The sequence below is a fragment of the Oncorhynchus clarkii genome, chromosome 4 (genome assembly GCF_045791955.1).
Source record: "Oncorhynchus clarkii lewisi isolate Uvic-CL-2024 chromosome 4, UVic_Ocla_1.0, whole genome shotgun sequence".
Taxonomy (NCBI): domain Eukaryota; kingdom Metazoa; phylum Chordata; class Actinopteri; order Salmoniformes; family Salmonidae; genus Oncorhynchus; species Oncorhynchus clarkii.
In genome coordinates, this window is record NC_092150.1 from 38,286,829 (window position 1) to 38,347,776 (window position 60,948).

General features: G+C 42.1%; 1 protein-coding gene across 1 annotated transcript; it reads left to right on the forward strand.

Moving 5' to 3' along the window:
* The first annotated feature begins 30,003 nt into the window (after positions 1 to 30,003).
* Positions 30,004 to 60,388, forward strand: LOC139407687 (uncharacterized). Its single transcript, XM_071151536.1, has 2 exons — positions 30,004 to 30,076; positions 59,679 to 60,388. The coding sequence occupies exon 2, from the start codon at positions 59,760 to 59,762 to the stop codon at positions 60,144 to 60,146; it is 387 nt and encodes a 128-aa protein (XP_071007637.1). The 5' UTR covers positions 30,004 to 30,076; positions 59,679 to 59,759; the 3' UTR covers positions 60,147 to 60,388.
* Positions 60,389 to 60,948: the final 560 nt, after the last annotated feature.

Here is a 60,948-nt window from a genome sequence, read left to right on the forward strand (position 1 = left end):
TTAAGAGCCATCATGGGAACCAATTTGGAGGAATGCACCTAAAAGAAACATGGTTATTTACTGAGCTGATGCAAATTGTATGGCTTGTCAGGACGTCCATGCAATGAATCACTGGAAAACATGTCACAGAGTCTCTTTTGGATGGAAACTTCCCAGTGTGTAGTTAGTGCTTACTGTAGAGGAGTTTCAGCTGTAAATAACCATGCCGTCATGCCAGAGAGAGGTGGTCTGTTGTCGCTCTGGTCCCCTCTAATTCTGCTCCAGATATTTACAGCATAGCGACAGCTAGCAACTTTATCCCTCCTCTTTCGCAATGCTATATCCGTCTGTCTGTGCTGCACTCTTGTCCCCTTGTTCCAAGAAACATAGAACCAAAATAATGGATGACAGAGAGACAAAGGAAAACAAAGTGTCAGGGTGAATTCTACTGAAACATTACTTCCCATACACTCTTAAAAGTTAACGAGCCTCGAAGAACCGTATGGTGTTCAGAAGATTACCACCATCTCCCGAGTGGCACAGTGGTCTAAGGCACTGCATCACAGTGTTAGCTGTGCCACTAGAGATCCTGGTTTGAGTCCAGGCTCTGTTGCAGCCGGTCGAGACCGGGAGAGCCATGGGCAGTACACAATTGGCTCAGGGTCATCCGGGTTAGGGGAGGATTTGGCCGGCGGGGATGTTCCTGTCCCATCGTGCACTAGCGACTCCTGTGGCGTGCCGGGCGCAATGCACGCTGACACGGTCGCCAGGTGTACGGTGTTTCCTCTAACACATTGGTGCGGCTGGCTTCTGGGTTAAGCGGGCATTGTGTTAAGAAGCAGTGTGGCATGGCTGGGTTGTGTTTCGGGGGACGCACGCCTCTCGACCGTCGCCTCTCCAGAGTCCGTACGGGAGTTGCAGCGATAGGACAAGACTAACTATCAATTGGAAACCACTAAATTGGGGAGAAAAAGGGATACAAAGATTGCCACTGTGTGGAAACCTTTTTAGGTCAAAAAGGTTCCTTGAGGAACCACTCTGAAACAGTTATTAGTGGAACCCTTGTTAAGGTTCAAACAGGAATCTTTTCGTGATGGGAGGGGTTCAATTTTGAACCTTTTTTAAATGTGTTGTAGCGGCGGAAGCCGAGCAAAAGATTGGAGACGTGGCTTATTGGCTTTCAGATAGTTATATTTGGTCACCTGAAAAACATGTATATATATTGAGAGTTGCCACAATGGAGGGTCTGTAAAAACATGAGGGTATAGCCTTTTGACCTTTTATTGAATAGATTTTCTCTTTGGTCTTTGTAGGCTTCAGACAGTGTAATAGATAACAGATAATGGTTGAATAAAGGTACAAACAGAAACAAGACAATGATAGCTGCATATGCACATTAAAGGTACATGTATATACAGTGCATTCGAAAAGTATTCAGACCCCTACCCTATTTTGTTACGTTACAGCCTTATCCTAAAATAAAAAGAATGTTTGCTATGAGACTCGAAATTTAGCTCAGGTGCATCCTCTTTCCATTGATCATCCTTGAGATGTTTCTACAACTTGATTAGAGTCCACCTATTGTAAATTCTTTGTATTGGACATGATTTGGAAAGGCACACATCTGTCTATATAAGGTCCCACAGTTGACAGTGTGTGTCAGAGCAAAAACCGAGCCATGAGGTCGAAGGAATTGTCTGTAGAGCTCCGAGACAGGATTGTGTCGAGGCACAGATCTGAGGAAGGGTACCAAAAAATATCTGCAGCATTGAAGGTAGATTGATTAGGGGAAAAAAAACAATTGAATACATTTTAGAATAAGGCTGTAACGTAACAAAATGTGGAAAAAGTCAAGGGGTCTGAATATTTTCCAAATGCACTGTATAGCATTTTGTAATTAAACTCTTCAGATGATATAGCTAACTAGCAACCTAAGCCAACAACTAATAATTATCATCATGAACAAATGTAATTATCACCCAAATGAATTAAAACAGGAGGCTACAGTCATAATTTAATTGTCTTGACAGCAAATGTTGTATTATTCAACATTGCTTTGAAAATAGTACTCATATAGGAATTGGTAATTGTTTGCAAGTTGCTAGCTATCCCATTAAGCCATTGCTGAAAACCACACATTTTCCTCTTCTTCTGAGTCTGTCAGCGCAACAAATCCAACATCGGAATGAATACAAAGTGCCCCACAGACACATATAAAAGGTTTCTCCAGGAACCCTGTGCTACATCGAAACATTAAACGTTCCTCCAATAATTCTCAACTAACCAAAGATGCAAATATGAATTCATTGACTTGTAAATCCCTAGTTATTTTGTTGCTTTGACAAAGTAATTTCTGAAGATGATTATTTATTTCATGTGATTAACTATTTATTTTAAGTTAAATAAAACCCTGTCACTCATTTTAAGGTCAACCATGTTACGTAAACTGAGCTCTCGTTTTAATGTGATGAAACTAGTCCTTCTCAAATATATTTTTCAGAATAAATATTGAACATCTAATAGTCAAATCATAGTGTGGTGGAAAACTGAGCTGATCGAGCATAACACGTCAACCCTGTTACCCATATATAGACAGGCTAGAAATGTTTTAGCAATAAAAAAAAATTGTGAAGCTTGCATTCATTTGCCCCTCCCTGTTGCACACAACAAGCTTCCATTCCCCCTGTCACATGACTGATTTAAGACTAATTTGTCAACCTTCTTACTTTATTTGACACTTATTGGGCACTTACTACAGTATTTTTTTTAGATGGGAAAATATGTTTTTTATTAAGTTGAATGTGCTCATTATGACAGAATGTTAAATTTATGTGAAATCAAATGTTTTACAATAGTCAAAAGGCACCTAATTGGTGGAACTACCCAGCTGACACAGATTTTTTTATCATGGGTTTTGTCACCCAAGTCTTCCGTCTCCTCTTCATTTAATGAGGGCTTCGGTGACAAACCCATGTTGTTGAATCATGGAATGTAGGTGGAATCTAATACACCAGCTCCAACCCCTGCCCACGCCTCCACCGACCCTGTCGACCGTGTTCCATGGCTGGTGAGAGATGTCTGTAGGTCTGCATGGGCGGATCCAGCTCTCATTCTTCCCGTAACACAGGCATTTCAAAATGGCTTCCTGTAACCAAAGGCCAGAGGGTCATCCAGCAAGACGCTTCACTGCACTGTAACACTGTGAATACTGTGACCAGACATAAAGTGATGACCTGGTTTACATCATTTTTTCTTGCATGTTTGTAACAAATTGACATACACTGAAAAAAAGTATAAACTCAACATGTAAAGTGTTGGTCCCATGTTTCATGAGCTGAAATAGTACTCCAGAAATGTTCCATATGCACAAAACAGTGTATTTCTCTCAAATTGTGTGCACAAATGTGTTTACATCCCCGTTAGTGAGCATTTCTCCTTTGCCAAGACAATCAATCCACATGACAGGTGTGGCATATCAAGAAGCTGATTAAATGGCATGATCATTACACAGGTGCACCTTGTGCTGGGGACAATAAAAGGCCACTCTGTTGTTTTGTTGCACAACACAATGCCACCGGTGTCTCAAGTTTTGAGGGAGTATGCAATTGGCATGCTGACTGCAGGAATGTGCACCAGAGCTGTTGCCAGAGAATTGAATGTTAATTTATCTTCCATAAGGCGCCTCCAACATTGTTTTAGAGAATTTGGCAGTAAGTCCAACTGGCCTCACAACCGTAGACGTTGTGTAGGTGAGCGGTTTGCTTATGTCAACATTGTGAACAGAGTTTCCAATTTAGGTGGTGGGGTTATGGTATGGGCAGGCATAAGCTACGGACAATGAACACAATTGCATTTTGTCAATGCCAATTTGAATGGACGGAGATACAGTGACGAGATCCTGAGGCCCATTGTTGTGCCATTCATCCGCCGCCATCACTTTATGTTTCAGCATGTCGCAAAGATCTGTACAAAATTCTTGGAAGCTGAAAATGTCCCAGTTCTTCCATGGCCTGCATACTCACCAGACATGTCACTCATTAAGCATGTTTGGGATGCTCTGGATCAATGTGTACAACAGTGTTCCAGTTCCCGCCAATATCCAGGAACTCCGCACAGCCATTGAAGAGGAGTGTTACAACATTCCACAGGCCACAATCAACAGCCTGATCAACTCTATGCGAAGGAGATGTGTCACTCTGCATGAGGCAAATGGCGGACACACCAGATACTGATTGGTTTTCTGTTCCTCGCCCCTACTTTTTTTTAAAGGTATCTGTTACCAACAGATGCATATGTGTATTCTCAGTCTTGTGAAATCCATAGATTAAGGCCCAATGAATTTATTTAAATTGAATGATTTCCTTATTTGAACTGTAGCTGAGTAAAATTGTTGCATGTGCATTTATATTTTTGTTCAGTATAGATAGACATTTTCATTTGTGAGAAAAGCATGACCCCTAACCCCTACAGCAGTGGTAGGCAACCCTGTTCCTGGAGTGCCGCAGGTACTGCAGGATTTTGTTCAAACTAGGCACCACACCTGACCAACTGAGCTAATTGATCAGTTCAGTGATTGCCTAAATTCAACACACCTGGTCTTCCAGCTCGGTTAAATCAAAAACATGAAGTGTCTGCGTCACCTACCTCATGCCATACACCAAACTCCCCAGTATCTCCCAGCAACTCCGCAGTATCTTTCATCTGTCAGTATAAGGGTTTACAGTGTGTCAGTAAGGGCAGTACACTGTCCAGTGACAGACAGGGTCATCAGGAAGACATTTTCCCATTAGACAAAGGACAGACCACATGATGTTGCCAACAACAATGCCCGTGTAACTGGCCATCGTTAACACTCCTATAAGTACATGCAATGATGTGTTACATAGGCTAAGTTGCATTAGGAAACAGTGTACACAGTCTCACTGTGCTGCCATTTGTCCATATCCATACGCTCTGCGATTAGCTGCACTCTTGTAGTAACAACCTTCTACACTCTTAGAAAAAAGGGTTCCAAAAGGGTTCTTTGCAGAGGGATAGGGTACTACAAATAACCGTTTTGATCAGAAGAACCCTTTTTGGAAGACAAGGGTTTTACCTACAACCTTTAACATTCTAAGAACTTTTTTTGGAAGAAGGGTTCTTGATGATTCTATGGAAGGCAAGAAGGGTTCTACATAGAACCATACATAATATGTCCTAGTGTAACGGATGTGAAATGGCTAGCTAGTTAGCGGTGTTCGCGCTAAATAGCGTTTCAATCGGTGACGTCACTTGCTCTGAGACCTTGAATTGGTAGTTCCCCTTGCTCTGCAAGGGCCACAGCTTTTGTGGAGCGATGGGTAACGATGCTTCTAGGGTGACTGTTGTTGATGTGTGCAGAGGGTCCCTGGTTCGCGCCCGGGTATGGGCGAGGGGACGGTCTAAAGTTGTACTGTTACACTAGCATGCTCTATTGCAAGGAGATTTTTAGGATTGTCTGTTTTTTTTTTCTCTCTCTCACTCACACACTCACTCACTCTCACTCCCTCCCTCCCTCCCTCCCTCCCTCCCTCCCTCCCTCCCTCCCTCCCTCCCTCCCTCACTCACTCACTCACTCCCTCCCTCCCTCCCTCCCTCCCTCCCTCACTCACTCACTCACTCACTCACTCACTCACTCACTCACTCAGGGGTTAGGAGCAGTGGGTGGTGCCCTTGACCAAGGCAGTTAACCCCCAAGAACTGCTCCCTGGGCACTGATGATTTCGATTAAGGTAGCCCACAGCAACGTCAGGGGTTGGGTTAAATGTGGAAGACACATTTTGGCTGAATGCATTCAGCTGTGCAACTGACTAAGTATCCCTTTTCTTTTCTCTGTTTCTTTCTCTCTCCCTTCCTCCAACTCGATCATTTCACTGTAAATAATGTTACCACCTGGTCCGGTGGCTGACCCCTGCTCAGAGATTGCCTCACTGTTGAAACCTACTGGTTTGATTCATGAATTTAGCTGGAAAGAATCTATAGGCTGGTTCACTGAGCACAACTAATGAGTCAGAAAATCCGATTTTCCAAAGTTATTTCAGTGTTGGCGTAGAGTCCAGGCGATCATTAGCGGTTGTCAGGGAGAGGAGTGAAGAAAGAGGGAGCTAGAGAGGGAGGGGGAAGCAGGGATCACCAACAGACCGTGTCCTCTCCTGAGACTGTGTTTGCCCTTGCCTCTCACACAGGTGCACTGTACATCAGCCCCTGACCTCCACCTCCATCCACACCTGAGGTGTGAAATGACCCCCCCCCCCCCACACCTAGTCACTTTGGTGAACAATACTCCTGTGAGGAGTAACCTTGACCGAGACCTGAAGACTTGCTCTAGCTCCACAAGTTAATATCCACTGCAACAGAGTGTTATTTTAACACCATTACAGTAGGACTACAAATAGTGTACATTTTGTACTTTCAGAGTTAAATATTTAACACTTTCAAAAGTGTTATTTTAACACCAGTACAGTGGGAGACATATGTTCACTGACAATGTTCTACATTTTACACTTTCAGAGTTAAATGTACACTCTTGATCTTGCTGTACACAGACACACCATGGGACATATGGAAGGGAGAAGCAGGCTGGCAGTCCTTGGGGTTGGAAAGGATCTATTATTGGAACACTAAGGTCAAAACTTACAATCACTCGCAGTAATTCAAGTATCAGAATAAGATATCTATCTTATTCTGCCTCCCCATCTCTCCCCCACTCATCTTTTCCCATTAAATGCACCGTATTGATATAAGCATTAATTGGTTGATGCTCATCTTTTCCCATTAAATGCAGTATATTGACATAAGCATCAATCAGTTGACACTCTTTTTTTCCCATTGAATTCAATGTATTGACATAAGCGTCAACCCTGCACTCTTAGAATTAGCAGTGACTCGAAGGACCACTGGAGATCTTCAAGGAACCATTGTTAGTCAATGGTTCATATTTGCACCTATGGTTAGTTGAGGTGTTCTTGGAGGAACCTTTAACCTTTTACTGCAGTGTCTAAATCTGCGTCACACAGTGTGTTTCTTGGTAGTCTTAAACCAATCTACTTTGAAACAAAAGTATACACCTCACACACATTGTTATGGGCTTAAAAAGAAGAAGACACCTGTCCTATGTAAGATATATAATTGAAATGTATTCTATTTTGAGTTTCTATCCTAATATTATACTTGATATACATCACAGAAGACTGAAATATAACAAATCCTTTTGACATAGAAACACCAGATTTTCAGCTTGTTTTTTGAAATAATGTTTAATAATTATGAAGTTATGAAAAATATTAATAACATTCCACCCATGAGGCCACTAGGTCATTTGACAGCAGGAAAGGGCTACTGGTTCAATGTAGCAACGGGTTCCTCTGAAGTGGAGGTGTGGCTTAGTAGGGGCGTGGCTTTAAGATATATATTTGGGGGAAGCTGTTAAAGTAAATGTCATTCCTGCTCATTGTATTGTCATCATCTGTTCTGTTGTATTGTCATCACATGTTAAGGTTGATCACTGACAGTTTTGCAGCTTCAATGAGGCTAACAGGCGTTTGAGTTCTTAAAGAGCCTATGCAAATCCAACATTTATAAAAGTTACCACTTTATTACCATGTGATCAGCAATGTTAATATTATTACTATTACATTAGAATATGTAATATCCATAAATATTCAAGGAATTTGCTGTGTACAAACTTAACATGATGAACAAGAAGGACATTTATGGTAACGCATGACCAAAAATTACTTGTGGCTTAGCCACGCCTCCAATCTGATTGGCTGCCACCTCTACAATATGTTATTAAATGTCCCGAACAGTCATTCAGATTCCCATGTAAAATTCCCTTTTGAGGCCTAAAGTCTTACGGGGCATGGCCCTACCTAATTTCCACTTCTACTTTTGGGATGCCAACTTCCGTGTAATTCTGTACTGGATCTGTGCAGATATCCCAGATGTCATTCCAGCATGGTTGAAGATAGAGTATTCCTCATGTTTACCATCCTCACTGGCTGCTTTGGCACATTCCCCAATTCACTCTGCTACTTAAGGTTATACCAAAAACATTTTAGTAAAAACCGCTCTCAAGATCTGGAATCAGTTTAGACGTCGCTTTGGTTTGCAAACTTATTCATTAAGGGCCCCTCTACTTGGAAATCACGTTTTCCATCCATCCCTAGTAGATGGAGCCTTCTCCATTTGGTTCAACCTTGGCATCAAATCATTCACTGATTTGCATCGTTCAATAGTCATTTCTTTAGATATTTACAAGTGCGCAAGCTTTGTCCGTGACATGACATCTCAATTCCCCACTCTTCCTGTGGGCCCTCCCACTGACACATTTTGTTACACAATCCCCAACTGTAAAAGGTTTCTTATATTTCTTATAGCTATGATAAAATGTACTATTTTCACAATTCTTCATTCACAGCTATTAACACTTTATGGGACAGAATCTAGGTGATGAGTTTACTGATTTGAAAATAAAACTTGAAAATAAAAGAGAGCCGCACACTCTTGTAATTACTAACGTTTCGACAGCCAAGTTGTCTTCATCATTGTATAATCACAAACACTGCGGGATGACTCGTTTATATAGTGTCAAAAGACACAGGTGTCTGTAATCATGGGCAAGAGTGGCCTAATATCATTGGTTAATTATCAAATATTAAAATGGCATACAAAGAACAGCATACAAAACAACAAATGGATAGCATACAATCATAAATTCATTTTCGACTACACAAGCTTACAAACAATTACAATGGCAAAGTCACAATAAAACGAGAGGCTGCCTGGATTTTTAACGACCCTTGCTCCCTTCTAGTTCCATATTTTCCATGTATCTTTAACTTCTGTTGAAATGGCCCTCTCCTCCTCATTTTGTGTGGATTAATGATGTCTTAAACTTTAGTAAATTTGAGAAGATAAAATATACGCTATGGGGTTCTTCTGACAAATTCTACACTGCAATTTCCCTCTGCTGTACAGTAAACTGCCCACCTAAGATTTGTATTTAATTTATCTACCTTTGTGAGTGTTTAATATTACCCTGACTTCTAATTTTCTATTTATTTTGATTCCTAGCCATGTTTGTTTGTGCACTTTGTTGTTTCTAATGTACAGTATGTTCTGTTATGAAAGTAATACTTAAGTATTTTATATTTTTGTGTGGGCATTCAGTTGAAGTCGGAAGTTTACATACACCTTAGCCAAATACATTTAAACTCAGTTTTTCACAATTCTGGACATTTAATCCAAGTAAAACTTCCCTGTCTTAGGTCAGTTAGGATCACTACTTTATTTTAAGAATGTGAAATGTCAGAATAATAGTAGAGAGAATGATTTATTTCATATTTTATTTATTTCATCACATTCCCAGTCGGTCAGAAGTTGACATACTTTCAATTAGTATGTGGTAGCATTACCTTTAAATTGTTTAACTTGGGTCAAACGTTTTGGGTAGCATTCCACAAGTTGGGTGAATTTTGGCCCATTCCTCCTGACAGAGCTGGTGTAACTGAGTCAGGTTTGTAGGCCTCTTTGCTCGCACACGCTTTTTCAGTTCTGCCCACAAATCTTCTACTGGATTGAGGTTAGGGCTTTGTGATGGCCACTCCAATACCTTGACTTTGTTGTCCTTAAGCCATTTTGCCACGACTTTGGAAGTATGCTTGGGGTCATTGTCCATTTGGAAGACCCATTTGCGACTAAGCTTTGACCTCCTGACTGATGTCTGAGATGTTGCTTCAATATATCCACATAATTTTGCATCCTCATGATGCCATCTATTTTGTGAAGTGTACCAGTCCCTCATGCAGCAAAGCACCCCCACAACATGATGCTGCCACCCCCGTGTTTCACGGTTTGGATGGTGTTCTTCGGCTTGCAAGCCTCCCCATTTTCCCTCCAAACATAATGATGGTCATTATGGCCAAACAGTTTTATTTTTGTTTCATCAGACCAGAAGACAATTCTCAACAAAAATATATTTGTCCCCATGTGCAGTTGCAAACCATAGCCTGGCTTTTTTATGGCGGCTTTGGAGCAGTGGCTTCTTCCTTGCTGAGCGGCCTTTCAAGTTATGTCGATATAGGACTTTACTGAGGATGTAGATACCTTTGTACCTGTTTCCTCCAGCATCTTCACAAGGTCCTTTGCTGTTGTTCTGGGATTGATTTGCACTTTTCGCACCAAAGTATGTTCATCTCTAGGAGACAGAACGTGTCTCCTTCCTGAGCGGTATGACTGCTGCTTGGTCCCATGGTGTTTATACTTGTGTACTATTGTTTGTACAGATGAACGTAGTACCTTCAGGCATTTGGAAATTGCTCCCAAGAATGAATCAGACTTGTGGAGGTCTACAATTCTTTTCCTGAGGTCTCAGCTGATTTCTTTTGATTTTCCCATGATGTCAAGCAAAGAGGCACTGAGTTGGAAGGTAGGCCTTGAAATACATCCACAGGTACACCTCCAATTGACTCAGATTGTTATTTTTTTTGCTGAGTTTAGTACCCGTAAAACACCAGTCTCAACGTCAACATTGAAGAGGCAACTCTGGGATGCTGGCCTTCTAGGCAGAGTTCCTCTTTCCAGTGTCTGTGTTCTTTTCCCCCATCTTAATCTTTTATTGGTCAGTCTGAGATATGGCTTTTTCTTTGCAACTCTGACCTAGAAGGCCAGCATCCCGGAGTCGCCTCTTCACTCGAGACTGGTGTTTTGCGGGTACTAGTTAATGAAACTGCTAGTTGGGGAATTGTGAGGCATCTGTTTCTCAAACTAGACACACTAACGTACCTTGCTCAGTTGTGCACCGGGGATGTGACAAATGTAGAACACAACTATCTTGTGCCTTTTGCATGTTCAGTGTGCAGTGGAGACCATGGCAGTTTGTCATAACACCCATGTACGTGCACAAATATATACAGTATATATTTACACTATAAACAGAAATGCAAGGGGGGGGAAATAAAATGTATTTGTGTTTTCATCCATATTTCAGGATGAACAGTAACAGACAAAACAAATATAGTAGAAGATAATCAAATAGGCTTGTTACTATTAAGAAAAAAAACAATTAGGGTGCATCCTGTCTCCTATTTGTGTCTGGCCACAGCACCGCATCAACATCACAAGCAATGTTCTCTCTGGCTAAACAGCGGGGGAAGTAGCGTCTGGAGTGGCTTATCCAACCCTGGCATGACCCCTCGTCTATGTCACCACAGGCCTCCTCCATCGCCTGGGATAGTGGTATGCATTGGTGGGGTTGGCAATCATATACTTTTTAATGCCACGCCAAAAATAACTATCCTACTGGGTTTAGAAATGGAGAATATAGTAGCAGGTTGAGCATCAAAACTTGCAGATGGCCAATGAACCATTTTCAGACCAGAGCAGCCCGGTGGAAACTTACGTTGTCCCAGATGACAACAAACCTGGACTGCTCTGGTCCATTCCGCTGGTCATTGGGAATGAGGATATTATGCAGGGTGTCAAGGAAGGTGATAATGTGGGCAGTTTGTAAGGACCAAGAGTGACATGATTATGAAGGACACCATTCTGACTAATGGCTGCACACATTGTGATGTTGCCACCACGCTGTCCAGGGACATTGACAATGGCACGTTGACTATGAGGTTTCTTCCCCTGCGTCTTGTTTTGGCTAGGTTAAAGCCGACATCAACGTAGACAAAATCATGATGCTCTGCAGCAACATCTAGTTCCATAACTCTCTGAAACAGACAAGACTATTACTGTATGACAGTATGAATAGACAGAGCAGTCAATATGTAGCACAATAAACTGGAATAGAATACCAAAGACAGGATAGTATATCTTAATTGTACGTATTCATAGCGCAGTTGTTTCACTCTGTCAGAATGTCGCTCAAATTGTACTCTGTAGAGCGGCTTCTTATGAATCGGATGGTGTTTCAGGAGACGGCCAAGTGAGGATAAACTCACCCTATTTATGTTGCTGAATGTTGTGTTGTCAGAAATGATGTGGTGTTGCAGTTGTCGTAAACGTATGCTGTTGTTTGAAGTGAACATATTCACTATGTGTTGTTCCAGCTCTGCTGTGAACAGCCGGTTTCTTCCTCCATTGAAGGGTCGTCTAACAATTCTGCTAAAACATGATGTGAATGGTTAGGGTGCAAGATTTTTCAATATGAAATGTTACTGTAGTGCTGCAAGTACAGTACATTGGTATAGAGGGTAGGTTTACTTGCCTGTCCTCATTTCGAAATGTCAGGATGACACTTGCTGCAGTGTAGCGACTCAAGTTAGGCTGGACCCTCTGCCCAGCCTCCCTAAAACTCAAACCATGGTTGACCTCCACAGCTCCTGGTTGGTCCTATCCACCTGTCCGTTAGACTGAGGCCGGTACCCCGATGTGAGGTTGACCGTGGCCCCCAGCTTTTCCATAAAGGTTTTCCAGAACTGCGAGGTGAAGGCCATAGTGCTGGAATAGTGCCTCAGCAACCTGGAGAGCGGAAGGTAGACCAGAGATGGGTATAAAACTGCAGGATTTAGAAAAAACAACCAGAATAGTGGTAAAACCATCAGTAAGGGGGAGATTTCCATTACAAAGTCTATGGACAGATGGATTGAGTACATGCTGAACAAGAGTTGACAGTGGGGGACGTCCTGCGCCAAGGTGGGCCACCAGTATTTATTGGAGAGGGATTGGATGGTGTGGTGATTCCTGGGTGTCCAGCAGCGAGTGATGTGTGTGCCTAGGTCAACAGCCAATCTCTCACCCCCGTGGGGACGTAGATGCTCTCCAGAGGGCAGGTGGCAGGAGCTGGTTCCCTCCAGAGCCTGGGGGATGTCCACATCTACATCCCAAAACATGGGGCCAATGATATGGGAGGACCAATTGATGGGCAGGAGGACACTCACAGGACCTCCACTGATGTGGAACCACAGGGTGCAGGAAATAAGGTCCTCCGGCATCCTGGTCCCCAGGCGGTGATTCTCATCTTTGACCGGGAGATGGTGGGGTTACAAAGTTGGAGCCACGGAAGGCCGAGGATGAGTTTGTGTACGGGAGTGGTGATGAGAAAGGAAAGTCTTTCCTGGTGCTTGGGTCCCACGGTGAGGGTGAGTGGTGCTGTGACGTTCATAATTGTGCCGGATCCCAACGGTCGAATATCCAGGGCTTGGACAGGAAAAGGAGAGAGGGTATGAGGTTTAGTTCAGGGAGGAGGCGAGGGCCAGACTGATAAAGTTCCCCGCGACTTCGGAGTCCACTAGAGCTGAAGAGACAACATTTGAGGGATAGTCATCCAGTGAAATGGGAACCAGAAAGGGTTTGGTGGATAACGATGACAATGGAATATTCACGCCAACCCTGGGAGACCGAAGGTCACAGGGCCGCCCCTCTGCTCTAGTGGACCCCTGAATCTGGTGCCTCTTCTGGCCGCAATAGGAACAGAGCCCTAGCTATCTCCGGCAACATCACGGAGAAGTCTGTGGCCCCTACCGCCATGGGTTCAGACTCTGCCTCAGGAGAGCCAAATGAGTGAGGTAAGTGGCGAGGTGGACACCGGCGCTCCCGAAGAAGGTTATCCAGATGGATGGCCATCGCGATGAGAGCGTCCAAGGATATGTTGTCATCCCGACATGCGAATTCCGTCTGGACCTCTTCGCGCAGTCGAGTGCGAAACGCAAGCTCATTCCATCCACTGGAAGCTGCTACAGTCCGAAAGGTGACGGCGTACTCCACAGTGGTCTGGGCACCCTGCTGGAGTTGGAAAAGTCGCTCGCCTCCCTTTCAGCCCTCTCGAGGATGGGCAAAGACCACCCTGAACAGAGCCATGAACCTTTCATAGGAACCCAGCTCCTCCTCTCTTCCAGATGGCCGTAGCCCACACCAATACCCATCCGGTCAGCAGAGAAATGACCGTGGCAACCTTGGACCTCTCAGTGGTGAGGGCTCCCTCCTGATAGGCAAAATAGAGGGAGCACTGGAGTAGGAAGCCACAGTATTTAAATGGAGTGCTGTCATACTTCTCTGGAAGGGACAGTTGGGCATCTTTGACCTGGGTGGATGACTGGGTAGGCTGGGGGACTGGCTCACTGTGACAACCCATGGTAGGAGGCCCTCCGTCAGAGGTATGGAGAACCTCGCTGGTGGTGTCGAGGCGGTGAAGAACACGCAGGACTTCCTTCATGGTCATAACCAGTAGAGCCAGCTGGTCGTGGTGTTGGTGGAGTAGATTACCCTGTTCCTTGACCGTCTGGAAGATGGCGTAATCTTCTGAGGCAGTATTCTGTAACATATACACAGCGAGACAGGAGCAGAAGGTGAGTTTAATCATTTAAAAAAACATGAAGAAAATGCAAAACAGGAGATTTGTACCTAACGCAACCAAAACCAATATTGCCTGATGACTGAGGCTACAGAGGGCTATATGAAGTGAGAGTAATCAGGGTGGTGATGAAGTCCAGGTGTGCTTAACGATGGCGAGCAGGTGTGCGCAATATGGGTTACCAGGACCGGTGGTTAGGAGACTGCCGATGTCGAGCAGGGAGCAGGAGTAGGCATGACATCTGCCTCCCTGAAAAGTAGGTTTCAGTCAAGTGTAAACTTGAAACAAGCATTATAAAGTCATAACTACAAAACCACAGGCTTTTATATGTGGATGTCTAAAGTCAATAAAAAGGAGCAGGCTTGTTTTGTGTTAAGTCGGTACACCAGATTCTTAGATCATACAGCAAATACACTGAGAATACAAAACATGCTGCTCTTTCCATGATATAGACTGACCAGGTGAAAGCTATGATCCCTTATTGATGTCACCTGTTAAATCCACTTCAATCAGTGTAGATGAAGGGGAGGAGACAGATTAAGGAAGGATTTTTAAGCCTTGAGACAATTGAGACATGGATTGTGTATGTGCCATTCAGGGGGTGAATGGGCAAGACAAAATATTTATGTGCCTTTGAACAGGGTACGATAGTAGGTGCCAGGCGCAGCAGTTTGAGTGCGTCAAGAACTGCAATGGTGGTGGGTTTTTCCACACTTAACTGTTTCCCGTGTGTATCAATAATTGCCCACCACCCAAAGGCTGTCCAGACAGTTTGACAAGATGTTGGAAACTTGAGGTTTTGTTTGAAACTGCTAGTGAGTCGGGTGCAGATAATAGTACAGAAATTGAGATTGGGTTGGTTACAGTGGAAAAGAAAATAGGAAATGAGAAGTAAAGCTATGTTGAAAAATAGGAAACCACTAGACTCATTTTTAGTTGGAGTCAGGGTTTTGGATCAATGCTACTTGGGAAATAATTTGAACGTCCACAGGAAAATCTGGAATGTGTTGGAGGAAAGTGAGAGTCACGCAAAGTGGTCTTATTTAGATTTTTTGTGTGTCTGTGGAGCAGAAGAATCGTGTTTTAAGGCTCAAAAAGATATCGGAGTGGAATGTTTCCTGCATGGATTTTCATAGCAGGGCGCCTATCAAGGGTGTTATTTATGGGGTGGCAGAAGAAATAAAGGCAGAGGATATAACTGAAAACATTGATGGAGTGGTTGGTGTACGTCGACTGACCTGTATGGTGGACAGAGAAAATAAATTCACTTCATCCATGCTACTGTTCTCTTATGAAGAGTCCCTCCCTTCTCATATGAAGTCAGGATTCATGAAAGTGCGTTTGTGTACAAGCTCCTTCAGTGTCATAAATGTAAAAGATTTGGTCATGTGTCAAGTGTGTGCAGAAGGGAAGGATATCGCATGCCAGATGAAGTGAAATGCTGCAACTGTGGAGGTGAACATGCGCCTGAATTCTTAGAGTGCCATGTGAGGGAGAATGAGGTGGCAAGGGTAACGAGTGTCCAACTTGTCTCCTATCTGGAGGCAGTGAGACGATTGGAAGGAACGAGTGGCGGGGAAGAAGCAATGGTTGTAGAACCACCACGACCAGTGAAGGTTTCTTCTCAACCGAGTGCTAGTGATATGTTGCATGTCAAAAAGTTGGACATTGTATTATTTATTCCAATGGTCATAAACTTCTCCGCTTGTGCTGTACAGTTTAAGAAAATTGGAATCTTTGTGAATGCCGCTGAACGCTTTTTAGGGGTATTCGTAATTTCACAGCCGAGGCCGTGCAAGAAATCCTGTCGGGCCCCTGAGCCCGTGTAGAGATGCATTTTGGAGTGAACTGTGATTGAAGAAGTGTGATGGGTTTTCTTAATTGACATGTTTTATTTTGTATGAAGACATTTCCCCCCTTTCCCGAAATGTTTATATATTTTTTATTTTTTAAATTTTACCCCTTTTTCTCCCCAATTTCGTGGTATCCAATTGTTGTAGTAGCTACTATCTTGTCTCATCGTACGGGCTCGGGAGAGACGAAGGTTGAAAGTCATGCGTCCTCCGATACACAACCCAACCAAGCCGCACTGCTTCTTAACACAGCACACATCCAACCCGGAAGCCAGCTGCACCAATGCGCCGGAGGAAACACCGTGCACCTGGCCACCTTGGTTAGCGTACACTGCGCCCAGCCCAGAGTCGCTGGTGCGCGATGAGACAAGGACACACCTACCGACCAAGCCCTCCCTAACCCGGGTGACGCTAGGCCAATTGTGCGTCGCCCCACGGACCGGTCGCGGTCGGTTACGACAGAGCCTGGGCGCAAACTCAGGGACTCTGATGGCACAGCTGGCGCTGCAGTACAGCGCCCTTAACCACTGCGCCACCCTGGAGGCCCCCCTGTTTATATTTTTTGATCCAATACCCTGTCCATCTGGAGACGGTAATGCACCATTAACATTGGATGCCAACCGCCGTTAAACCCCATCGAAGAAGAAGTCAACGTGGACCATCATCCCTGTGGAACACTTGACAGCTTGTTGAGTCCATGCCCCAAAGAATTGAGGCTGTTCTGAGCGCAAAGGGGGGTGCAACTCAATATTAGGAAGGTGGTCCTATTTTTTGTACTCTCAGTGTATATTTACAAGACAAAATTATCAATAAATTGACAGAAAACCCACACAGGGTTGTCTTTTTAGTCGGTGATGTCACGTTCTGACCTTAGTTCCTTTGTTTTTGTCTTTGTTTTAGTATGGTCAGGGCGTGAGTTGGGGTGGGCAGTCTGTGTTTGTTTTTCTATGTTGGTTTTTGAGTTCGGCCTAGTATGGTTCTCAATCAGAGGCAGCTGTCAATTGTTGTCCCTGATTGAGAATCATACTTAGGTAGCCTGGGTTTCACTTTTGGTTTGTGGGTGTTTGTCTTCCGTGTCAGTGTTTGTCACCACACGGGACTGTTTCGTTCATTTTCACGTTTATTGTTTTGTATTTCGTAGTGTTCAGTTTATGTTTTAAATAAACATTATGGACACTTACCACGCTGCAAATTGGTCCTCTGATCCTTCTCGCTTCTCCTCCTCAGAAGAGGATGACGAGATCCCTTACAGGTGATTGGTCATTTGACTTGAGAACCTGTCTGGAAAGTGAGTTTGGGGAAGGCAAAGCGTATTAAGAAAGGATAGGGTGTGGGGAAAAGTGTATTTGAACCTCAACCCTCCGCTCTGCTGGATACCAGAGAGCGTGTGATAGGGATGACCCGCTCTGCCTCTCCCAAAAAGGTGTATTTATCCCCAATGACATACTGGACACCCCCACAGAGTGGAGGGGCCCATGAGCTTGGGGGGCCCATGTGTATTTTTTTTCAGAAATTGTTTTGATAGTAACCCTCCAAGTCATTCATTAACCTTTTTAAATTCCATATGTACTAGGAAGCTAAGTGTTAATTTCTTTGGCTTCAGAAATGTGACCTTAAAAGTGCCTCAGGCCTTGAAAAATAACACCTTTAACTGATTGAAAGTATCATGGGATATCGGTGAACAAATACCATGGTCAAGGCCATGATGGTACCAGTGCAATGAGTGGAGCTTACTCAGGTGTTCAAAAGTGCACATCAGACAGAGCCTAATTCTTCTCAGCTGTAGTACTGTAGAGTTTCAGTTAAGAAAATGGGTTGACAATACCAGGTATAGAAAACCGTCACCGGAACATGGACCTACAGGCCGTGGTGAAAACATTTGCATATACAAAAAAAGGAGGACTTCAGCAGACCAGGGGAGTCTCTCAAATTGGATTTAATTTGATTTAATGTCATTTACCCAGAATATTGCAGCCCATTTGTGTAGGCTATTAGCCAGACTATTAGTCTGCTGAGTTCAACAATAAATAGTGGCTAAAGTTATCCTCAAACGGACTTATTTTTTCCTCATTGTTAGGCCTTTTCATGTTATTTTTATAAAACGTTTATAAATAGCAGCTGAATACTGTATATAGCTGTAGATAGTACACTGCATAATGAAACAATCCCTTGTAAGCTAGTGTTTTGAGAGTGGACTGACTATTATTTGGCATTAATAGACTGGTTTTACGCACAACACTTTCTATCCAAGCTGCTACAGCTCAAGTCATGCAGGTTCAGGTAGCCTATACAGGACAGTTGTCAAAAATGATGCATCAAAAATATAATTTATAAACTGCAATGTTTGAATTTCCAACTTTAATTACTGAATAAGTAGTTACATTATTGCCACCAGCCAGCAGTCTAAAAATGGCAGCATTGCAACACCATATATAGCTTCATGAAATGTTAGGATTAACAAGAGAGGGTCCAGAGATACTGCTGACACCAGAGTTAAGCTCCCTCAACCCAGCTTCCACACACTCTCTAATACTGTCACGTCCTGACCTTAGTTCTTTTTTTATGTCTCTATTTTAGTTTGGTCAGGGCGTGAGTTGGGGTGGGCATTCTACGTTTGTTCTGTGTGTTATAGTTCTATGTGTTTGGCCTGGTATGGTTCCCAATCAGAGGCAGCTGTCAATCGTTGTCTCTGATTGACAACCATACTTAGGTAGCCTGTTCCCACCTGGTGTTTGTGGGTAGTTGTTTTCTGTGTCTGTGTTTTCACCATACAGAACTGTTTCGATTTTAATTTCGCTCCTGCACTTTGTTATTTTGTATTTTCTCGTGACCTGATTTAATAAAGTTAACATGGACACGTACCACGCTGCATTTTGGTCCGATCCTTCCTACTCATCATCAGACGAAGAAGAAGTTCGTTACAACTACGGCTGATGAGGTGCTACAGCCAACTCACTGCCCACCCAGTCAGCATCTCAGAACAGGAGTGCTGATTTAGGATCAGGTCCCACCTCTTATTTATTATGATTTTAAAAGTAAAACTGGAACTGAATCTGGAGTGGCACTGGAATGTATAGCATGTGTTTTACGGGCTCCTGACCAATTCTGTTAATTTGTGTGGTTGTTTTTTTTCGCTAATCTTAACTTTTTTTGTACATAATGTTTCTGCCATCTTTTCCTATTACCGAAAAGAGCTTCTCGACATCAGAACAGCGATCACTAACCTTTGGATTAAGATTTCTACTTCAATTGGTTGGCGGTGTCGGACATACTGCTTACCCCCTCCTAGGCCCTAATCACCTACACTCAGAAGAGAAAGAGAAGGCAGACATGCAGGCACACTGATGAAACTGGCAGCGAATGTATACTCACTAGAGAAAAACTGCATGAGCTCCATTCGAGACTATCCTATCAACGGACCTGAAGAACTGTAATATCCCATGTTTCTAGTAAACCTGGCTGAATAAGGACATGAATAATATTCTAGCTGGTTTGGATATGCATCAGTAGGACAGAACAGCAGCATTGGTTAAGCTCAAGGGGGAGGTGTGTCTCTACTTAGCTAAGAACAGCTGTTGTGTGATCTCTAATATTAAGGAAGTCTTGAGGTTCTACTCACCTGAGTTAGAATACCTCATGACAAACTGTAGACCACACTATTTACCAAGAGTTTTCATCTATATTTTTCGTAGCTGTCTATTTACCGCGACGCTCCTAGTGGCGACGCTCCTAGTGGCCAGTGATTTTAATGCAGGAAAATTGAGATACGCCTTACCTCATTTCTACCAGCATATCAACTGTGCAACTAGAGGAAAAAAACTCTAGATCACCTTTACTCCACACACAGAGATGCCTGCAAAGCTCTCCTTTGTCCTCAATTTGGCAAATCTAACCGTAACTCTATGCTCCTGATTCCTGCTTACAAACAAAAACTCAAACAGGAAGCACCAGTGGACTACGCAGGTGCTACATATGCCAAGCTACAGGACTGTTTCGCCAGCACAGACTGGAATCTGTTCCATGACTCATCTGATGGCACTGAGGAGTTTACCACATCAGTCACCGGCTTCATTAATAAGTGCATCGATGACGTCGTCACCCACAGTGACTGTACGTACATATCCCAACCAGAAACCATGGATTACAGGCAACATCTGTACTGAGCTAAAGGCTAGAGCTGCTGCTTTCAAGAAGTCTCAATCCAACATATCCGCGGATGTCTCACTTCTGCATCTGCGGTGAAAGGTGCCAGAGCTAGAGTGGTGTTTGTCCGACCATGAGACAATCCCGGAAATTGGTGTTCTTACAAAATCATCTGTAGTGTCCAAACGGTTTGGCCTATTAACTATTATGACCCCTCTATGTAAAGGTGAGACTCTCACAAACAGGTACATATCAGTTGTTTAGGACATCTACAGGCCGGAAAAGACTAGTTTGAAAGTCCCCTGGTACCAGTTGAAAAGATGAATCGTATGTATGGAGACAAGAGCAAAAAGAAGGGGTTAAATACATGTTAAAAAAATGTATGGTTTCCTGATCTTTCTTATATCTCTCAGATATAGGACAGAGACTTCAGAACAAACTTCTTTTAGATTTTTTTTGTGGGGGGACTATCTGTTGTTCCATGTAATGAATCTGTTATTCAATGCGTTTGTATGGGCTAATAGCAGTAAGGACAAATTTAAAATGTTCATCAAATATTTTTTGTATATATTTGTTCATACTTCAAGGGGTCTTAAGAGTCTAAATAAAATAGCTAGATGATCCTTGATATGACCTTAAAACTATTCCATAGAGCTTAGTAAAACCCCACCCTGGGTTTATACTGTTAAGGGTTTTAAACAGGTTAACATTCACAAGGCCACAGGGCCAGACGGACTACCAGGACATGTACTCAGAGTATGCGCTGACCAGCTGGCAAGTGTCTTCACTGACATTTTCAACCTCTCCCTGACCCAGTCTGTAATACCTTCGTTTCAAGCAGACCACCATAATCCCTGTGCCCAAGAATACCAAGGTAACATGTCTAAATGACTATCACCAGGTAGCACTCACATCTATAGCCATGACCGCATTATCCCAGACACCCTGGACCCACTCCAATTCGTGTACTGCTCCAACAGATCTACAGATCTGACTACAGCGCAGCATTCAACATCATAGTGCCCTCCAAGCTCATCACTAAGCTAAGGACCCTGGGACTGAACACCTCCCTCTGCAATTGGATACCGGAGCTCCGAGGCATGAATCGAAATTGCTAAGCCTTTTACTTCGAAGCAGTGTGCCGATGCTTGTATCACTTTATTAGAAGCATGTGGTCAATGAAGTCTAAATATGAGTTTTCTCGAACAATCACCTGATTGTCTTCTTTTGGCAGAAGACAAAAAGGCTACCCTGAGCACGCACTACGGAGTGTGTGATAACATCTTTCATAATTTGGCTGTTCTAAATTATTTGGACCAGCAGGTGCCACTAGTGTACCCTGTGTTGAGCAAAGCCTTGAGTAATGAACCTATTTTTGACACTTTTGACTGGAAAAGCTCAATGCTTCCGGAAGCTTAGTTTCCCCATCACTACACCCATGATTGCGTGGCCACGCAGAACTCCAACACCATCATTAAGTTTGCAGACATGACAGTGGTAGGCCTGATCACAGATGATGATTAGACAGCCTATAGGGAGGTGGTCAGAGACCTGGTAATGTGGTGCCAGGACAGCAACCTCTCCCTCCATGTCAGCAAGACAAAGGAGCTGATCGGTGACTACAGGAAATGGAAGACCGAGCACGCCCCCATTCACATCAACAGGGCTGAAATGGAGTGGGTTGACAGCTTCAAGTTCCTCGGTGTTCACATCACTAAGGATCTATTATGGTCCAAACACACCAGCATTGTTGTGAAGAGGGCACAACAATGCCTCTTCCCCCTCAGTAGGCTGGAAAAGATTTGGCATGGGCTCACAGAATCTCAAAAAGTTATACAGCTGCGCCATTAAGAGCATCTTGACTGATTGCATCACCGCTTGGTATGGCAAATGCTTGGATTCCGACCGTAAGGTGCTACAGAGGGTAATGCGTATGGCCAAGTACATCACTGGGGCTGAACTCCCTGCCATCCAGGACCTCTATACCAGGCGGTGTCAGAGGAAGGCTCTACAAGCCACCCAAGTCATTCTCTCTGCTACCTCATGGCAAGCGGTACCAATGCACCAAGACTAGAACCAACAGGATCCTGAACAGCTTCTAAACCCAAACCTAAGACTGTGAATTAGTTATACATGGTTACCACTTCCGGTGTACACAGTGAAAACGTTCCTGCTTCTTTATGGAACCATACTCTTCCAAAATGTTTTTAAAGTTTAACACAGAGATCGGCCCGTAAATGGAGGTAGCTGAGGTCTGAATCCTGTGAGGGTGAAATACAGTCATTTGACAAACCTGTTGGGGAATGCTTGGCGAGTTAGCTGCTTAGCCTAGCTACCTTGAACGGCAATAACAGAAACACTTAACCGCTAAAACATATGGACTCCTGTAGAAATCTACGCTGTGGTGAGAAAAGACAAATTTATCAAAGAAAGAACGTGCCAATAGCATGGTTAATCTCATGACAGAGATAAGGAGCCTAGGTAAGAAGGTAAGAAGCCTAGGTAAGAAGCCTGGGAAGAAATGATGGATGAAATGAAGCTGAGTACTGAAAAAGGAATAAATAAAAAGTTGAGAGTTTACGTGTATCTTTATAGAAAGACATCTGGGATTATCATACAGCTTTGCTGACTCACCTGGAGAATAATAACAAGATCAAATAGCTCTTGAATTTGGACATTTGGAGACCCGTGTAGAATCCCTAGAATCTGGGAAAATAGGTGCAGCCAAAACAATAAGTTCGACCCAGACGTGTCTATCATAGTGGCAGGACTGCCAGCCAATGAAAACATTAACCTAATCTCCAAAGTGAACCAGCTGATATCGCTAGGCCTAGGCTGCGAAACAGAGGTGATTGCAGTTGAGAAGATGAGGGAGAGAGGTAAAAGTCCCGGAGTCGTGAAGGTTGAGTGTCAGTCCGTGGAGGAGAAAGTGGCCCTGTTACGGGAAAAACAAAAGCTGCGAGGCTACCCTGATCATGACAAAGTCTTCCTTCGATCAGCCAAGTCCCACACCGATTGCCTTATTGAATTGAACGTCAAGACGCTGCTAAGAGAAATCCCAGGAGGAAAGGACTATTTCATCACGGGAAGCGGACATGTCATGAAACAAGACCAACCAGAGGGACAACGCGAACAAGGACATGGGGTGGACAGACCTATTACATACTGAGGGGCTTCCCATCCCCTACGAGATTTGTTTTCAATACATCATTGGAATGTTAACGGATGGACTACCTTGACAGCAGTCGCACCATTGGAAGACATAGCTTGGACTGTAGCCTACAAAAGCATATTCCTGCTCTTTTCCCGCGATCCATCAAACAGATTTGGTGTGTCAAAGTGGTCTATGACTTATGGTCAGACTCGGTCAGGTGGAACAAACTTAACAAACATCCTTTCTGAATTTAAAAGTAATCCTCGAAGTAGTCATCTAGCTTTTTCTAAAGTATCTGTAATCTGATTACAATATTTTTGATGGTAACGTAACAGATTACAGTTGCCTTTTTTTTGCAGTCCCTTACATGTATCAGATTACATGTAATCCTTTACTACCCAAACCTGCCCCCTATACAGAGGTTGAAGAATACAGATGTTCTGACTTAATTGGAGAAAAAGTACACTTCCTGATCATTCTCTTATATTTATGATATTTTATGTTGGCCATGAACTTTCTCAAACAGGTATTATTGTGAATCACTTAGGGTCAAAGATACACACCTATAGGCCTAAATGTAAGAAAAGAAATGTGCCAAATTACTTTCTATGTTCTGAAATAGCATGTAGAGCTCTGGGGGAACGCATCAAAACTCTGCAAAGATGTCAAGAAACAACATTTGATTTAGATGTGTGGTGTGAAACATTTTGTGACATCATATATTCTGAAATGGGAAAAAATTACGTGAGAAAAGAATACACCCACAAATCCAGGAAAGTTTACAAGCCAAATAAGCATTTTTGGAATGATGAGTTAAGAGACTTATGGTCTGTAATGCGCAAGGCTGAGTACTTATTTTCACAATGTAAAGATAGGAATACAAGAGAATGTTTTAGGAAGGAATTTAAGAAAAAACACAGCATGTGTTGATACAAGGCTGCGCATATTCAAACGGAGATATCAGAGAGGGCAGTTATTACACCTTGAGGAGGTACAGAGAAGAAATCCTTAACAATTTTGGAGCCAAATAAACAAGTTAGGACCAAAACGACATAAAAAAATTCCAGTGGAAGTCAGGGAAGAGCAGGTGGGGGGGGGGGGGGGGGGGGGGGGGGGGGGGGGGGGGGGCTGAACTCTGATTTTACACAAGTACTTTGTTCTCAGGTAATGAAACTGTGGCATATTTCGAGAAGGAATTTTATGAAGACATATGTTCCCTGAAAACTAACCTGGAAACACAATGTTAGAACCCTCTTTTTATATGTAAACCGTTCTTAATTGAGGAGCTGTCTGTGGCAGAAGTCAAGAAGGTGATTGACGCTACAAAAATGGGAAAGCATTTGGCATTGAAATAAAATCCCCTAAATTAATTGGTGTCCTATATGATTTGCTCCAAATTCGTTTTTATCACTGTATACTGCCATCCACAAATGAACCGAGATTTTCACTGAACTACAGAGGCATAAGTTTATTAAGTACGGTCTATAATTTATATTCATCCATCCTCAACAGTAGGCTACCTTTATGGAGGATCAAAACATTCTGGTAGAAGAACAAAATGGTTTTGGTAAATCCAGAGCCTGTATAGATCATATCTTCTGCACAATAATCAGAAATAGATTACAGGAAGAGAAGCCTACTTTTGCATGTTTCATTGATTTCCATTTTGTAAATAGGGATCTTTTAGCATATAGTTTATTAAAGATGGGTTGATGTGGTCGTCTTATCAATCCAGTCTCTTTACAAAGTACCAATTACTTGAGTGCGTGTTACAAGGGGTAGATGTGACAGTACCCGCTTCTGACGTGCGGCTCCAGCCACAGGACAACACCAGCCATGGGGATGGCCCTTGGGCGAGGAGCAGGCTGTTCCGGGCGGCGAAGGTGAAAATCTCAGATGATGTTGGGATCTAGAATGTCGCCCACTGGAACTCAACACCGGACCATACCCGTCCCAATCCACCAGGTACTGGAGCCGACACCCATGATGTCGGGAGTCCAGGAGGGATCTCATAGCACAGGGGCTTCTCTCAATGTCCAGGGGAGGCGTACGGGTGTCGTGGGGGACGGCATCAGCCAGGGGATCAGGAACCACCGGCCTGAGGAGGGAAACATGAAAGAGGTGAGATCCGGTAGTTAGTGGGGAGCTGTAGTCTATATATGTTACCTCGTTGACCCTCCAGAGGACCTTGAAAGGCCCCACAAACAGGGGGCTGAGCTTCTTACATGCTCCATCTGGCGGCGGACTGTGTGCTGGAGACTCACGTGGGCGTCGTTCCAAACCTCCTCTGTGTGCCTGAATCACTCGTCCACCGCAGGAGCAACGGTCTGGCTCAATGAATTCTGGGCATTTTCGCCCAGGAAAGGAATTGGGTCCACTTCCCCTACCGCTCCTGGCAGTGGAACTTTCCCAGCTCCTGGTTCATCCTCTCCACCTGCCTGTTAGACTGAGGCCGGCACCCGGAAGTGAGGCTGACCGTGACCCCCAGCTTCTCCAAGAAGGCTTTCCATACCCGTGACGTGAATTGGGGGAAACGGTTGGAGACGATGTCCTCTGGAAGGCCATAGTGTCGGAAGACCTGCTGGAACAGTGCCTCAATGACCTGGAGAGCGGTATGGAGACCAGAGAGAGAGATAAAATGGCAGGATTTCAATTGACATATCGTGAGACGTCACGTGCCAAGGTGGGCCACCAGTACTACGAGGAGATGGATGAAATAGTGTGGGTAATACCTGGGTATCCAGCGGCGGGGGATGTGTGCGCCTAGGTCAACAGCCGATCCCTCACCTCTGTGGAGATGTAGATGCGCTCAGGAGGACAGCTTTCAGGTGTGGTTTCCCTCTCCAGAGCCTTGAGGATGTCCACATCTATGTCCCAAAACGTGGGGTCAATGTTATGGGACGACGTAATGGCGGGCTGGAGGGCAATCACAGGACTCTCAACCAATGTAGAACCACAAGGTAAGGGAAAACAGGTATTCCAACAGGAAAGAAAGGCTTTCTTGGTACAAGGGTCCCACAGTGAAGGTGTGGTGCTGTGATGTGCGTGATAGTGCCGGTTACCAACGGTCGTTTATCCAAGGCTTGGACAGGGAAAGGAGAGGACAGCGGGTACGTGGTGATGTTCAGGGAGGAAACGGGGCCTGGTCGATAAAATTCCCCTCAGAACCAGTTCAGAACAGAGTTCACTTGAGCCGTAGAAACAACACCTGATGGGCAGCCAACCAGGGAAATGGAAACCAGGAAGGGTTTCTTGGAAAACGATGAAGAAGGAATACTAACGCCTACGCTGGGAGACGGATGATCACGGGGTCATCCCTCTGCCCCAGTGGACTTCTGGTTAGAAAGCCTCGGACATCGCTGGAGCCAGTACCCCTCCTGGCCGCAGTAGGGCCACAGCTGTCTCCGGCGACGTCACTCTGCCGCAGAGAGGTGTGTGACTCCTATCTCAATAGGTTCAGACCCCAGGACAGCCAAAGGAAGAGGGTGAGGGGCGATGCAGGCGCCAGGGCTCCCGGGTAAGGTTGTCCAGGTGAATGGCCATCACGATGAGTGTGTACAAGGAAAGGTTGTCGTCCCGGCACACCAACTCCATCTGGACCTCCTCACGCAGTCCTCTTCGGAATAGGGTGCGTAGCGCCGGTTCATTCCAGCCGCTGCAGGCTGCCCCAGTCCGCAAGGTCTTGGCTCCCTGCCGGAGTTGAAGTAGTCGCTCACCTCCCTCTCTGCCCTCCGGTGGATGGTCGAAGACCGCCCTGAACAGAGCTATGAACCCGCATAGGAACCCAACTCCTCCTCCTCTCTCCCAGATGGCCGTAGCCTACCCCAACACCCGCCCGGTCAGCAGGGAAATGATCGTGGCAACCTTGGACCTCTTGGTGGTTGGCTCTCTTGTCTGATTGGTGAAATACAAGGAGCACTAGAGTAGGAAGCCACGGCATTTGGATGGAATCCTGTCATACTTGTCCGGGAGGCATAGTTGTGAATCGCTGACCTGGGCGGACTGCTGGGTAGGATGGGGGAAGGCCCTCCGCTATTTAAAGGTGAATCCTCTCGGGTGGTGTCGAGGCGGTGAAGGACACGGAGGACCTCATCGATAGCCTCACCCAGTTGAAGTCCAGGTGTGCATAATGATGGGGTGCAGGTGTGCATAGTAATGGATACCAGGTGTGCTTAATGATGGGTTGCCAGGACCGGTGGTTAGTAGACCAGCGAAGTTGAGCACCGGAGCAGGGGAGGGGAGATGACATGACACACTCTATTATCACAGTGAAATATTGCAATGTTTGTTCATCTGGCAATCTATCCCATAAGGGATGGGTTGCCAACTGGCGATTTGACACGAAAATAAAATTGTATTCGTTCAGTTAGTTTGGTTAGCTACTTGGTTAACTAATTAATTGTCTGCATTGACCCCTTTTTGCACTTACTTTATTGACTCATCAGATACGCTATCCTGTTGCCGAGTCACTTCATCTCTACCAATATGTACATATCTATCTCAATTACCTCGTACCCCTAGTCATCGACTCGGCACTGGTACCCCTTGGTATCGTTAGTCATAATGTCTCTATTATTACTTTTATTATTACGTGTTTTACTTGTCTATTATATCTTTGATTTGATTTGAAAACTGATCCTATTCTGAGATGCTTTATGTATATGTGCCCTGATGGATCCCATCCCGGCCTCCAGCCACGAGTCCCAACAGGTAGCACAACACAGCACAGCACAACACATCACACAATGCCTCCAGTTTATGTAATAAGCTAAAGAATGCCAACTCTCTGGTTTTAAATCACGCAAAGTGTTGAGTGACCTGAGCAACATGGTGGTGGTGTTTGTGTGTGTGAGTGTGCTTGAATGTGCGCGCATGCGTGTGTGTGTGTGTGTGTGTGTGTGAATGTATCTGTGCGCATTTAGTGTGTGCATGTGTGTGTTTGACAGAGAACACGATAGAGAGAGGTAGACAGATTGGAGCTCAGTAGAGCTAAATTAATATTTGGGGGAAAGGGCTGTAGCCTACCTTCACTAGGAGATGTATTAATAAAAAAGCATGCTTTAACATGAATGTTGACTTTTAACTCCAAATTGAAACAAACAGCCTGCTTTCTCCTCTTTGCCTGAAGGAAGCTCCTGTCTAAGAAAAGGACCTGCCATGACAGGACATGTTATTTCCTTCTCAGCTGTTTCTGGGTGCATCTGTATCACTGCTGAATATGGAGGCGCGGGAGTGAGAGAGTGAAGGAGGGAGGGAGGGGAGAGAGAGAGAGAGAGAGAGAGAGAGGATGAGAGAGGGAGAAGGGAGAATGAGGGAAACAGAGGGGGGAGAGAGAGGGCGAGAGCGAGAGACAAAAGGAAAGAGGGAGAGAGAGAGAGAGACATTTGTTCGAATTTTGCTTGTTTTACTATCCCTGTGAGGACTATTGATCCCCACAAGGAGAGTAAAACCAAACACACACACACAACAAACAAGCACACCCATGCACACACGCATCAATAATCAGACAAAAAATGTTACCTCATCGTTATAACATTACTGTTCGTGAGCCAGAAGGGTGCTGTGTAGGGTTTAATATTTTCCCAGTATTTAAAAAAATTTCCATACCGAGAAATAACTTTTCTCCCAGCTAACCCAGGTATTTCACGACGAGACACAAGGTGTAATTCTAATGCATAAAGCATATACAGTGCATTCGGAAAGTATTCAGACCCCTTGACTTTTTGAACATTTTGTTACGTTACAGCCTTATTCTAAAAGGAATCAAATTGTTTTATTTCCTCATCAATCTACACACAATACCCCATAATGACAAAGCAAAAACTGTTTATTTTTTATTTTTGCAATTGTACTAAAATCTAAAAACGGAAAAATCACATTTACATAAGTTTTCAGACCCTTTACTCAGTACTTTGTTGAAGCACCTTTTGCAGCAATTACAGCCTCAAGTCTTAGGTATGACACTACAAGCTTGGCACACCTGTATGGGTCGGCAGGTACCTTAATGGTTAGATTGTTGGACTAGTAACTGAAAGGTTGCAAGATCGAATCCCCGAGCTGACAAGGTAAAAAAAAAACATGTCATTCTGCCAACAACACAGTTATCCCAATGTTCATAGGCTGTCATAGAAATAAGAATTTGTTCTTAACTGACTAGTTAAATAAATAAAAAAATATTAAAAACACCTGTATTTGGGGAGTTTCTCCCATTCTTCTATGCTGATCCTCTCAAGATCTGTCAGGTTGGAAGGGGATTGTTGCTGCACAGTTATTTTCAGGTCTCTCCAGATGTTCGGTCGGGTTCAAGTCCAGGCTCTCTCATTGGGTTAACTGGGCCACTCAAGGACATTCAGACACTTGTCCCGAAGCCACTCCTACGTTGTCTTGGCTCTGTGCTTAGTGAGGTGGAGGAGGAGGCGGTTGTGGAGGGTGTGGAAAGTGCGGTGGTGGAAGAAGAAGTGGGAGGAGAGAAAAAAACCCTCCCCACCCAAATCCCCCTGCCCCAGACTGATGTGACCCCTTGAAGGAGAAAGGGCAGAGAAAGACGACTCCGAACAGTTTTTGAGTGAGAGCTCCCCAAGTAGGTCAGACAGCATTGGGACGGTGTCGGAAAGCACCACGGAGACGGTGAGATGTTCTGAAACATTACATGGTGTGTTGTAAAACAACTTTATGAAGGTGTTGAGCACAGTGCTCTAGCCACAAGTAATAACTCAAGTTTTTTGTTAAACGCAAGCAATGCAGGATACTGCATTTGCTTCTACTATTGAAAGTTGCGAATGTGGGAATGGGTGATCTCATCATTGTACGTCAATTTGCCGGACGGTTTTGATATTCGTTCATAATGATTAATTACACCTCGTGGCACAACAAGCTGCTTGATACGTTTCTCTTCAAACATGCCTTCAACATCGTGTGATAGAATCATAAAGCAACATTTTTTTGAATTTACACACAATCCTCTAAAAACAGAGGCTCGTGGCAAGATATGAAGTGCAAGGAGATTCAAACCAGACTTCCAATGAGTTCAATCAATCAATTTTCTTTATCCTTGGTTTCCCTCGTAAATTATATTTACATTTTGAGCAACATCTTCAGTTGGATTTATTCTTACATTTTTGGTCAATTGAAATGGGGTAATAATTGAAACAACTTGCATACATTTTTATTAAGTATATTGTTTGTTGTTAATTTGTTAATTATAATTCACCCCAGAATAATTTTGTACAGTGTGGCTGTGTGATTGAGTGTGTAAAATCCCAAAGCTATTCTAGTCTAACTTTTCCCGGGGCTCCACAAGTGCTAAGGAGAGAGGCCAGCGGAGTGCAGGTTTGTATTGCAAATTAACCCATAAATCATTAGCTAAATATAAGGCTAATAGGCATACAGCATTGAATGTATTACCTGAAAGAGGTAGGCTAAGACATCTACAGTGCATTCGGAAAGTATTCAACCACCTTCCCTTTTTCCACATTTTGGTACGTTACAGACTTATTCTAAAATGTATTAAATACATTTTTTACCTCATCAATCTACACACAATATCCCATAATGACAAAGTGAAAACAAGTTTTTTAAATGTTTGCACATTTATTAAAAACAGAAATATTCAGACTGTTTGCTATGAGACTGGAAATTGAAGGTGTATCCTGTTTCTATTGATCATCATTGAGATGTTTCTACAACTTGATTGGAGTCCACCTGTGGTAAATTGATTGGATATGATTTGGAAAGGCACACACCTGTCTATATAAGTTCCCACTGTTGACAGTTCATGTCAGAGCAAAAACCAAGCCATAAGGTTGAAGGAATTTTCCATAGAGCTCTAAAACAGGATTGTGTACCAACACATTTCTTCAGCATTCAAGGTTTCCAAGAACACATTGGCCTCAATCATTCTTAAATGGAAGAAGTTTGGAACCACCAAGACTTCCTAGATCTGGCAGCCTGGCCAAACTGAGAAATCGGGGGAAAAGGGCCTCGGTCAGGGAGGTGACCAAGAACCCTCTGGTTACCTTGACAGAGCTCCAAAGTTCCACTATGGAGATGAGAGAACCTTCCAGAAGGACAACCATCTCTGCACCACTCCACCAATTAGGCCTTTATGGTAGTGTGGCCAGACAGAAGCCACTCCTCAGTTAAATGCACATGACAGCCCTCTTGGAGTTTGCCAAAAGGCACCTAAAGGAATTTTAGACCATGAGAAACAAGATTCTCTGTTCTGATGAAACCAAGATTGAACTCTTTGGCCTGAATGCCAAGCATCATTCCTGGAGGAAACCTGGCACCATCCCTACTGTGAAGCACGGTGGTGGCAGCATCTTGCAGTGGGGATGTATTTCAGCGGCAGGGACTGGGAAACTAGTCAGGTGCGAGGTAAAGATGAACGGAGCAAAGTACAGAAAGATCCTTGATGTAAACTTCCTCCAGAGCGCTGAGGACCTCAGACTGGGGTGAAGGTTCACCTTCCAACAGGACAACAACCCTAAGCACACAGCCCATACAATGCAGGAGTGGTTTCGGGACAATTCTCTGAATGTCCTTGAGTGGCCTAGCCAGAGCCCGGAATTGAACCCGATCGAACATCCCTGGAGAGACCTGAAAATAGCTGTGTAGCAACACTCCCCATCCAACCTGACAGAGCTTAGAGAAGAATGGGAGAAACTCGCCAAATACAGGTGCGCCAAGCATGTAGTATCATACCTAAGAAGACTCAAGGCTGTAATCGCTGCCAAAGGTGCTTCAACGAAGTACTGAGTAAAGGGTCTGAATACTTATGTAAATATGATAGTTTGAAAAAAATAATTCTAAAACAGATTTTTTTGTCATTATTGGGTATTGTGTGTAGATTGATGAGGGTGGGAAAACTATTTAATCCAATTTAGAACGTTACAAAATGTGAAAAAAGCTTTCCGCATGCACCATATATCAATCTTGAATAGGAATATCAACAAAAAAAATGTATCCCCAATTTCGTGATATCCAAGTAGTAAGTCTTGATCTATTTTGGATGCAATTTGAATTTATTTGATGGAGAGAGAGAAAGACAGAGGAAGTGCTCATTTGCACACTGATTTAATGCAACGATATTCGAGTGATAATTTTTTTTATCATCTTCATAATTTAAAATAAAGTGACCCCGAAAGCCAGTTGAAGATGTGGAAATTAGACGAGCATTCAGATATATTAGTCCTAATATTACTGTATAATAGGCTATTCTGCAGCAAATGTACCTGTCAGAAGAAAAAAAGTTACTAGCTGAAGAGATAATACATGCATTGTGAACTGTGCTCCATAATGAGATGCGTCGTCTGTCCCCACCCTGAGAATTTATGATCGATCATGCAGATAGCAAAGCAGGCCATAGAGAAGCCAGATTTAAAAATCACATATTATGTCACGATTCTTCAAAATCGAACCCAGAAGCAGACCAGGACAAGGAGAGTAGGAAGAAGGTGAGTATTTAGTGGTGGTGTAGCGGGTAGCGGTGGTGAGTTGATGGGAGTAAATAGGTGGATCCAATGGGGAAGCGGAATCCTCTGACGACCAGGCGGGAATGGGGTAAATGATCCGGGTGAGTAACTGAAGACAGAACAAACAGAGGTAAGTTCAAGGCAAGCAATACGTAACAAACAACAAAACAAATTCTATCCAACTTGAGGCTGATACTCTGGCACAACATACTGTTCATGGCTAACGATCCGGCAGGGAATGGATGTCACCGGAAACACACTCCAGGACAGAAACACAGGCAAACACAGACTCAGGAAGCGGGATTCGTGACATATTATTTAACAGTTATATTTCATGTCATGCTGCTCATAAAAATACTTTTTTAGAATTATTGGTTTCTCAGTCATTTATCCCTGGAGACGGTAGTGGGTTTAGGCGGGAAATCTCTGTAAATCTCAGTAACCCAGTTCTCACTATTAAACCCTAGTCCTGTGTAACCCCATGCACTCTCTGTAAATCTCAGTTACCCAGTTCTCACTATTAAACCCTAGTCCTGTGTAACCCCATGCACTCTGGGGGCTCAGGAAAGAGATAATCTTCCCTGTCAGAGCAGTGGTTTATATCATGTCAAATAGCATCTCCTGGGCTGTGGCCCTTTCAGATGTTACAGACTGACACATTGTCATTACCAGCAGTCACAGAGTAAGTGTCACAGAGTAAGTGTTGTTTAGCCCCTCTCATGGTCACTCTGAAGCCTACCCTTTTTGGGCAGAGCTGGGTTGGGTGTATCTGGGCTGGGTCCACTCATTCCCTGGCTGTCTCAATTAGTATACAGTCACATAGTTTGATACAAACACTATGCCAAGCCCCTATGTTAATCTATGGTTTGTCCCCTCTCAGGCATTCTCTTTCTGGGCATTTGGATTGGTCTGGGTCTTCCCCTGGCTGTCTCCTGTAACCCCCCCCCCCCCCCCCCCCCCCCCTAACTCTCTCTCTCTGTTCTCGGTCCTGCCCTGTAGATCAACTCGCACTCTCAGACTTTGTTGTGATTCCAACCCAAAACCACTCATGTTCACTGGGCCACCCTACAGTCAGAGAAAGTCCCCACTCCACAATATATCTTGTGGCGGGCTATGATGGTGCTGTGCTTTGAAGTGTCCGTGTTGTCGTTAGTGTGTGGCAGCCGGTGTTCTGGTGTGAAAAGAGAGGGAGAGGAGTAGACATGTTACAGTTAGTTGAACTGTAGATCCGGTAGATGATCCTGGCCTGCCTGCCTCTCCACAGTAAAGTATCCACTGTTAAATCATTAAATTGCACTGGTCCAGTGTCTATACTCATGACTGATACTCATGACTGAGTCCAAACTTTTTAAAGCCTTATTTGCATATTTCCCGAGAGTGCCTTGACTTTCGATTGAATTGTAGAGTTACCACCAATGACTGTATTTGTTAGTGACAGTGACATGGTTGTTGCATTCATCCAGTTTCAATCATGCATTTTGCTTTTGTCTTAATAATGGAGTAAACACTACAAATTGAGAAAGACCGCAAAATGCTGAAAAGTGCCTAGTCTGCTAGATGTTCACAAGAAGATGATTTTCAGTTCTGTCACCAAGTGATATCCGAAGTGAATATGTCATCATTAAAATGTAATTTATTAACACAATGCAACATGCATTTCATAAAGCCTTGTCTTGTGGGCCTTGTTTTACCCTAACACAGTGGCCTGCAAGTCACGTTATGCTGGTTTGCAAAGGGATGTGTAATTCCTATTGGAATCCAGCCAGATGGGGATATACAACATATGGAGAGAAAAGAGCAAAGAAAAAAACAGATTTTGACCCAAGTTGCATGACAGAGCGCCTGCTCCATCTGGTCAGAAGAGACACAAACGCATATTACAAGTCCACTTCAGGTTACCTTCACTTTTTCAACTGCACTCAGCTCCTTTGTCATTCACCCTGAAACCACAAATGGATGTGCCAAAAGGTAAGGGTCCACTGCGTGCAAAAATACCACTCCTACGGGAGCAGATTCTTCTTTAGAAGACTAAGTTATGAGACTACCTAAACCATCTAAACTGGAACAACCATTTCAGTAACGAGTGCAATTAGTTCAATTAACAGATTGGACTAGTTTATAATGTTTTACATTGTTATTTGTGTAGCATAAGAGTAGTTATTAAATCAATGTATATGCAAAAATAAAGATATTGAAATAAACAATTCCAAAAATCAACCTGCAATAGAGCATGCTGGGAAATATGATCATGATGTGTGTCGGTTTGCTTCAACACTGGTTATTACACCAAATCCGGGGGTTATTTTACACCAAAGAGAGTTAATTTTACACCTGAATTAACACTAGAAATTCTACACTGGAAAATCAACACTAAGTAAGACTGGCTAATTTGCTATAGTGTTTTCGCAGACCGTAGTATACGGTAGAGTTTTTATTATAGTCTCCTTGAGAAAACCTCCATAATCTGTAGGCAGTGGTGATTTCCGCATAGAAATATTGGTGGGGCAATCTCAAATGAAATGTTTTTGATGCATGCCAACAAAGCCACTACACAACACAACACTAAACAATACATTAATTGCACTATCACGGTGTTAGGGTACACATAAAGCTGTCCCAACAGCAGAGCTTTCTTTTCAGCACCTTGGATTGAATCCTTACCACCACTACACCGGGCTATCAGCGGAGCCTTGTCTGACAACAAAACAGTTCATTCAGCCTCATTTACTGTGTTTTTAAAAAAAACGTAGCTGATATGGCTGACTTGCTTAAACAAATGTGGTTTCTACTAACAATTGAGATGTACAACTATGGCTTAAAGGAACGACGAGTGGACAAGAGACAATCCGTAATTTAGATTAAGCCATTAATGAGCAAGCTAGGACAGATGTAGTCAATGTACCAATTTATTCAGCACTTTTGAAATGTACAGAATTCAGAACATGGTCCGTTCTTACATTATTCTCCCTGTACACCAAGTCAGAACCATAGGATAAATAAAGGGTGCATATAAGCAGAGAATGAAAGCTCTTACAATATTCAATGATTACATTTCTCTAAAACAGCCTATAGGCTACATGTGCACCACCAAGTCAGAACAGTAGGCTAAGTTATGAGGGGGAAAGGGACCGAATTATTAGGGCGAAGCACAACATACACTTAGTATAACTTTCTTAGTTACAGTATACATATCTCCCTGACATATAACATAATTTATGTAGCAGCATGCAATACATTTTTGGACTCACCTTGTTGTGCTGTGTGCACCTGAACAGGAAGGTGGCATGGCATCAAGCACCCTGAAGAAGCCACAGTGATGCCGAAACGTTAGTGATTTACCCAATAAATGACTGGGAGTTCATATATGGAGTGTGGAACTCTCTTTATTTTTACGGCATCAAACTTCGTCATCAAAGTCTGGCATTCTCTGAATTTATGGTGCTTTCAAGACAACAGGGAACTCTGGAAAAAAACAGGTTGAATCATGACGTCAGTGACTGAGTTTCCGACTTGGAAGTCTGAGATTTCCCAGTTCCAGTTCCAAGTTGTTTTGAACGTGGCAGAAGTCATGCTGGATTGAAAACATGGCCAATGTTTTCAAACTTTTTTGGCCCATGGTGTTGCATGTGAATATTTATCCTTTTAAGATTTGAAAATAAACCCTTAAACCCAGACTTGGACCACACACCCACTCCACTGAATACCAGGCTATTGATTGCTTTGAAATGCTTGCAGTTAGCCACTGATTCCGTCCAAACCACTCATTGTTGAATTTGCGATTTCCAACTTGTGTGATATGTGTTTATGTCCAATGGACGATGCGCACCAATACATTTTTTATCTACAATGACAAGGATTAAAAAGGATTTGCAAGTAGATTGTCAACTTGATTCTGGAAGATGACTGCTTGTCTAGCTTGCTAGCTAACATTTTGAAAGTATGATGTTGACATGATCAGTCCAATCAAGCTATGGTAGATATAAGTGATTTGACGTAATTTTATCTGTGGCCAATGATCTTGAGCCTTCTTTGATGGGCACTTCTAATGGAAATCTATGGCTGCACCCAATGGGCTTGAATTTTCGAGCGGTGACGTAGTGTCCTCATGAGTGACAGAACACTGAGCCAATCACAGTGGGACTAGACAACATTACCAACCCCTACACTCCGTATTTTCCTTTGGCTGCCCCACCAACACAGAAAGCACTGAGCTAGGCTGAAAAATCTGCATTTTGGAGCTGCCTTACTCAAGAAAGCAAAAAAATGACCATGTTTATAAGCATCTTTATTAACTCAATGATTTATTTTTTACATTGTTGGCAAAAAAAGAATGCCTAAATAACATGCAAAACATTAGTGACCCCATGAATGACAGGTCGCTACTGTCTGTAGGTAAGACAGTATTCACCATTCTATGGTCTATAATTGTCATGTAGGTTTCTCATTTATGGGTGGCACAAACTGGGATATGGGGAAGGGGAATGGGCAGGATATATGCAAATTAAATACCGTAGTATATACTATTAGTGTTTTTGTAGACTGTAGTGTTTTTGTGAACATTACTGTAGTATTTGCCGTGGTGTTTTTGCGGTCTGTAGTACACTGTAATATTTACTAAAGTATTCTACAGTATACTTTAACATTCTATAGTAAGTACTACACATGATCAAGGGATATTTACAGTGTATAGAATAGATTTCTACAGTATACTACAGTTTGCAACATAATTCTATAGTAAATAGTAATACCGTATAATTTTTTCATGTGGGTGGTGGCAGATACTGGTCTGGGGTAGTTCACCAGACAAGGAGTGGACAGAGCCTGGGACTGGCTTTTCTTCATACTGACTTTCCCATTGATTTAGGTAAGTGGTGTGGTGCAATGGGCAGTATAGCCTGAAATTAATTGAAAATTAAATATTCACAACCCTGAGTTAATACTTTTGTAGAAGCACCTTTGGCAGTGATTACAGCTGTGAGTCTTTCTGGGTAAGTCTCTAAGAGCTTCCACACCACAACATTTGCCCATTATTCTGTTCAAAATTCCTCAAGCACTGTCGAATTGGTTATTGATCATTGTTAGACAGCCATTTTCAGGTCTTGACGTAGATTTCAAGTAGATTTTAGTCACTGCAACTCGGCCACTCAGGAGCATTCACTGTCTTCTTGGTAAGCAACTCCAGCGTAGATTTGGCCTTGTGTTTTAGGTTATTTTTAGACTACCTTTGTGAGGCATTTCAAAACCTCCCTGGTCTTTGTGGCTTAATCTGTGTTTGAAATGCACTGCTTGACTGAGGGAGCTTACAGATAATTGTATGTGTGGGGTACAGAGATGAGGTAGTCATTCAAAAATCATGTTAAGCACTATTATTGCACACAGAGTGAGTCCATGCAACCTATTATGTTACTTGTTACGCACATTTCTACTCCTGAACTTATTTAGGCTTGCCATAACAAAGGGGTTGACTACTTATTGACTCAAGGAATTTCTGCTTTTCATTTTTTGTTAATTGGTCAAAAATAAAATAAAAAGGAAAAACATCATTCCACTTTGAAATGATGGGGTATTGTTTGTTTGCCAATTAATTTAATCCATTTTAAATTCAGGCTGGAACACTTTTTTTGTTGTTGAAAAAGTCAAGGGCTGTGAATACTTTCTGAAGGCACTGTGCTTAAGTCTAAAGTAATGGAAACAATTTGGCAAGTGACTCAAATGCCTTAGTCCAGTCATTATATGATTTGTGAAACATATGGCTTTATGTTGAGATAATGTTGAAGTTATGTTGTACACCGGATTGATAGGTACAGTGGATGTCTAAGAATCCTTAGTGAAAATACTGATCTGTTTTACTTGACTCCTTACACTGCTGTATGTGAGATCATGCTGCTCTCTGTTGGTCAGATGATGCCAATGGAGGTGATTTGATATTGAGCCTGTTCTCTGAAAGACTCATCCCGAATGAATGAATGGTTGACAAAAATGATGATTCAAGTAAATGAGGGTGAAGACTGCCCCTTAACAGAGTAAAGTAAAGTAGTAAAGTATTAATTGCATACAGGTTGATATTATCATCATCTTGTGCATAAGGCAGTCATTGTAAATAATAATTTGTTCTTAACTGACTTACCTAGTTAAACTTCTTATGGCTTGAATCCCGCTAATGGGATCGATATGACAACAGCCAGTGAAAGGGCAGGGCGTCAAATTCAAAACAACAGAAATCTCGTAATTAAAATTCCTCAAACATAGAAGTATTTTACACCATTTTAAAGATAAACTTGTTGTTAATCCCATCACAGTGTCTGATTTCAAAAAGGCTTTACAGCGAAAGCACCACATATAATTATGTTAGGTCAGAGTCTAGTCACAGAAAAACACACACAGTCATTTTCCAGCCAAAGAGAGGAGTCACAAAAAGCAGAAATAGAGATAAAATAAATCACTAACCTTTGATGATCTTCATCAGATGACACTCGTAGGACTTCATGTTACACAATACATGTATGTTTTGTTTGATAAAATTTATATTTATATACAAAAATCTCAGTTTACATTGGCGCGTTATGTTTAGTAGTTCCAAAACATCCGGTGATTTTGCAGAGAGCCACATCAATTTACAGAAATACTCATAATAAACATTGATAAATATACAACTATCATGCATGGAATTATAGATACACTTCTCCTTAATGCAACCGCTGTGTTAGATTTCAAAGAAACTTTACAGAAAAAGCACACCATGCAATAATCTGAGTATAGCGCTCAGACAACAAATCAAGCCATACAGATATCCGCCATGTTGGAGTCAACAGAAGTCAGAAATAGCGCTATAAATATTCACTTACCTTTGATGATCTTCATCAGAATGCACTCCCAGGAATCCCAGTTCCACAATAAATGTTTGTTTTGAATCAATCTTTATGTCCAAATACCTCCTTTTTGTTTGCGCGTTTAGCCCAGTAATCCAAATGCTCAATGCGCGATCGCTTTGTTCAGACGAAAAGTCAAAAAAGTTATATTACAGTTTGTAGAAACATGTCAAACAATGTATAAAATCTATCTTTAGGATGTTTTTATCATAAATCTTCAATAATGTTCCAACCGGAGAATTCCTTTGCCTTCAGAAATGCAATGGAACTCAAGCTAACTCTCACGTGAACGCGCGTGACCAGCTCATGGCACTCTGACAGCCCACTGACTCAATCCCCTCTTATTCCCCCATCCTCCACAGTAGAAGCATCAAACAAGTATCTAAAGACTGTTGACATCCAGTGGAAGCCTTAGGAAGTGCATTTTGACCCCATGGACACTGTATATTCAATAGGCGAAGAGTTGAAAAACTACAAACCTCAGATTTCCCACTTCCTGATTGGTTTTTTCTCTCAGGTTTTTGCCTGCCATATGAGTTCTGTTATGCTCACAGACATCATTCAAACAGTTTTAGAAACTTCAGAGTGTTTTCTATCCAAATCTAATAATATGCATATATTAGCAACTGGGGCTGAGTAGCAGGCAATTTACTCTGGGCACCTTATTCATCCAAGCTACTCAATACTGCCCCCAGCCATAACAAGTAAAGGTTAATAAAAAAATAAAATGTATAGATGTTCATATCTGATAATTTTCCTCTTACAGGCACATAAACCCTGGAATGCCTCTCATCATGCAACTGCGTATGTTGACACAGTATTTACCCTTACATAAAGTTAAGTAAAGTTACAAATGTTTGATAAAAAGAGTTATATAAGAACAGTTTTGATTTTTATAACCCATGATTAGGGTTGTTTAATACAACAGAGAACCAACTGTAACGCTTGTCATCTGGGGAAAGAGAGCAGGACCAAAATGCAGCGTGATGATTATCCCCTTTTAATAGAATACTTTAACAACGAACAGAAAACAATAAACCGACAAAATGAACGAAGACGAAACAGTCCCGTACCGTGAACACAGGAAACAGGAACAATCACTCACAACCCACAATACAAAACAGGCTACCTAAATATGGTTCTCAATCAGGGACAAGGATTGACAGCTGCCTCTGATTGAGAACCATACCAGGCCAAACACAGAAATAGAAAATCATAGACAAACTAACATAGACAACCCACCCAACTCACGCCCTGACCATACAAAAAAAAAAGACAAAACAAAGGAACTAAGGTCAGAACGTGACACCAACGTACCTAATACAAGTGATTTAGAGAACTGCGAAAACTTACTTTGGAATGTACAATTTGTGGCTTGAATGAATGTTACTTGTGAGTTTAATATTTGTATGGCCTATAACTTTATGGCATTGGCATAGCAGTAGCTTAAGTTATACAACTTGTTTTTATCTAGCCTGCCGGGCAACATAGTCAACTTCTCAATGTAGAAAGTGGGCTAGATCTATAAATCTATAACCTTTCATCTAGGTTCATCACTGCTTGTGCCTGTGGTCACCAATCCTGTGGTCACCAATCTATTTAGAATGACATTATAATGATCATCAAGGTAAAAGGGAAATTCCTTGCTGATTTACCCTGTCAGCATAACAAATAATAAGCAGTGGCACAAAGTACTAAAGTAAAAATACTTTAAAGTACTACCTAAGTAGTTTTTTGGGGGTATCTGTACTTTACTATTTATATTTTTTGCAACTTTTACTTCTGCTTCACTACATTCCTAAAGCAAATAATGTTATTTTTACTCCATACATTTTCCTTGACACACAAAGTAGTCTTTAAAAGTATCATTTTTAATGCTTAGCAGGACAGGAAAATGTTTCAGAACACTTTTCAAAAGAACATCCCTGATCATACTTACTGCCTCTGATCTCGCAGACTCACTAAACACAAATGCTTAGTTTATAAAGATGCCTGAGTGTTGCAGTGCGCCCCTGGCTATCCGTAAATAAATAAATAATGATGCCGACTGTTTTGCTTAATATAAGGAAATGGAAATGATTTATAGTTTTACTTTGATACTTATTAAGTATATTTTAGCAATTACATTTACTTTTGATACTTAAAAATATTTAAAACCAAATACTTTTACTCAAGTAGTATTTTACTGGGTGACTTTCACTTTTACTTGGTATCTTTACTTTTACTCAAGTATGACAATTGGGTACTTTTTCCACCACTGATAATACGTGCCTTTACTTGAATAATAAAATAGGCCATCCCTAGTTACCACAGCCACAAAGTCAGAAGGTCGCCTACCCGACCAATCAGATGAGGGAGTGTAATGACACATATGCCAACTCAGAAGGACTGCCTACCCGACCAATCAGATGAGGGAGAGTGATGAGGTGTATTGCGGTTCATGGGAAATGCCTAATTTTCAAAATGGCATGGAGTTCAAGTTTGAGGACCAAATAACTAAATGCATTCAGGAATAAGAATTGGCACCATTGAGAAAATACAAAAGTTTTGGACAAACAGGTAACTTGTCTTTTTTTTAGTAAACTAGCTAGCAGCTGACTTTTAATACTCTCATCTAAAAGCTTGAACTACTGCATTAAGCGTGAAATACCACATTTAACCATGGAAAGGTGACTGGGAATATGGCCGAATACAAACAGTGTAGTTATTCCCTCCGCAAGGCAATCAAGCAAGCAAAATGTCAGTATAGAGACAAAGTGGAGTCACAATTCAACGGCTCAGACACGAGACGTATGAGGCAGGCTCTACAGACAATCACAGACACCGACGTCCAGACAAACTAAACACCCTTTTTGCCCGCTTTGAGGATAATACAGAGCCATCGATGCGGCCCGCTACCAAGGCCTGTGGGCTCTCCTCCGTGGCCAATGTAAGACATTTAAACGTGTTAACCCTCGCAGGGCTGCCGGCCCAGACGGTACCACTAGTCGCGTCCTTAGAGCATGCACAGACCAGCTGGCTGGTGTGTTTACGGACATATTCAATCTCTCCCAATACCAGTCTTCTGTCTCCACATGCTTCAATATTTACCATTGTTCCTGTATCCAAGAAGGCAAAGGTAACTGAACTAAATGACTATCGCCCCGTAGCACTCACTTCTGTCATGATGAAGTGCTTTGAGAGACTAGTCAAGGATCATATCACCTCTACCTTACCTGTCACCCTAGACCCACTTCAATTTGCTTACCGCCCCAATAGGTCCACAGACGATGCAATCACCACCACACTGTCCTATCCCATCTGGACAAGAGGAATACATATGTAAGAAAGCTGTTCATCAACTATAGCTCAGCATTCATCACCATAGTACCCTCCAAGCGCATAATTAAGCTTGAGGCCCTGGGTCTCAATCCTACCCTGTGCAATTTGGTCTTGCACTTCCTGACGGGCCGCCCCCAGGTGGTGAAGGTAGGAAACAACATCTCCACTTCGCTGATCCTCAACACTGGGACCCCACAAGGATGAGTGCTCAGCCCCCTCTTGTACTCTCTGTTCACCCATGACTGCGTGGCCAAGCACGCCTCTAACTCAATCATCAAGTTTGCAGACGAGACAACAGTAGTAGGCTTGATTTCCAACAGCGACGAGACAGCCAAGAGAAGGAGAAGGTGAAGGCACTCAGAGTGTGGTGGCAGGAAAACAACCTCTCACTCAACGTCAACAAAACAAAGGAGATGATTGTGGACTTCAGGAAACAGCAGAGGGAGAACCCCTCTATCCACATCGACTGGACCGCAGTGGAGAAGGTGAAAAGTTTTAAGTTCCTCGGCATACACATCACAGATAAACTGAAATGGTCCACACACACAGACAGTGTGGTGAAGAAGGCTCAACAGTGCCTCTTCAACCTCAGGAGCCTGAAGAAATGTGGCTTGTCACCTAAAACCCTCACAAACATTTACAGACGCACAATTGAGAGCATTCTGTCAGGCCGTATCACCGCCTGGTACGGCAACTGCACCACCCACAACCGCAAGGCTCTCCAGAGGGTGGTGCAGTCTGCACAACGCATCATTGGGGGCAAACTACTTGCCCTCCAGGACACCTACAGCACACGATCTCACAGGAAGGCCAAAAAGATCATCAAGGACAACCGCCACCCAAGCCACTGACTGTTCACCCCGCTACCATCCAGAAGGCGAGGTCAGTACAGGTGCATCAAAGCTGGGACCGAGAGACTGAAAAACAGCTTCTATCTCAAGGCCATCAGACTGACAGCTATCACTAACACAGAGAGGCTGCTGCCTACCTACAGATTTGACATCATTGGCCACTTTAATAAATGGATCACTAGTCACGTTAATAATGCCACTTTAATAATGTTTACATATCTTGCATTACACATCATATGTATATACTGTATTTTATACCATCTATTGCATCTTGCCTATGCCGCTCAGTCATTGCTCATCCATAGATTTCTATGTATATATTCTTATACTATTCCTTTACTTAGATGTGTGTGTAGTAGGTAGTTGTCGTGGAATTGTTAGATTACATGTTAGATATTGCTGCACTGTCGGGACTAGAAGCACAAGCATTTCTCTACACTCGCAATAACATCTGCTAACCCTGTGTATGTGACCAATAAAATTTGATTCGATTTAAAATGAGCTACCTTTCTAGCATAAAGAATTCCGTTCCAAGTACAGAGTTATTCTATATAATAGATAAACATTGTTAGTTCAAAGGCACTTAAATATTTTGTCTTGCACATTCACCCTCTGAATGGCACATCTAAACTAATTGAAATGGATTTAACATGTGACATCAATAAGGGATCATAGCTTTTACTTGGTCAGTCTATGTCATGGAAAGAGCAGGTGTTCCTAATGTTTTGTATAGTCAGTGTATATAAAAGTAGTTTAATGGCAACTTTTATTTGTTAAATATATGTAAAAAAGAAAATCCTGATATTTCTTATAGCTCTCAGATACATGGCAGACACTTTAAAACAAACATCCTTTTGGTTAATTTTTTGTCTGTTTTTCCATGTATGATTCTGTTATTCAATGCTTTTCTATGGGCAATTAGTGCTAATAACTAAATGTTTCAACAATTTATTTTGTAGTATATATTTGTTTGATACCTAAAGAGATCATACAATTCTAAATCAAGTAGCTAAATGATCCATGGTATGACCATCTTAAAAAAATTCCATATGTTAGCGAAGTAGAACCCCCCCCCCTCCCCCCAACTTAGACTCTTAGGATTATACACATCTGTACTTTTTCAAGGTGCTTATTATTTTAGAAATTGTCATCTGTTCCAGATGTTTTACCACTGCTAAGAAAGGAAAATACAACGTGAAAGTGAGTGCATAGACAAAACAAAGGCAAAATAATAGTACAATTTGATTTGGACCAGGAGACTTTTTAAAATTGTACCTTTTATTTAACTAGGCAAGTCAGTTAACTTGTTATGGCTGGGGGCAGTATTGAGTAGCTTGGATGAATAAGGTGCCCAGAGTAAACTGTCTGCTACTCAGGCCCAGTTGCTAATATATGCATACTATTAGTAGATATCGATTGAAAACACTCTGAAGTTTCTAAAACTGTTTGAATGATGTCTATGAGTATAACAGAACTCATATGGCAGGCAAAAACCTAAGAAAAAATCCAACCAGGAAGTGGGAAATCTGAAGTTTGTAGTTTTTCAACTCATTCCCTATCGAATGCACAGTCTATGGGGTCAAATTGCACTTCCTACGGCTTCCACTAGATGCAAACAGTCTTTAGAACCTTGTTTGATGCTTCTACTGTGAAGTGGGGGCGAATGAGGTCTGCCAGAGAGCCACGAGCTGGCCACGCTCGTTCACGTGAGAGTTAGCTTGAATTCCATTGCAATTCTACAGACAAAGGAATTCTCCGGTTGGAACATTATTGAAGATTTATGTTAAAAACATCCTAAAGATTGATTCTATACTTCGTTTGACATGTTTCTACTGACTTTTTGTCTGCTCCTAGTGATCGCGCGTCATGAATTTGGATTACTGGGCTAAACTCGCGAACAAAAAGGAGATATTTGGAGATAAATTATGGACTTTATCGAACTAAAAAACATTTATTGTGGAACTGGGATTCCTGGGAGTGCATTCTGATGATGATCATCAAAGGTAAGTGAATATTTATAATGCTATTTCTCACTTCTGTTGACTACACAACATGGCGGATATCTGTTTGGGTTGTTTTGGTTTCTGAGCATTTTTTTATCAATGTTTATTATGAGTATTTCTGTAAATTGATGTGGCTCTCTTCAAAATCACCGGATGTTTTGGAACTACTGAACGTAACGCGCCAATGTAAACTCAGATGTTTTGATATAAATATGAACTTTATCGAACAAAACATACATGTATTGTGTAACATGAAGTCCTATGAGTGTCATCTGATGAAGATCATCAAAGGTTAGTGATTAATTTATCTATATTTATGCTTTTTGTGACTCCTCTCTTTGACTGTAAAAATGGCTGTGTTTTTCTGTGACTTGGCTCTGACCTAACATAATCGTTTGGTTTGCTTTCGCTGTAGAGCCTTTTTGAAATCGGACACCGTGGTGGGATTAACAAGAAGTGTATGTTTAAAATGGTGTAATATATGTTTGAGGAATTTTAATTATGGGATTTCTGTTGTTTTGAATTTGGGGCCCTGCACATTCACTGGCTGTTGTCATATCGATCCCGTTAGCGGGATCTCAGCCCGAACAAATATTTTTTTTCAATGACGGCCTAGGAACACAGGGTTAATTGCCTTGTTCAGGGGCAGAACAACCAATTTTTTACTTGTAGCTCAGGGATTTGATCTTGCAACCTTCCGGTTACTAGTCCAACACTCTAACCACCAGGCTACCTGCCGACTTGGACCAAGGAACTTGGGCTAAGGCACAGGTACAGTACTTAATAATCTATTGTACCTAACATCATGGAAAAATGTATCATGTTGCACACCCAGAGCCCAGTACTTTACAACAAACGTAAAAACAAATAAAATACCTGAAATAATGATTTATCATTAGTTCCAGATGAGATCAGGCATGTGCAATTGAATAACCATGTGTGAATCTCATACATATACTACATGACCAAACATCTCATTCCAAAACCATAGGAATTAATATGGAGTTGGTCCCCCCTTTGCTACTAAAACAGCCTCGACTCTTCTGGGAAGGCTTTCCACTAGATGTTGGAACATTGCTGCGGGGACTTGCTTCCATTCAGCCACAAGAACATTAGTGAGGTCAGGTACTGATGTTCGGCGATTAGGCCTGGCTTGTAGTCGGCGTTCCAATTCATCCCAAAGGATGTTGAGTTGAGGTCAGGGCTCTGTGTAAGCCGGGCAAGTTCTTCCACACTGATCTCGACAAACCATTTCTGTATGGACCTCGCGGTGGCGGTGGCATTGTCATGCTGAAGTGTTAAGATGTCCCTTCACTGGAACTAAGGGGCCTAGACCGAACCATGAAAAACAGCCCCAGACCATTATTCCTCCTCCACCTAACTTTACAGTTGGCACTATGCATTCGGACAGGTAGCGTTCTTCTGGCATCTGCCAAACCCAGATTCGTCCGTCACACTGCTAGATGGTGAAGCGTGATTAATCACTCCAGAGAACAGTTTCCAATGGCAGGGCGATTTACATGGAAACCCTTTTCATGATGCTCCCGACAAACAGTTATTGTGCTGACATTGCGTCCAGAGGCTGTTTGGAAGTCGACAGTGAGTGTTTTAACTGAGGACAGACGATTTATATGCCATTTTATGAGCTTGTGTGGCCTACCACTTCGCAGCTGAGCCATTGTTGCAGCTAGACGTTTCCACTTCATAATAACAGCAATTAAAGTTGAGCGGGGCAGCTCTAGCAGGGCAGAAATGTGACGAACTGACTTGTTGTAAAGGTGGAATCCTATGACAGTGCCAAGTTGAAAGTCACTGGGCTCTTCAGTAAGCCCATTCTACTGCCAATGTTTGGCTATGAAGATTGCACGGCTGTGTGCTCGATTCTATACACCTGTCAGCAACGGGTGTGGCTGAAATAGACAAATCCACGTTGAAGATGAGTCCACATACTTTTGTATATATAGTGTATGTTATAACATTAATACATTTTATCTTTTTCACTTTGTGATTCCTTGTTTTTTGCCATCTGATTCCTATGAGATCAGAGTCAGCATGGACTTGGAGATCCTGAGAGGACAATTCAGTGGAGCGCATTTCCTGAACACCTCTGACATCCAGTCACTAGAGGAAGGCTCTAGAGAGTAATACTCCTTCCTTATTCAGCTGCATAGCCCATGCTGAACCAGAGACGGTCATGTTCCTTGCTGTGTGTTCTTGTGACAAGGATTCTCTGAAGTCTGACATCTCTTATGTTGCTAGAGCCACAAACATATGACCATTTGTACTATTTGTTCCAACTAGGTCAACTATTTCATAATATTAAGGTCCAAACCTAAAGCAGTCCTCTGGAACAAATGTAATAGCACTGGTTGTATTAGTCATTGGTACTGCTGCCTTCATTATTGCTGTATTAGTTGTAAGCAGGATTCGACAGACTCTGGAATAATCCCGACCTCACCGAGACCCATGTCACGACAAGCTTGCTGTAACAAATCACAAGTATAGGCTACATTCAACAGGAAAAAAAATCTAAGGGTGTTATTTCACTTGCCTCTTTTCATCATATTCCTAATTAAAAAAAAAAAATCATCATATTAATAATTTTTGGGGGGTAACTTTCTATTATTTTAGGACAAACACCTATTCACATATTGCATGCTGTGAATATCTGATTTTATATGTATTTGCTTAGTTTAACCACAGGGTGACAGTCAAGGACCAGCAGTTGCTTTTTATCACTGTGATTCGTCGTATTCATAGAATCTACTGGCATCCCATTTTTTATATTATACATTGTGTGATGAGTCAATAACATGGATACAAATCTTATAAAGTGCCAGTTAATAGTCAGGATTTAATTCCTAGAATTTAAAACAAAAACCACCAAAGTGTGTATGTTTGTTTCCTGATTCTAACAAAAACTAGTCTAGCATCATAAGGGCTTACTGAGACTATCCCATTCCTTTGTATATCATATTAGGTATTTCCCTCAAACAAATAATTCAAACTCCATTTCAGGTCAGAATGAGCATTTCATTTACTTGAGTGACTTTCTAAGGATATTTATTGTCTCGCATTAGCAAATCGAATCAAATTTTATTGGTCACATATATATTTAGCAGATGTTATTGCGGGTATAGTGAAATGCTTGTGTTCCTAACAGTTCACTGTGCAATTATCTCCTAGTATCTCTCTTCAATGGAAGAGCCAAAACATGTTTACAGCCTAGCTGATTTATGCCCTATTTAAAAACTTAACACTTCAAATGATGCATTGTATGGAGGGAAAAACACATCTAATTGCAGCAAACAGGGTTACCAGTAAAAGATACTAAGGCTAATGATGTCACCTAATGTTTACATGTAGGATCGTGAGGATGTAACACCACTAAATACCGTAAAGGCATTTCTGGGGACAAGCATGGATACCTCCCCAGGAAAAACACCCATTAAAGTATCATCAAATTGTATTTGGAGAGGTTTTGAGTTTACATAGAAAACCCCCCTTATCACTCATCATACCAAGATTTTCAAGATCACACATTAGAGCTGGAAAGATGGTGGCTGTTGAATGAGTGTTACGCCAATGTGCAGGTAGTATTGGGTGACCTTAACCAGGTTAAAAACTACAGCTGCTCCATTTTTGGGCAAGGAAGGATACAGTGGCTGTGTTGTTCTTTTCATGGGATTGAAAACACAGCTTTGTCCCCAAAACTCATCATCTGTGGGCCCCTGCATCCTGTAGAGGGACGCTGGCTTAGATAAAGACAAAAGCTATGTTCAAATACCCATACTAACATACTGTATACTATATACTATTAGTTCATTTTAGTATACTACAAACGAACGGTATTGTTCGCACACTGGACGCTCTGGCTGAGGAGTAGGGTTGATATGAGCGTTCAACGGCAGTCAACCACCCAAGCTAACTGGCTAACGTTGGCTAGCTACTTCCAGACACAAAACACCCCACTCTGACAATTTCTCGCCCTAGCATAGCTGGTTAGGCTGTTTTCATGTTATCCAGAGCGTTGGCGACTGTGCCTGTGCTGCTGGCAACAATTTAATTACGCTTTTTGTTTTGCCAACGTTTACTGACACTGGCCATATTCAACTGGTATTGAGCATTTGTAAATTCATGAGTTATTTGGTGCTCTGGCAAACTCAAACGAGTGCTATTAACTCCATTGAAACGCACAACGACTATACCACTTAGCTAAGCATGATGTGAATAATCAAGTCAATAAACATTGTGAAGTTAGTTAGATTGCAGATAGTTAAAATAATGCCTGGCAAGTTCGATATATTAGTAGCCAACTACGTTAGGTAACATACTAGCTAACATACTGGTGCATAGTGCTGTATTGCTATGCGGTTCGTAAGGATAACTTTGTGAAGCCATGGCCATTTTCTGAAGAATTAGATTATGGGCCATAAAAGTACGGGAATAGTGTCCACTGCGTGTATGCTTCGTATTTTGGCGAATTTAGTACAACATCCGGGAACTTTTGGCATGCTAACTATATCCATACTATGACCAATAAGCATACACTCAATTTACATCACAAATAGTATGGTTAATATGAGTATACTAATTCCAGGGTTTGTGACAAGGTAGGGGTGGTATATAGAAAACAGCCCTATTTGGTAAAAGACCAAGTCCATATTATGGCAATAACAGTTCAAATAAGCAAAGATAAATGACAGTCCATCAATACTTTAAGACATGAAGGCCAGTCAATTGGGAAAATGTCAAGAACTTTGAAAGTTTTTGCTGGTGACACTGTCTGTGATGTATTTAGAATTCAAGGCACACTTAACCAGCATGGTTACCACAGCATTTTTCAGTGATAGGCCATCCCATTTGTTTTGCATTTAGTGGGACCATCATTTTTTTTTCAAAAGGATAATGACCCAAAACACACCTTCAGATGTTTAAATTCTTTGGAACTGGGGGGCAGTAGTGAGTAACTTGGATGATTAAGGTGCCCGGAGTAAACTGCCTACTACTCAGGCCGAGTTGCTAATATATGCATATTATTAGTAAATTAGGATAGAAAACACTCTGAAGTTTCTAAAACTGTTTGAATGATATCTGTGCGTATAACAGAACTCATATGGCAGACAAAAACCTGAGAAAATATCCAATCAGGAAGTAGGAAATCTGAGGTTAGTAATTTTTCAAGTCATAGCCTATCCAATATACAGTGTCTATGGGGTCAAATTGCACTTCCAAAGGCTTCCACTAGATGTCAACTGTCTTTAGAACCTTGTTTGATGCTTCTACTGTGAAGGAGGGGGGAATGAGAGGGGAATGAGTCAGGGCTCTGCCAGAGTGCCACGAGCTGATCATGCGCGCTCACGTGAGAGCGACCTGCGTTCCATCGCATTTCTACAGACAAAGAAATTCTCCGGTTGGAACATTATTGAAGATTTATGATAACATCCTAAAGATTGATTCTATACTTCGTTTGACATGTTTCTACGAACTGTAATATGACTTTTCGCCTGGACTTGCCCGCGCCTCGTGAGTTTGGATTGTGTACTAAACGCGCAAACAAAAAGGAGTTATTTGGACATAAATTATGGACTTTATCCAACAAATCAAACATTTATTGTGGAACTGGGATTCCTGGGAGTGCATTCTGATGAAGATCATCAAAGGTAAGTGAATATTTATAATGCTATTTCTGACTTCTGTTGACTCCACAAAATGGCAGATATCTGTATGGCTTGTTTTGTTGTCTGAGTACTGTACTCAGATTATTGCATGGTGTGCTTTTTCAGTAAAGCTTTTTTGAAATCTGACACAGCTGTTGCATTAAGGAGAAGTTTATCTAAAGTTCCATGCATAACACTTGTATTTTCATCAACATTTATGATGAGTATTTCTGTAAATTGATGTGGCTGTCTGCAAAACCATTGGATGTTTTGGAAGCAAAACATTACTGAACGTGACGCGCCAATGTAAACTGAGATTTTTGGATATAAATATGAACTTTATCGAACAAAACATATATGTATTGTGTAATATGAAGTCCTATGAGTGTCATCTGATGAAAATCATCAAAGGTTAGTGATTAATTTATCTCTATTTCTGCTTTTTGTGACTCCTCTCTTTGACTGGAAAAATGTCTGTGTTATTCTGTGACTAGGTACTGACCTAACATAATCGTTTGGTGTCATAAAGCCTTTTTGAAATTGGACACGGTGGCTGGATTTACAACAAGTTTATCTTTAAAATTGGGTAAAATACTTGTATGTTTGAGGAATTGTAATTATTGGATTTCTGATTTCTGTTGTTTTGAATTTGGCGCCCTGCAATTTCACTGGCTGTTGGAGAGGTGGGACGCTATAGTCTGTTAAAGCGAGGTGTTCCTCTCAGGGAACGCCACCCCCCCCCCCCCCCCCCTTCAGCTGGAACGGTGGCGCATGGAATGCAAAAATATTCTTAGAAATATTTAACCTCCACACATTAACAAGTCCAATAGCTCAAATGAAAGATAAACACCTTGTTCATCTACCCAGCGAGTCAGATTTCTAAAATGTTTTACGGCGAAAACATAGCACATATTTATGTCAAACCACCACAAAGACACAGACGATATGCAGCCATTTTGTCGAACAAAAGATGCAATCACAAACGCAGGATTAAAAGAAAAATAATTCACTAACCTTTTGTAAATCTTCATCAGATGACAGTAATAGGTCATGTTACACAGTACATTTATGTTTTTTTCAATAATATGCCATTTATATCCATAAATCTCAGTTTACATTGACGCCATGTTCAGAAAATGCTCAAAAATGTCCGGAGAAATTATAGATAGCTCCGCCAGATAACAGAAATACACATCATAAACTTTGACTAAATATACATGTTTTACATATAGTTAGAAAGATACACTGCTTCTTAATGCAACCGCTGTGTTACATTTATTTTTAACGTTACAGAAATCGCTCACTAGGCAATAATCTGAGGCGGCGCTCAGACGTAAGCAATATTTCTCCGCTATGTTGGAATCAACAGAAATACAAAATTACAACATAAATATTCCCTTACCTTTGATGGGCTTCGATCAGAATGTAGTGGAAGGAGTCATACTTACCCAATACATCGTTTGGTTTCAAGTCGTGTGTCTTTGTATTAGCATATGCTACCGCTTTCAGCTGAAATGCATCCAAAATGACTTCTGGTCCCGAACAGTTGCGCATCAAAACTTCAAAATTGCATATTATATGTCGACTAAACTGGTCAAACTAAGTGCAGAATCAAGCTTTAGGATGTTATAAACGTACAAAACAATTCTCAATTCAACCGGACAATCATACTTCTTCTCAGGCGAGCTGGAACAAAGGAAGCTCTGTGCCCAAAGCGCGCCCTAACGCACATGTATTTTCTCGCGACACCCACTCTTTCGCCTCCCAAAGGGTTTTGCACAATTAAACGCTCTACTGAATGAGGACATCTAGTGGAAGACATAGAAAGTGTCTCCAGATCCATAGCTGGTTGGGAAGGGTGGGGGCGATGACGTCAAAGTTCCCCCAACTTTCAGTATTCCAAAACTAGTTTGGGAGATTGCCTGCCCTGTGAGTTCTGCTATACTTACAGACATAATTCAAACGGTTTTGGAAGCTTTAGAGTGTTTTCTATCCAATAATAATTATTATATGCATATATTAGCAATTTTGGACAGAATTGTTTTCAGTTTACTATGGGCACGCAATTCATCCAAAGGGGGCAGTATTATGCCTAGTCTTAACAGGTTTTAAGGACTATTTGACCAAGAAGGAGAGTGATGGTGTGCTGCATCAGATGACCTGGCCTCCACAATCACCTGACCTCAACCCAATTGAGATGGTTTGGGATGAGTTGGACCGCAGAGTGAAGGAAAAGCAGCCAACAAGTGCTCAGCATATGTGGGAACTCCTTTAACCTCTAGCGTCGGGCAATCCCGTATCCGGGAGCGTAATCATAGCCTCAAGCTCATTACCATAACGCAGCGTTTCCTATTCATGAAAATCGCAAATGAAATGAAATAAATATATTCAAACACAAGCTTAGCCTTTTGTTAACAACACTGTTATCTCAGATTTTCAAAATATGCTGTTCAACCAAAGCTACACAAGCATTTGTGTAAGAGTATTGATAGCCTAGCATAGCATTAAGCCTAGCATTCAGCAGGCAACATTTTCACAAAAACAAGAAAAGCATTAAAATAAAATAACCTTTGAAGAACTTTGGATGTTTTCAATGACGAGACTCTTAGTTAGATAGCAAATGTTCATTTTTTTCCAAAAATATCATTTGTGTAGGAGAAATCGCTCCGTTTTGTTCATCACGTTTGGCTAAGAAAAAGACCGGAAAATGCAGTCACTTACAACGCCGAACTTTTTTCCAAATTAGCTCCATAATATCGACAGAAACATGGCAAACGTTGTTTAGAATCAATCCTTAAGGTGTTTTTCACATATCTATTCGATAATCTATCAGTGGTGGCAGTTGGCTTCTCATCAGAAGCAAACGGAAAAATACTGCAGCTGGAGATTACACCAAGCGACCACCTGGTAGATGTAGTCTCTTATGGTCAATCTTCCAATGATATGCCTACAAATACGTCACAATACTGTAGACACCTTGTGGAAAACGTGGAAACAACAAGCTGACTCCTAGCTCCTTCACAGCCATATAAGGAGTCATTGGCATGAGGCGGTTTCAAAAAATGCGGCACTTCCTGATTGGATTTTTATCTGGGTTTCGCCTGTAACATCAGTTCTGTGGCACTCACAGACAATATCTTTGCAATTTTGGAAACGTCAGAGTGTTTTCTTTCCAAAGCTGTCAATTATATGCATAGTCGAGCATCTTTTTGTGACAAAATATCTTGTTTAAAACGGGAATGTTTTTCATCCCAAAATTAAAAGAGCGCCCCCTATATCCAAGAAGTTAAGAGTGTTGGAAAAGCATTCCAGGTGAATCTGGTTGAGAGAATGCCAAACGTGTGCAAAGGTGTCATCAAGGCAAAGGATGGCAAATTTTGAAGAATATAAAATAGATATTGATTTGTTTAACACTTTTTTTTTTTGGTTACTACATGATTCCATATGTGTAATTTCATAGTTATGATGTCTTCACTATTATGTAGAAAATAGTAAAAAATGAAGTAAAACCCTTGAATGAGTAGGTGTGTCCAAACTTTTGACTGGTACTGTATCTGATTTTCAATCTCACCACAGACATTACTTCAATATCATAAATCTAGGGGAAAACACGTTACATCAGAAGTTCCGTAACATTTCAAAAGTTGGTTCATCATGACTTAAAAATAAATCATCACTAACAAACCAGCATAAAGAGATAAAATTGACAATTATTCTTGATTATTTTCTATTTTTGATAATGATATAATCGTTAGCACCACAGTGCTCTCTGTGCCTTCTGCTCAGAGAGCAACTCATCCATAATAACAGTCCCCCTATCTCCGTGCGTCTCCCCATCTTCAGCTGTCTCCCTCCTGCCTGTCTCTCCTGCCTCCTCCCTATTTCCCCTGACCCAGTCCCTGTCCAGCCAACTGTGTGATGTATTACTGAGGGAAAGTCAACATACAGATATATATTAATGAATAACTCAGCCTAGGCTCTAGTAGGGAGCACACAAAGAGATGCTCCATCTTGTCTTGGAAGGATTGTCTCTCTCTGTCCATCACTCTCCCTCTGTCCATCTCTCATTTACCAGACGTGCTTTGTCATTCTGTGTGTCTCTCTGCATCTCTCCTCCTCACTGTCATTTGGAACCATCCTCCACTTCGCAGTTGGCCTTCCCTGTTTTACCACCACTGCAGTTCTCTACCGTGTCCTTCTAAGGCAGGCAAGAGAGGCCAAATACAAAAGGCCATTTGATTGAGCAACACTATAATAAGGCTGTGTTGCTATGAAGGTAATGGCACATTATCTATGGCGATTCAGGCCATTCATTTCTGATTAAAACCGTGCCATTCTTTATAAAGACATTCAGGTCCTTCAAGATTATTTATCTTGGAGATGGATGGCTTACGTATGAGTGTATTTCTATGTGTCAAATTACCATCACTTAAGAGACCGTCTATTCGCCACAGCTTGCCAAAGTAAATGAAATATTTTCCTTTCAGACAAAAAACATACCCTATTATTATTCCATCATTCATCTTAAAGAGCCACTGAACACGCCAATTGGCACGTGTGTTTTCTGCTACTCATTAGAAAAACAAGATTTCAGTCTTGGAGGTGTGTTTTCTGACCGATTCCTCGTTCAGTTAATGATGTTTGTCCCCCATCAGACACTGTAGCCTATTTCACTTCCTCAAAATCGGCAGAATGAATCTAGGATATAACTAAAGAAATCTGTATGTTTTATTTGCACAATTTTACATCTAACTAAGGGGCAGTATTTCAAAAGTAAAAAAATGTGTGGCGTGTTGTCTTATGTAAACAAAGTGGGAGCTGCTGTCTCACGGTCTATACTATTGGATAGACGGCAATCACCGCTGCTGTTCACCCCACGTTAGTGGGCAAATGGGCATTTTCAAATTAAAACCTAACCTTCATTTACTAAAAGTATCCTATTTACACTTTGTAGTAAATTTTGACACTAGAATAACTGTTTCTGACTCATATCAATGCAACATAGGCCATTTTCAAAGGGATTCGTTGTTTTAAAGACTCCATCACTCACTCAAATAAACTCAAATCAAATTCACCCTCAACATTATTGCACACTGATACCACATGCAGATGGCTTTAGTTAATCATTGGCTTGCTGTGGGAAGGATTCCTAAAACAGTACCATATTGTGTTTCTAAACACTAGTTGGTTATGAACATCGGCTCACCATTCAGCCTCGCCTGTTCTGTCTGTTTCTCAGTAAACGGCTTGGCCAATACCATCTGAGGAAATATTAAAAACAGAGAAGGCGCGGCTTGGCAGGGTCGTGTTTCAGTGGACGCATGGCTCTCGACCTTCGCCTCTCCCGAGTCCATACGGGAGTTGCAGCGATGGGACAAGACTGTAACTATCAATGGATTTCACGAAATTGGGGAGAAAAGGGGTAAAAAGTACTAAAAATGTATTTTAAAAAACCCAGAAAGCATCCAGTACCATCAGGAATTATAAGGTCTAATTCAATGCATTGCTTAAATCCTTTCCAGTCGATAAGAGGACAATTACATCAGAAAATATCAAGGGAAAAACCCTTTAGTATTTCTCCTATTATGGTGAACTGAACTTTACTGAGCAGGTAGTATATTTGACATCCCCTATCTGTACCTGACCCATTGTTTATAAGCTGAGGGAAGGAGTTTAGCACAGGGTTGTGAGATAACACAGACCTGCAGAAAAATGCTGCCTGCACATGTGAGAGCTCTTCGGAGCCCCGCAGATACAGAGCTTTCATCTGTGACTAATGAGCATCTACTGATCAGATTGATCTTCCTAAATCTATAAAGTTATTTGGAGAGGGTCTGTCAAAGCCCCAAAGGTATGTTGACAAATGGCACCCAATTCGACAGGATTATACTGTATTTCAGCCCAGACTTTGAATCTGCCGTTAAATGCATCCTGTCTTTTCACTCTTGATTCATCTGGAATGAAAAGAGGGTGGAATTTCTTTAGCCGATTCCAAGTTTAAAAACCTTACTCGACTTATTTGTCAACTCGGAAAGTGTCAACAAATCAAATGCAGGCTCAAGGGTTATGTTTACAAACTGGCAACCCATTCAGACTTATATCGGTAAGCAGATCGGAATCGGCCGATATTAGCTAAAAATGCCAAAATTGGCATCGGCTCTGTGTATAGTTAAACGCCGATGTGCAAAACCGATGTCAGAGCTGATGTGCATACCTGTATAACGTAGGTAGATGGCGTAATACAGTGCTACACATGAAACACAGCATTCCTAATGTAGCGCACAATGTCTGCTGTGTGGATCTATATTGAAGTTACAAAGGAAAGATAACAAAAAGGTCAAATGCAACGTTTGTGCTGCTATTATTTCCCGAGGAGGAGAGAAAGTGAAATATTTCAATACCACAAACCTAATTACTCATTTGAAATTGCATCACCGCCAGACGTTCAGCGACTACTTAGAACAAAAGTAGAAAAGAACTAAGCGCACACTTCCAACAATTAAACAAGTTCAAGTCGTGCAGTCATTTCAATGAGCAGTCATTTGAAAGAGCAAGACATTTTCATTGAGACAACTCAAAGGTGAAATCCATTAACGCCAAGATATTGGTTTTCATTGCCTTTGACAATCAACCGTTCTCTATCGTGGATGATGTTGGCTTTCGCCGACTGGTGGAGCACCTCGAGCCCCGGGACACACCACCAAGTAGCCGCTATTTTTCAGATGTTGCCTTACCGGAGTTTCACAGTATTGTTGAAACGCACATCCATGAGCTACTTGCTATGGGCGTCACTGATATTAGCTTCACGACTGACATTTGGACCAGCGATGTCAGCCCCATGAGCATGCTGAGTCTGACAGCACAGTGGGCAGACGAGGACTTCGTACTGAGGAAAGCCATATTTTACTTCAATGGCATTTGAGAACATGTTTGAAACTTGGAAAATCCCCAAGAACAAAGTACACGCTGTGCTACATGATAATGCACGTAACATGACAAAGGCTTTTGAAGTCGCCAGTTTTCCATGCATGGCACACATGCTGCAACTGGCTGTGAACGAAGGTGTTCTTGCCCAACGCAGCATATCTGACACAGTGGCAACAGTTAGGAAGATAGTGAGTCATTTTAAACACTCACAGCTAGCATACAGCCGCCTGCAAGCAATGCAGGAGCAGGTTGGAGTGAAAACGACAAAGCTAAAGCGAGACATTTCCACTAGATGGAACAGCACTTTTTTACATGATAGAGAGGCTGCTGGAACAAAAATGAGTGCTTGGCGTGTACGCAGCCGACTATGAGTTACCTGCAACAATCAGTGCAAATCAGTGGACTCTCATTGAACACACTCCTTGCTCCATTCAAACAACTGACTCGAGAAATAAGCTCATCAACTGCGTCTGCAGCAGGCGTGATACCCTCTGTCATGGCATTGAAATGCCTGCTCAACAAAACTGCCGACACAGACCGTGGGGTTCAAACTTGAAAAAGGTACTCTACTAGTGGTTGTGAACAAGCAATTTGGTGGCATTCTCTCTGAGCCTCTTTACTGTGTTGCCACCATGCTCGATGCTAGGTGCAAGGACCGCTACTTCGATGCAGACAACAAAGAGGGTTATGTGAAATGTTTCAGACACAGCTGGACCAGATGGAAACGGACAGCGCGCAACAAGGAAGAGGACCCACGACAGAAGAGGCCATGGACAGACAGAGCTGAAACTTCACTGCTTGACATGTATGATGAAATCCTTGTTGAGAATGAAACGACTGAACAAATGAACAACGAAACAGCACAGCAAGTAAGTGAATGAAATAGGTTTTGATTATGTTTTACTGGTAATGGGGACATACGTAAATGCCACCAAAATAACTTTTTGGTCTGTCTGTCTGTCTGACAGAGAGAGACGCATTGTATTTTCATTTTCTGCTACTACATTGGCCAGCATTTTCCTATGTTGATCTATGTCTAATGATCCTTTGGAATGCAAGAAATAATGCAATTTGTTGTATTAATTGTACTAACACCCCCCACACACACTTTCCCATTATTTGCAGATACTAGCATACCTGACAGAACCTACTATTCCCAGGAATGAAGATGCACTTGGATACTGGAGAAGTAATGATTCTCCAGTGATGATCCATGGCACGGTGCCTCCAGTGATGATCCAAGGCACGGAGCCTCCAGTGATGATCCAAGGCACGGAGCCTCCAGTGATGATCCAAGGCACGGAGCCTCCAGTGATGATCCATGGCACGGTGCCTCCAGTGATGATCCATGGCACGGAGCCTCCAGTGATGATCCATGGCACGGAGCCTCCAGTGATGATCCATGGCACGGAGCCTCCAGTGATGATCCATGGCACGGAGCCTCCAGTGATGATCCATGGCACGAAGCCTCCAGTGATGATCCATGGCACAGAGCCTCCAGTGATGATCCATGGCCCGGAGGCTTCAGTGAGTATCCATGGCAGGAAGCCTCCAGCGTCGGTCCCCAGTCCGGTGCCCCCGGCGACGCCCTGACCTTAGATAGCCTTTTTATGTCTTTATTTGGTTTGGTCAGGGTGTGATTTGGGTGGGCATTCAATGTTCTTTATTTCTAGGTTTTGTGTTTCTATGTTTTGGCCGGGTATGGTTCTCAATCAGGGACAGCTGTCTATCGTTGTCTCTGATTGGGAATCATACTTAGGCAGCCTGTTTTGCCACCTTAGGTTGTGGGATGTTGGTTTTTGTTAGCTCTGTGTAGTCTTCAGAACTTGACGTTCTTTTGTTGTTTTGTTTGGTGTTCGGATTAAATAAAGAATCATGAACACGTACCGCGCTGCACCTTGGTCCACTTCTTCCGACGAGCGTTACATTTCAGTTGTTTATTCATGGCTGGTATAGATCAAGATTTTCATTTAATTGAAAACAAAACAGTTTTGTTCTTTTGTTTATTTTTTTTATTTCCTAAATGGAAGATGAGAAGATGAGTTGTGTTGTAAATTGCGCTCGCATTTTACTAGTTAAGTCAGTTGAGAACATTTGAAAAGTTTAAGTTATGCCATTTATAGCAGTTTATGACAGCATAGAGACCGTCATTTTTTCAAGCAGTTAAAGCTAAAATGATTGTAGTTTAAACCAATATTTCTCCCCAAGCATTTTTAAGTTTCTCCATACAGTCAAGATGGGATAGTAAGAAGAGCCACCAACAACCTCACCATCTTTATAATGCGGGGCAGCTAAAATATTTGTGTCATGAATATCTGTTGTGCGATAAATTACATTCATTGATTTGTCATTTAAGTTATTAAACAATCTGTTCCAAACTGAACAAATTAACACT

Excerpts from the sequence above, each read along its gene's own strand:
- LOC139407687 (XM_071151536.1), top strand. The coding sequence starts at position 59,760 with ATGATCCATGGCACGGTGCCTCCAGTGATGATCCAAGGCACGGAGCCT.